The following is a 72,089-nucleotide window of genomic DNA, read 5'->3' as shown; positions in this document are numbered from 1 at the left end:
GAAACTCCCGCACACTATTTGAACTTGCATTTAAAAAAACTCTTTATTTATTTATCTTTGCGAATATGATCAAAAATGCTGTTGCTGACTGTTAACCTTTTTAGAAAATGCTGGCAGGGAAATAGTTAATGTCCACAATAGCCTTTGCAGTCTCTACCAACAAGCGGATGGGTTAAATCAGGTGTGTTTGATGAGAGAGATCAACATGTAAATAGTGTTGAGGGACTCCAGGGGTCCGTTCTTCGTACGTCGCTAACTCACTTAGCTGGATTTGATTGTTGGCGATTTGGCATGATCTTGGATTGTTTGGTTCTTCAACGCTCATCCTGGACTTGCTGTCATAGCAACATGTGCGCAATCTTAAACCTGCTCGGGAGCAGCTTATTTCATGTTAACAGGATTAGATCCCGGCTTCATAAGCGGAGCTGATACGGGAAGTCCAGCGCAGCGCGATAGTGCACTTTCTGAGAGGTAGTCCAAATAGGTGGTTCGTGGAAAAACGCCCATACAAATAAGCTGCCATTGGACGCATAGTGGCCCCGATGGACCGTAGGGCGAATATGGATGACAATTGCCCTTTAAATAGTGGGCCTTTGTCACTTGGCGATAACCCCTGCGCTAACCTGTCGCCCCGGGAGTAGGGACCATTCGGACGCCTTTAGGGGGCGATAATGGGCAAATGCCCCCTTATACCACCCATGTATCCCCTTCTACCCCCCCCCCCACGACCCCTAAGCCACTCCCACATCCCACTAACCCACTATTTGTCCAATAACCCACTATAGTGGGTAAATGTCCAATTGACCCCCCCACCCCCACCCCCCCACTCCCGGGCCACGCCCCCCATCCCACGAACCCACTATTTGTCCAATAACCCACTATAGTGGACAAATGTCCCGTTGACCCCCCCCTCCACTCCCAGACCACGCCCCCATCCCACGAACCCACTATTTGTCCAATAACCCACTATATTGGGCAAATGTCCCGTTGACCCCCGCTCCACTCCCAGACCACGCCCCCATCCCACGGAACCACTATTTGTCCAATAACCCACTATAGAGGGCAAATGTCCCGTTGACCCCCCCATCCCTCCACCCCCCACTCCCAAGCCACGCCCACATCCCACGAACCCACTATTTGTCCAATAACCCACTATAGTGGGCAAATGTCCCGTCGACCCCCCCTGTCCATTCCCGAGCCACGCCCCCATCGCACTGACCTACTATTTGTCCAATAAACAACTATAGTTTTCAAATGTCCCGTTGACACCCCCCATTCTTTGGGCACACGGAGGCCTCATGGTGGTCCCCCCACATCCAGAGTATGGAGCCCCAACTCTGCTTATTTTTTGAGTTACGTCCAGTCAAAGTTAAAATTTCAAGCTGGTATATCTCTGGAACCAAGACGAGTTGGGGCCCCATACTTTGGGCACGTGGGGGTCTCCAGGAGCTCGCCCCAGGGCCCAAGTATGAAGTCCCAACTCGGCTTCCTTTATCAGTTTCACCCGGTCCAATTTCAAAATTCGCATCCCCAATAGCGGCTGAAATTTATCACGTTCGCTCTAGAGCTTTTGGTATGTTAGTCGGGGCGGGCCCTGGGGTCACGGTGTCGAATTTGGGGCCCCTGGTACCTTTCTATATAACTCCAACCTGCCAATTAATGTTAGGGGCCGAAAATGTCAGTTTTAGGGTTAGGGTTAGGGAATATTTTTGCCTTCGCTCTACAGACTGGTGCTTTCGGTATGTCGCTCGGGGTGGGCCCAAGGGTCACCGTGCCGAATTTGGGGCCCCTGGGACTTTTCTATAAAACTCCCATCCACCCATTAAATGAATGCGTTTGCAACCGTGGTTTCGCGGACAAGGCTTGGAAAGGGCCGATCGACTAGGGGGCGCCATTTTCCGTCTCGCCACGGCCCCCCGGAGCGGGCGGGAAAGTTTGGTGGACCTACCACCTCGTTCAGGGGTCGAAAGGTCAAAAAAGCAAAGCACGTCCGTGAAAGCACTACACCAACAACTGGCCCCTGGGACGGCCCCCGTTCGTAGACGCAGTGTCGTGGCACCTCGATATTTGAGATTTTGGCTCTCCAGGGGCCCCCGACTCACGGCCCCGAAGCCTGAAAATCTAGGACCTTCCTAACAGAAGTGTGCCACTTATACCCAACTTTCACTCAAAAGGCTCTTAGGGTATACGAGTCAAAGAGGAATCAGGCAGAAATTAGGGTTAAAGGGTGAAAATGTGTTGCCTTCGCTCTACAGACTGGTGCTTTCGGTATGTCGCTCGGGGCGTGCCCAGGGGTCACGTGCCGAATTTGGGGCCCCTGGGACTTTTCTATAAAAATCCCACCCACCCATTTAATGAATGCGTTTGCAACCGTGGTTTCGCGGACACCGCTCGGAAAGGGCCGATCGACTAGGGGGCGCCATTTTCCGTCTCGCCACGGGCCCCCGGAGCGGGCGGGAAAGTTTGGTGGACCTACGACCTCGTTCAGGGGTCGAAAGGTCAAAAAAGACACTGCAAATCCATCAAAAAATGGCACCTGGGACGGCCCCCCGTTCGTAGACGCAGTGTCGTGATACCTTGATATTTGAGATTTTGACCCTCCAGGGGCCCCTGATGAATGGCCCCGAAGCGTTAAAGTCCAGGACCTTCCTGAAAAAACACCCATCCCCCGCCGCCATCAAACTCAGTCCACTTTCGCGTCCAACATAGAGGCTGATTTCTTTTGCCTTTGCTCTAGAACCCTGCGCTTTCGGTATGTCGATCGGGGCATGTCCAGGGGTCACCGTGCCGAATTTGGGGCCCCTGGGACCTTTCTATAAAACTCCACCTCGCCAATTCAATGTTAGAGGCCGAAAATGTTAGTCTTATGCTTAGGGTTTGGGTTAGGGAAAATATGTTTTGCCTTCGCTCTATCGCCCTGCGCTTTTCGGTATGTCGCTCGGGGTGGGCCCAAGGGTCACCGTGCCGATTTTGGGGCCCCTTGGACTTTTCTAAAAAACTCCCACCCACCCATTGAATGAATGCGTTTGCAACCGTGGTTTCGCGGACACAGGTCGGAAAGGGCCGATCGACTAGGGGGCGCCATTTTCCGTCTCGCCACGGCCCCCCGGAGCGGGCGGGAAAGTTTGGTGGACCTACCATCTCGTTCAGGGGTCGAAAGGTCAAAAAAGACACTGCACGTCCGTGAGAGCAACGCACCAACAAATGGCCCGTGGGACAGCCCCCGTTTGTAGACGCAGTGTCGTGGCACCTCGATATTTGAGATTTTGACTCTCCAGGGGCCCCCGACGCACGGCCCCGAAGCGTGAAACTCTAGGACCTTCCTAAAAAAAATGCCCCTCCCCCGACATCAAATCATTTAAAGGCCTGAAAGACCCCCTTTCAGAGTGAGAGTGAAATAGCCATGAGGTAGAGATTATGCACAGAGGCTGAATTTTTTTTGCCTTCGCTCTAGAGCCCTGCGCTTTAGGTATGTCGCTCGGGTTGGGCCCAAGGGTCACCGTGCCGAATTTGGGGCCCCTGGGACTTTTCTATAAAACTCCCATCCACCCATTAAATGAATGCGTTTGCAACCGTGGTTTCGCGGACAAGGCTTGGAAAGGGCCGATCGACTAGGGGGCGCCATTTTCCGTCTCGCCACGGCCCCCCGGAGCAGGCAGGAAAGTTTGGTGGACCTACCACCTCGTTCAGGGGTCGAAAGGTCAAAAAAGCAAAGCACGTCCGTGAGAGCAACGCACCACCAAATGGCCCGTGGGACGGCCCCCGTTCGTAGACGCAGTGTCGTGGCACCTCGATATTTGAGATTTTGGCTCTCCAGGGGCCCCCGACTCACGGCCCCGAAGCCTGAAAATCTAGGACCTTCCTAAGAGAAGTGTGCCACTTATACCCAACTTTCACTCAAAAGGCTCTTAGGGTATACGAGTCAAAGAGGAATCAGGCAGAAATTAGGGTTAAAGGGTGAAAATGTGTTGCCTTCGCTCTACAGACTGGTGCTTTCGGTATGTCGCTCAGGGCGTGCCCAGGGGTCACCGTGCCGAATTTGGGGCCCCTGGGACTTTTCTATAAAAATCCCACCCACCCATTTAATGAATGCGTTTGCAACCGTGGTTTCGCGGACACCGCTCGGAAAGGGCCGATCGACTAGGGGGCACCATTTTCCGTTTGGTGGACCTACCACCTCGTTCAGGGGTCGAAAGGTCAAAAAAGACACTGCAAATCCATCAAAAAAGGGCACCTGGGACGGCCCCCCGTTCGTAGACGCAGTGTCGTGATACCTTGATATTTGAGATTTTGACCCTCCAGGGGCCCCCGATGAATGGCCCCGAAGCGTTAAAGTCCAGGACCTTCCTGAAAAACCACCCATCCCCCGCCGCCATCAAACTCAGTCCACTTTCGCGTCCAACATAGAGGCTGATTTCTTTTGCCTTCGCTCTACAGACCTGCGCTTTTGGTATGTCGATCGGGGCGTGTCCAGGGGTCGCCGTGCCGAATTTGGGGCCCCTGGGACCTTTCTATAAAAAACGACAATCCCCGCCGCCATCAAACTCAGTCCACTTTCGCGTCCAACATAGAGGCTGATTTCTTTTGCCTTTGACATTTTTGTGTTTTTGCTCTCCCGTCACATGTGATGTCGACTCTCGTCGTTTAAACCACCTCTGCTGTACTAAGTACACTCGACTGAACACATCGCACTAATTTTCAAGTCATTTCAGTGTTTGATTTGCATAAGAACGAGTGTCCTCGAAACCACTATTTGGCGGGAAAAACAGTGGCCTCGCGGACACGGGTGGATTTTAAGATTAGCTTTCGAAATATTTTGATGAAAACCATTTATCAGCACTCAGCGGGCTCCCCTGAGTCCGTGGCACCGAGGTTCATCCCAAAATTCCACTGTCCGCGAAACCACGGTTTTGTACAGTGTAACAAATCCAACGTGGGATCTCCATATCTCAGCTCCGGAAGGCTCTAGAGCCTCCAATCTTGCACTCCTGTCTGTGCCTCAGCACCCTCTAACAGAATCCAGAGTTTCGAAAAGATCCGAGAAACTTTAATTTTCAAGCAAAAAAAACCGACAGGCATACCCCTTACAGATTTTTCGGGTCGAAAATTACGGTTTCTCGGATCTTCTCGAAACCTTGGATTCTGATAGAGGGCGACGAGACGCAGACAGGAGCGCAAGTCCTGGCTCTCCACACCCCTCCTGAGCTGAGATATGGAGATCCCACGTAGGATTTGTTCCATTGTGCAAAACAGTGGTTTCGCGGACAGTGGAATTCTGGGATGAAACTTGGTGCCACGGACTCTGGGGGGCCCGCTGAGTGCAGTGAAATAGTTTTTATCATGACAGGAACTTTAATTCAAATGTCTACCAAAGAAACTGTCTGAAATCCCATTCAATAGATTGCAGGTGGGATTGTGTCCAATTGCAGCTTATTTAATGGTGGAAATAAGCCTCGTCCTTAAAAAATACTTTATTAGGCTCTAGGCCCGAGCCGATCGACTAGTGGGGGCCCCTTTTTGGAACTCGAGATATTGGGGGGCTCATCTCACCCGTATCTTTCTGAAAACTCACCTGTATCTATCTGAAAACTCACCCGTGTCTATCTGAAAACTCACCCGTCACAAGGGTTCCTCCCCATGCCCGGAGTATGGAGCTCCAAGTCGGCTTGGTTTCCGAGATACACCCGGTCAAAGTCCAATGTTTCACCGGGCATAACTCCAAAGCCAAGCCGAATTGGGGCTCCATACTCGCGGTGTGTGGGGGGCCCAAGGGTAACTCCCAACACCAGGAGTTTGGAGCTCCAACTTGGCTTGGTTCCCGAGATACGGGTGGTCAAAGCTGAACCGGAAGTGGCCGTATCTCGGAAATGGAAGGTCCCAGGAGCCGGGAATGGTGAGGTTAGAAGGGGCCCTATGGGCCCTCTCTAAGCCCGGAGTTTGGAGCTCCAACTCGGCTTGGTTCCCGAGATACGGCCGGTCAAAGCTAGACCGGAAGTGGCCATATCTCCGAAACGGAAGGTCCCAGGAGCTGGGGGTGGTGGGATCCGAAGGGCCCCTCTGGGCCCCCATCGTGCCCGAAGTTTGGAGCTCCAAATCGGCTTAACTTCCAAGATACACCCGGTTATACACAAGGGACTTTTGGACAAAACTGTCGATATCTCGGAAAGGACGAGTCCCAGCAGATCGTCCTTCGGGGTGGTGAGGGGCCCCTAGGGGCCCTCTCAGACCCCAGAGTCCTGAGCCTCTGGGACCCTTCCTTCTGAAGTGCACCCTTTCCTGTTGGGCCCCGTATCTCGGCCCACGGGGGCGCTAGAAGCACGGGCCAGGGTGCGTTGGAGAGGGCCCCTCGAGACCTTACTTTGTCCCGAATATGGTGCATCTCGGTTATTGACCACTCCATAAAAATGCAGTGTCCGCGAAACCACTGTTTTGGCCACTAAATAGGTTGGAACTGGGACATTTTTGTGTTCTTGCTCTCCCGTCACATGTGATGTCGACTCTCGTCATTTAAACCACCTCTGCTGTACTAAGTACACTCGACTGAACACATCGCACTAATTTTCAAGTCATTTCATTGTTTGATTTGCATAAGAACGAGTGTCCTCGAAACCACTATTTGGCGGGAAAACAGTGGCCTCGCGGACACGGGTGGATTTTAAGATTAGCTTTCGAAATATTTTGATAAAAAACATTTATCAGCACTCAGCGGACTCCCCTGAGTCCGTGGCACCGAGGTTCATCCCAAAATTCCACTGTCCGCGAAACCACGGTTTTGTACAGTGTAACAAATGCTACGTGGGATCTCCATATCTCAGCTCCGGAAGGCTCTAGAGTCTCCAATCTTGCACTCCTGTCTGTGCCTCAGCACCCTCTAACAGAATCCAGAGTTTCGAGAAGATCCGAGAAACTTTAATTTTCAACCCAAAAAAACCGACAGGCATACATACCCCTTACAGATTTTTCGGGTCGATAATTACGGTTTCTCGGATCTTCTCGAAACCTTGGATTCTGATAGAGGGCGACGAGACGCAGACAGGAGCGCAAGTCCTGGCTCTCCACACCCCTCCTGAGCTGAGATATGGAGATCCCACGTAGGATTTGTTCCATTGTGCAAAACAGTGGTTTCGCGGACAGTGGAATTCTGGGATGAACCTTGGTGCCACGGACTCTGGGGGGCCTGCTGAGTGCAGTGAAATAGTTTTTATCATGACAGGAACTTTAATTCAAATGTCTAGCAACGATATTGTCTGAAAACCCATACAGCAGATTGCATGTGGGACTGTGTCCAATTGCAGCTTATTGAATGAATGGCGGAAAAACATTTTCAAAATATAGTGGGTTATTGGACAAATAGTGGGTTCGTGGGACGGGGGCGTGGCTTGGGAGTGGGGTGGGGGGGTCGACGGGTCATTTGCCCAATATAGTGGGTTATTGGACAAATAGTGGGTTAGTGGGATGGGGGCGTGGCTTGGGAGTGGGGTGGGGGGGTCAACGGGTCATTTGTCCAATATAGTGGGGTATTGGACAAATAGTGGGTTCGTGGGACGGGGGCGTGGCTTGGGAGTGGGGTGGGGGGGTCAACGGGTCATTTGCCCAATATAGTGGGTTATTGGACAAATAGTGGGTTAGTGGGATGGGGGCGTGGCTTGGGAGTGGGGTGGGGGGGTCGACGGGTCATTTGCCCAATATAGTGGGGTATTGGACAAATAGTGGGTTCGTGGGACGGGGGCGTGGCTTGGGAGTGGGGTGGGGGGGTCAACGGGTCATTTGCCCAATATAGTGGGGTATTGGACAAATAGTGGGTTCGTGGGACGGGGGCGTGGCTTAGGGGTCGGGGGGGTCAACTGGACACTTGGTCACTTTGGTGGGCAATCGGACAAAATAGTGGGTTAGTGGGACGGGGGGCGTGTGGCGCCACACTGAGGATGAAGGCCGAACTGCATTGGGGGGCCTCGGACTTCGGGGGCCTCCCGTCGGGCCCCCGAGGGGGTCGGGGCCCCCCCAACCCTCCCGGGTCGGTCGGCCGCCCGGGGAGGGTCGGCTCGTGGCGTCGGCCGACCCCCCAAAAATTTCGGGGGGTCGGCGCGCACCGTCCGCGGACCGACGTCCGCGAGCCATCGCCCCGTTGACCGTTCGGACGCTTTCTGAAGTTTGGGACTAGCTAGAGATATATTTTTTCTCGTGACTCGTGAGATTGTCGTTTTTTGTCGCTTTTATGTTTAAAAGACAGTTTTAGTTTTTTTTTTTTTTTTTTTTTGCCATTTCCAAGCCACTTAAGACCCAATGTTGTAAAGCAGTGTTTTTTTTTTGTTTTTTAATTTTTCTAATTTTTTTTTTAGGCTATCATATTTTTTTATGAAGATCATGCAATCATGCCCATGCCGATTTCAGATATGTCACTCAGGCTTCACTAACGTCATTGGTACCATAGACTATAGGCTACCATAGACTGTCATCAAGGCCTCAATGAAGGGGATTATGTGAACAGAAAGGGGGTTCACAATGTAAATGTGCAGCCCAGTTACTATTGTGATTCTTAATATTCCAGATCAGTAATATTATATCAAATAAAAAAAAGGCAGTTGACTAAAATCTTCCATATTACAAATGTGAAAGCAAAATGGCCAGGATCTGTGCATGACTTAAGAATTTTCAGAGATTCACATTTATGCACATTATTTGAAAGTGGTAAGAAAAGTTCCACAATTAAATATCAAGCTCACTGTATTACATACACTTATGCTGATCCTAACAGAACTGCATTTCTTCATAGGTGATTATGACATGTTCCTGCAGACAGGTGTTTTATGACCCCATTCCCTGACCCAAACCAGTTACAGTGCAGCTCTAGCCAGGACAAGGGCACACAATGAAATGAACTTTGGCTAACTAAAGGGAAGATTTCAGTGTCTGAGAAGTCTGAGGGTTGCACACCTGACAGGGCCTGTGACATTGTTGCATGTGCCATATTACACAACATTGCCAAAACAAAAGAAAATACTTTTCATTAAATGTTTAATAAAAGACAAATATGCTTAGTTCCTTGAGTTTTATTTCAATTGTTCTTTGTAAAGAAAAGCCAGTGGTCAAGTGCCTGCAACAAGAGATATTAGACACATGCCTCATGCAACAAATAAAAAGGAAAAGTTAATAATAATAATAATAATAATAATAATACATTTTATTTATATTGCGCTTTTCTTATACCCAAAGCGCTACAAAAATACAAGATAAATACATTAAAAATACATTAAAAAACAACAACAACAAGAAGTATAGTAGAATATACATCAAGTGTCACCAATTAAGTCACAGACATCTTAAAAAGATGGGTTTTTAACGGTTTCTTAAAACTTGTTAGTGTTGGTGCATTCCTAACAGTTAGAGGAAGAGCATTCCACAACCTGGGGGCGGACACAGAGAACGCTCTTTCACCCATACAGTAGTTTTCAGTCTGCAAGAAGGCTGTTTAAGTAGAAAAGAGTTAGCAGAACGGAGAGATCGAGAAGGCATATATAACGTAATTAAATCACATATATATGTTGGTGCAATTCTATGTACAGCTTTATATGTTAATATAAGAGTTTTAAATCAATACGGTCATGAACCGGAAGCCAATGCAGGTTCCTAAGCACCCAGAGATATGCTGACGAAAAGGAGTATGTGTAAGAACACGAGCAGCTGAATTTTGTATATGTTGCAGACGCTTAATAGATTTTGCTGGTAGCCCAAGATAAAGGGCATTACAATAATCAAGCCTGGAGGTCACAAGTGCATGGACAAGCCTTTCTGCATCAGGTAATGAAAGAAAGGACCTGATCCTAGCAATATTCCTCAGATGGAAAAATGCAGATTTTGAAATGCTCTTGATATGTGCTTCAAGTGTCAAGTGAGAATCCAATATTACTCCAAGGTTGCGTACTTGTGGTGATGCAGACAGTACATTATTTTCAATTTCCAAATTAAAATTTTTAGCATTACAAGTAGCTGCAGGGGTACCAACTAAGAGAACCTCAGACTTTGTACCATTCAATTTAAGAAAATTTTGGTACATCCATAATTTAATTTCCTGGAGACAGTCAGAAAGGGTTGCTGATACACCTGTGAAATTTATTTTTTGTGCTAATATAAATCTGTGTATCATCAGCATAGAAGTGGAACCCGAGACCATGCTTTCTGATAATCTGCCCTAAAGGAAGCATGTAGATATTAAAAAGTATCGGGCCAAGGACAGACCCCTGAGGGACACCATGACACACCTGTCCAACGTTAGATTTATTATTTTCTAAAATAACAAACTGGGTACGATCAGTCAGGTAAGATTTAAACCACTCCAGCACCGTACCGGAAATACCAAGCCAGGTCTCAAGTCTCTCAAGCAGTATAGAATGACACACCGTGTCAAAAGCTGCACTCAAATCTAAGAGCACCAAGATAGTAAGGGCACCAGAATCAGCAGAGACGAGGAGATCGTTCATAACTCGGACCAAGGCAGTCTCAGTACTATGTCCAGAACGAAACCCAGATTGAAAAGGTTCTAAAAGCTTGTTCGTGGACAAGTGAGAATGCAGTTGTGACACAACAACACGTTCCAAAACCTTCGCCAAAAAAGGAAGATTAGATATTGGTCTGTAGTTAGACAGATCAGACACATCACACCCAGGCTTTTTAAGAACCGGTGTGATGGAAGCAACCTTAAGGGCTTGAGGAACAAGTCCAGCAGTAATGGAAGTATTAACAATGTTCAAAATGAGAGGACTGATAGATGGCAGACACTCTTTGAGAACATGAGTTGGAATAGGATCCAAGGTGCAGGTAGTGGAACTCATAGTCATGATTAATTTGGAAATGTAGTCAATGGTAACCGTTTTAAAACTAGAAAACCAAGTAGACGGACAATTTAAAGGCTGAATCTCAGAAGGTGCACTCAGAGAGGCACAAGTATTAGACTGATAAATATTATAAATTTTTTCAGCAAAAAAATTCAAAAACGTATTGCACTGCTGCACAGTGGAACAAATAAGTGAATTGGAAGGTTTAAGAAGTTTGTTAATTACCTTAAACATCTTATTTGGATTAGCAGTACCATCATTAATGATTTTAGAGTAGTATTCTGTTCTTGATATTTTGAGGGCATCGCTGTACTGAACCAAATGCTCATCATACATAAGTTTATGGACAGTGAGCCCTGATTTTTTAAACTGTCGTTCCAACTGTCTATTTTTTGCTTTAAGGGCCCTGTGCTCAGAAGTAAACCAGGGTGATGATTTAAAAAATGAAACAACACGTTCCTTCTTGGGGGCCAGCACATCTAGAGTTGATGATAAAATTGAATTATAATGATCAACAGTGTTTCCTGCAGAACTGTCATTTATCATACAAGAAAATTGATTAAGATCAATATTTTTAAGATTTCTAAAACTAATAACCCTCTTTTGTAGTTTTTGCAGAGGAACATTTAAGTTAAAACTCAAGAGCTTATGGTCACTAATACACAAATCTTTACCTTCAAGCTGATTTATATCAGCACCAGCTGTACACACTAAATCCAGTGTATGACCTTTTCTATGAGTAGGAAATTTGACCTGTTGTATCAGGTTAAAACAGTCAAGAATCTCCATCAAATTAGCAGTATGATTACAGCTAGGATTATCAACATGAATGTTAATATCTCCAATAAGAATCATAGATGGACAAAAGGGATTCACGAATGCAATTAGCTCTGTAAGTTCATCAAAAAACAGAGGGTTAGGCTTCGGTGGCCGATAAATAAACAAGATCAGAACAGGAGAAACACCGCTAATTTTGAAAACAATACTCTCAAACGATGAAACAGAAGGAACAACAATTTCAGTAACAGAGACATCAGAACTGTACACAACAGCAAGGCCACCGCCTTTTCCAGTTGCTCTGGATTTGTCAAGATATCTATATCCCGGTGGAGTACATAAATTGAGATTTAAAAAGTCATTCTGTTGGTGCCAAGTTTCCGAAATACAGAAGACATCAAGTTTTTTGTCCAAGATGATGTCGTAGAGCAAATCAGTCTTTTTGTTTAAGGAACGTACATTGAGATGGGCAAACCTGATGGAATCAGGGTGTACTTTATCAGAATATGTTGTAGACACTTGTTGAGGATAGCATAAGTTCGTAGGGCAAACACTGCGAGAGATGTTTTGTTTAATAACAGTACATGTGGGACGGGAACACAAGACCTTAATGTCAGTCCCTGTGATGTTAAAATTCCGCCGTGAACCCCTGTGAACATATTTAGGCCGACGTAGAAGGTGGAGTGATCGTAAAGTTTCATGAACACGTAAGTTAAGTACTAACTGGTGTTTCTGTGAAAGCAGTTCAGGCAGAGAGTACCTTATCATAGCGTGGTCCGGGTGTTCGGGGATCCGTTCTCCACAGAACCCAGACACTGAGAGAATACCGATGACAGCAGATAGCAGACGAATCCACATAGTAATGTCAAAATAAGGTCAAAGATGTTATGATGAACCTTAAAGCAGACACTGCTACACAGGACACGGTTTGATCGAGTCTAAAATGTCCGAGTAAATCCAAAGCGTTGGAGTGAAACAGATCTTCTGAAGCACGGTTACACAGGAACACGGTGAGCACACAGGAGTGAAACAGGAGTGAAAAATCCAGGCACAGCGTGAGTGTGTCCGATCCCAATCAGGAATGTGGTAACACGACCAAAGGAAGGAATCCAACAATAACGTATAGTAATAAATAAATAAACAATAATAATAAAAACAAAACAAAACAAAAAAACAATTAAAATTGCTGAGTGGAGAAGCGGCAACCAAACATGCCAGCGTTCTCTCCACCGGAAGTTGTCTATCCACTGCCCACCTGTAGGCCTGTGTCTCCTCTGTGTGTGCAGACTCTTCTGTAGGCCTTTCTGTAGATGTGGAATCCTGCAACTTATAGTGCAGCCATAAAGCATACAAGTATAAATGAAGTAAAGTTATTTATGCACTTGCAGGTAGGCTAGTTCCTCCATATGACAGTTATCTGAAAAGGGTTTATTCACTGGCCAGTGCAATGGAAACAAATGGACATTACACAGTCTTATACTTTCTTTCCTTTGGAAAGTTAGAAAATGTCCACTTATTGCACATATTTCAGCCACCACTTTCTTGGGAACAGATACAAGTGTTGGTGTATTATGTAAAAGTGCACAAAAGAGGAAAACACAATGTCATTACAATGAACTACACTGGGGAAAAATGTGATCAATAACTCATGGCAAAATATGTGTACATTAACATAAGTTTATCAGTTTTCACTTTCACAAGTCAAAGCAATTCATCATTACTCAAGATTTAACAGTTGAAATGACTATACAGCCTTAATTTAATGCAGCAAAAATTATTTTACAGTGTAGGCTACTAAGATCTTTTCTATTTTTTTCTCAGCCTTTTTCTTGGTTGCTTTTATAAACAGACAATCATTTATTTAACAGTGCCTTTTATAAAAGAGACTATAATATAACTAAAAATGACCATTATGTAGAATATTTTTGTACTTCACTTTTATTTGTTCCCATGTTCTAGTGTGGTGACTCTGACATTACAATGAACAAAGTAATTATGCAATTATTAAAATACAAAAATATAGGCTAATAAGTGATAAAAACATCTAACATGGCCACTTCTAACGGATTTAAATTGTCTGTTACTTTTTGCCAGCCCTCTCTCCTGGCTTTTGCAGACTTTGAGGTGTTCCCTGGCATTTTGATTAAACATTAAAATTACGAATAAACTTCGACTATATTAGTTCTTGCTCTGCTGAGGAGAAAAACTGAGCCGCTCTTTGGCCACGCTGAGCAGCCAATAGCAGCGTTGCTGATCAATGTTTCTACTATTGATACATATCCCCTTTTAACCAGCGCATGAACGCGCAATTATCTCAGATAACTCAATCCAGCGATACTAATCATATCCGGCTAGAGTTAGCCAGATCATGATTCGCACGATGATATCATCTTGGATGTAATAAGCAACGTACGAAGAACGGGCCCCAGGACCGGGGCCTTGAAACACTGCAAGTACATAAAGTAAGTGCACTTCCTCACACACCTGTCAAGAGCTGCAGCCCAGAGGAAATATTATTATCTAGTTCACAAAGTATATGGGCCAAACAACAGAAATGTAAAACAAGTACAAAATTGCAAAACGACTTTTGGATCAAACTCAGAACAGATGCAGAAGTGAAGCAGCACAAAAACAGGTGTGCCTCCCTATCTTGATAAATATTTCCTAACAGTTTCAGTTGCACAAAAACACTGTGGTCAGTTCAACAAAAGTCCACTGTCACCCGAGTGGAGAACTGAACCTAAAGAAAGTTGTTTGTACCATTACATTTTGTTAGGATATTGTTTGTACCACGGGTCGAAAAAGATGCAAAGCATCAAAACATATTCTTATTAAAAGTAGGTACAAATCAAACATGCTATATGGTCATAATGAAAATCGGGATGCTATAAACAACAGATCATGAACCATAGGGTTAGGTTTAGCAAAGTGCATTTCATACCAATCTTTATCACATGTTTCACAGTACGCATGAAAACTGGAATCAAAGGATCATGGGAACATCTGTTTTCCACACAATAGTTATAGGCCTGGGGGCTATTCCAGAAAGAAAGGTTATCTTACTATCAAACATACCCTTAACTGAGGATGTATGGGAATTCATATTGAAAAACATTCATTCATCTTCAATATGTCAAAGATATCGAGTGATTCAATTTAAAGTTGAGGAGCTCTTTTCAAAAACGCTATAAATCCATTTCAATGGTTTTCAGGAAAATTAAATTTTTTACCTAGACCCACACATTTTGTGAATATTCAATTTATCCTGTTAACTTTTTTTTTTTTATTGCTCAGTCTGAACATGTTGAACAATGATTATTAAATCAAAGAACAATATTGTTGATGATAAATTCAAATTTTTTTTTCTTTTTCAAAACGCTATAAATCCATCAATTTTTTTTCCCAAAAATGGATGGTTTGTCTTTTAAAAACAAAACAAAAAAACAACAACAAGAGAACATGCAATATAATCAGGGACTCATACTATAAATGAATATAAATTAAATAAGTGCAAATGCATGAAATAAATAAAAGCCAAACAAAATAAATAGTAAAATAAAATAAATAGTAAAAATACAATAAATATTTCCAATGTCACGTTCCAATATTGTCCACCACATAAAACAAATAATTTAAAGATAACACACATACAAATACCATTCCTTAAATACAACAATGTTAAAAATGCATTAAAATCATTTATTAACACATTTAGGCTAATAGTCATTCGGTGCCGAACCTGATAAAAGTAATGATAGTAATGATAACAATATTCAGGCCTATACGTGTTGTAGTCATTAAATAAGTGCATTTAGTTTCATATTTGTTAAAATATTATAATGTTATTTTTTCCCCATCTATGTTGATTATGAAAAGTGAACAGCATGAGTAAGATAGGAAGCGCAATATATCGAGAGACATGGTCAGGCATGATTTTGGCCACTTAATTAAGTTTTGTATTGTTGAAAGCCTTTCTTTAAAGTGAATTTCGTTTTGTATAAATTGTATCTTAATTTTAATACTTTTTTCATCAACCAATTGCCTGGATTTAATAGATAAGAACCTAACCCTAACTCATCGTTTTTATTTTGACCGCAAGGAAGTTCAGAAATTCATCCTCTACAATAACCTTGCCTTCCACGGTCTCCCAAATCGTGGGTTTTTAGTCGAGGCCGGCTAAAACTTGAATCAGCCACAACATGACGCACACTTTCAGCCATTTTTAAATCCTTAGTTATGTACAGTACATCCACAGTCTCGGTTAATATTGACTTCCAAATACTTTTTGGTTGTTCCCAAAGACTTGCCTTTGTTGAAACTTGTGTGTTATCTATCTTTGAATCTTCTAAATCCCAAATTTGTTAAATAGGATTCAAGTCTGGACTTTAAACTGTGACTAAAGAGCTTACACATACTGGTGAATTAACCATTAGAGAAACATAAAAATAATCACCAGTACTGTTAGTTTAGGGCAGCCGTGGCACAAACCTTACATTGGATGGTGGTGTAATAAATTTATTGAGCACTGCGTATATATATATATATATATATATATATATATATATATATGGCTGGGAATCGATAAAAAAAAAAAAACTAATTAATTGCACAATTTGCCGTAATTAATTGCAATTAATTGCATTTCCCCCAAGCTTGTAATCATCAATATTTAAACTTAGAATCACCTAATTAAATTAAACACAGGGAAAAAAAGGAACAGAAAATAGCCCTATATTAAAATAATATTAAACATCAATATATTATACTTTCAATAATCAATCAACATAATGAATTTAACAGATTTTTTTATTTTTTTATTTTGTCTAATTATCAAAATAAAATATAGTCCAACAAAGCTATTATTACCAGAGCATGTGATCAGAGCAGGTCATTTTACCATTGTTGCCCAGTGTGGCATGAAGAGGAATTTTACTAAAGATCTAATGTTTTAGTTTTTATTGAAAGGATCCCCATTAGCTACAGCCATGCTGCAGCTATTCTTGCTGGGGTCCTGAAAAATATGTACATAAACAAAAAGAAAAAAGTCATTAAAAATACAACAAATAAATGGAAAATGTAAATACACATACACATATACACATACATATACACATGTATATACACATATCAACATACATATGTACCCTCATACGGGCATGAAATATACACACATATAAAAACACATTCATACACATACACCTATAAATATACCTACACATGTGCATGTACACACATATTCACACACATATAAATAAATATAAACAGTCAGATGTATTATTTTGATATGCAGTTTTACATATAATTTAAATTGATTAACATTGTTAGTAAGTATGATATGCTTTGGCAATTTATTCCATTCCTTCATACCTCTGAACATAACAGTGTTTTTTATGGCATTTGTTCTTGCTATGGGTAAGGTGAAGTTGCCTTTAGTTGCATGTCTGGTACTGTACTGATGATTGTCTACACTAAAAGAAAGATGCTTGAACAAAACAGAAGGCAATTTTGAGATGGAAATGTTTCTTATGAGAATTAACAGTGAATACAACAGCCTATCTTCGACCAACAACCAGTTAAGATCTTTGTGCATTAATATAATATTTCTCCTATAGCTGCATCTAAGTGCTACACGAGCAGCTCTATTCTGTATAAGTTGTAATTTATTCATATATTCACCAGTGGCATTTGACCAAACTGCTGGGCAATAGTCGAGGTATGTCAATATTAGTGCTTTCATCGCATAATTCATAATATTTGAAGTTAAAAAATTTGCATGTCTTCTCATAATAGATATACCTCTTCCCATTTTTGCAATAATATTATTAATGTTTTTTCCATGATAATCTAGAGTCAACTATTACACCCAGCAGCTTGGTCTCGTGCACCTGTTTAATAGTTACGTTATTCATTTTAATATTAATTACAGGATTTTGATTAATGTTATAATTTGAACCTAGAATCATGCAGTTAGTTTTTACTGTGTTTAGTGCCAGTTTATTTAATTTGATCCAATCTACTACATATTGTAATTCTATTTTTAAAACAGTTTCTAGTTCCATTTGTGTACTTGCTGATGTATATAGTTGAATCGTCAGCGTACATGACAATATTTGCCTTATGTAAAATGTATGGTAAATCATTAGTAAAAATATTAAATAATAATGGACCCAGACAACTGCCTTGGGGTACTCCACATGTGATATTTCTGATACCTGAAAGACTGCCATTAAAAAACACTGTCTGTGTTCTGTTTGACAGATAACTGTACATCCATGTGATTGCTGACTGCTCAAAACCATAACAAGATAATTTTGTTAATAACAGTTCATGATCTATGATGTCAAAGGCAGCAGAAAAATCTAAAAATACAGCACCAATAATATTTCTCTTTTCAGTCTCTCTAAGCCAATCATCAGACATGTGAGTCAGTGCAGTGTATGTAATGACTAAGCCACCTGGGAATTCTCAACCCAGGAAAACCAACCTAATAAATAGGCTGCACAGATTTATTCCCTTAATAGGACAAGAGACGTGGATGAATAAATTACTTTTTTTATTAGAAGACGCAAGTGTAATAATTCAAGACAAAGACAATACAAGAAGAAATGTTCAAAATAATACTACAGCGCTAAGTAGCACAAACCTCACAACATCAATACAAAATAAATACACTTAGTCAAAAGAACAGCACTCAAATTATAATCAGACAACAGGACTGAGCACCACAACACTCAATAAGCAGCACAATAAATGCAAAAGAAAAACCAAAGCAATAACCACATCAGTATCACCTTCACACCGGTGCACATCCACAGCACAGCACAAGATAATCCACAAGGCAAGCCCCGCCCCTTTTTGCTTTTGGACACTCAACCCCTAATAACATCAAACGACAAAACACGTTCATTGAATAATTAAATACGGTTCACAGTCGAAACACTAATACAAAATAACAAAAAGGAAAATACAAAAAAATTAGCTAAACAATTAACATTTGAAAGAAAACAATACAATTACCAAACAAGACACAACACTCTCCTTGTAAACATACACGCATACACACACACACGTGGCCTACACACGCACACACACACACACACACACACGCAACCAAACACGCTAAAACTGCAGGGCGGTGATATTCCTCCTGTCAACCTGCATACGCCATTAAAGCACTAACAGTTTCTTGTTCGGCCCGAGTGGAATAAAAATTGATGCAAATCCTTTCGTTTTAATGTCTAGTTGAGACAGCAGCAAAACAGCAGCGCTACGTGATCAACGAGCGAACGTCGGTAACCCCAGCAACGGAATCCTCCCCGCTACTCGGCAGAATACGCTGCACTTCTGAAACGACAACTTTAATTAAAAGAGATATCATAGAGCATGACGCATACATACAAATAATCTGCATACTTGGTGCGAAGAATCCCAGTCACGGCAGTCCGAAGTGCGAAATCAATGTGCACGCTGTAAATAGAACAGAAGGCATTTTGATTCACCCACTGCCCTATAAGGGAAAGATCACACTATAAACAACCGCGTTCCTACCTGTGGAGAGTCTACACAAGAACGCCAGCCGTGGGAAACCGTACTCGATCCCCCACACACCATACGAGGTACCAAACAGACAAATTTCCCGCATGCGGAACCGGAAAAACAAGGAAGAAGCTCCGTGATGTGATTCATTACCAAGCAGGTATGCTCTGCCTTTAGCGGTGATAGGCTTAATAAATAGACCTGAAGCAACCAATGGTAGCACGAAGTCAAACACCTATACTGCCACACCAGCATGACTATACCAGCTCAGCAAACAGAAGTCTACTACTGAGAAATTTCACGTTATTTGAGCGGACTTTGCTTTTCCAGTGCGTGATCGGTACATGACTGGAGCGTTTGTGTCATGATTCTGCCATCTTGTTCTTGATTTTCTCTTGTCTTGAGGCAGAATCATGACAGATCCATGTTTTTATGTGCAGCACATGGCCATTTGTTTGGGCCATGTGCTTGCGTTGTCTCGTTTCTAACCCCGCCCCCTTGTTATCCTCGTTTTGTAATTATTACCATATTAGTCTCACCTGTTGTGTTCATTTTTAGCCTCCCTTTATAACTCCCTTGTGTTTCTCTGTCCTTTGTCGGTTCATTGTCAAACACTGTCTATCGTTGCTTGTCTATCTTTATGATATACCTCTGTGAGTACTTTGTCTGGAATCCTGTTTAACGTATAGTGAGAATTGTTTTGCTGTTAGTTACTGTCTAGTCATCGTTGCCTCTTGTTTTGCCCCCTGGTGGGTTTTGTTTTCTCTGTTTTGTCTACAATAAATTGTGTGTGAGCATTCAGTCTGCTTTTGGGTTCATCTACCTTCATCCTCATGACAGTTTGGGCCGTTAACGACAGAGCAGAACGCGCAGCGCAAACACGGAGCGGAACATTGAGCAGCACAGACACAGACACAGACACACACAGACACACACAGACAGAATGGAAAGCGCAGCTCACACACAGAGTGGAAAAAACCCGCTCATGAAACCTGATCGCAGAGCACGGATGGGCGGCTTATATTTTCGGCCTTTTTTCTCTTTCGGCCAAAAACCGAAAATGCCATTCGGCGGCTGAAAATTCAGTGCATCCAGCTTCAAACCAACTAGTTGGTATTTGAATTCAGCTTTGCTAATTGTACACAGCATCTTTGTTTAGTCAAACGCGCCATCAGGCAACTTTTTAAATGCAAACATTCCTCCTAAAACTCCATCCTGTACTTCTCCATCATGACAGGGTGACTTTTGTTCGGCACACTCAAACTCAAATTACAGCAGCCGCAACAGAAAGTCATTAAAACGTATATCCATTTGGTGTCAAAGCTGTCAATCACGCCGCGTATCTGTGGAGGCATCTCGCCGGTCTCGTGCAGTTTCATCTTAAGCGTCTCTGGAAGCTCAGCATTGGTTAGCCGAATAACACTGTGAGGTCAAGTATCAGCAAACGTTTGTTTTTGACAACTGTTCTCAGGTTTAAACAAAGACTTTGCAAACAAAGTATCTGTCTAGCATTGCCATGTCAGTGTATTGATTCATTGTCCCTTCATAGTTTGCAAGAGACATTTAATAAACTGAGCGTAGCCTATTCATCTGTCAATATGAAACGCGACTTGGCCATTCTAAATAATGATCGGAAGAACGCGTATCGACCACCGTTACTGTAAAATATGCACGTATGTCCATTTAAACCCGATTTTGGTCAAATGTGGATTATATCATTACACTGGCAAGAATATGGTTACATTTAAAGATGCCGTACCAAGTATGACAACGCTACGTTCAACTGCTTTTGAAATTACTGTTTTTTTCACTTCCTGAAAAGTAACCGTTTTGGACATACGTGAGTTTCATCGGGCAGCGACGATATATATATAGTATTAGTAATATATTACTCAAATTTACATCTTATTGTTTATGTGACGGCATCAGGTGATTGACAGCCGTGTCATCCTATCAGCAAGTAGTACCTTGCATTTAAGTCTGATTGGCTGTTACCTGGGAGGCGTCACGTCTGATTTCCCCGTTTGGTTTGCTAGTGTCGACGGTGGTTGTAGTGCAGCTTTGGTGCGGTGCCCTTCGTGCTGCTTAGTGGGTCTGATGACTGTTCACCTCACAGGCGTGATTCCCTGTATTCTATTGTGTAACCGGTGGGCATGACTGACCAATCCATGTCTTGTAAGCGTGCTATCTAGCGTGATCTCCTGATGGATTCTCCCTCTCGTTCTATGCCGTGATTGTTGCTACTGTCTTCGCACTATTAAAGTGCTGCGGTTAATACGGCCGCGCTGACGCGATCATCACTAAAGAGAAGGGGACTGCTCGTTTGGTTCTTATCGTGGCGTTATATTTGACCTGCTTCATATTCCTGGATTGTGTGAGGGACTAGTTGGTTCCTTCCACTTGTAGGGGAGCTAGCTGCCCTCTGTGTCTTTGTTTGATTTGAAACCTCTTTTTGTTTGTTTTCTGTTAACTAACTTCTAATCTTTTGGAAGTATAGTTTTAGTTAACTTGATTTTTGTTTTCTTTTTATTTAATCTTTACTATTGTAAAGCCATTTAACTGCGTGAAATATTTAATCAAGCCATTTAATTGCTTGGTTCATGTGATCAACCATCTATCAGTACAATTCTACTTGTGTGTGTGTGTGAACCTCTACTGAGCTAAAATTGTCTTGTATTAACCAGGTGACCAACTAATTGACTTTTCTGCGCTTGAATGGTTTGTTTCTTTATTTTTGTCATTGACATTTATTGTTGTGAGGATTTGCTTTATTGATGTCCATCTGGTCATTTTCATGAACATTGTTATAGTTTCTTATCTTTATTCTGCAGGCGCTGGGGTCCCACAGGTGGATTGCTCTTCCTCCTCCTGGTGGTGGTCTTCTATCGTGTGCAGTGTACACTGTTGAGTGTGTGATTGTGTGATTAAGTGACACGGGGGTGTGTGTGCGTGTGGAAGTGTGCGCCGTAAAATCAAACTCCACGCTGCTTCCTGCCATTGGGAGCCTCAGGCCTGCCGGTATTTAGTTTCTGTTTTTTCATGTTTTTCTTATTGTTTAGTTTAAAGTGGGTTTCAGTGCCTCTTGTCGTTTTTAGTGTCCAACATTTTAATCATTGTATCAATAAACATTTGTATTTTTGTACTCACGTCTCTTGTCTAATTATATGAGGGAGCCGAACCTGTGTGCTTTGCTCAATGTTTGAGTATTTTCCCTGGGGTTAACTCCTAGGGTGGCGTAGTCGGACTTTCTTATTAGTAAACAACTTGGGCTTGTGTCTCAAATTGCACCGCCACGCCTCATTTACATATAATAAACACAATGATGTTGTTTATACTTTCAGGGGGTTGGGGAAGTCGGAAGCTCACCCCAGTGGGTACACAGGCAGGCTTATTAAAACGACAAAACTAGTGGAGAATTCTATTCTGTACATTGCTCCACTTCAACTGGACACTGCTCCCTTGCCACCTTCATCAGATGCATTTCGCAATATGCCTAAGGCATTATGTAAAAAGTGCAACATATCGTTCCCCTTCAGGTCCTTACAAATCACATCAAGACTTGTTCTGATGTTGCTTTGGTCGAAGATGAAAACGAAAGTCAGGATGAGGCTGGATGTGGGCAGGATGTGGAAAGTGTGAAAAAGAACAATGAACTTTCTAAATATATTTGGTCCCAATGCGATCAAAAAACTGAAGGAAAAAAAAAAGCATTTTAATGTGTTTTATAGTTATGATTTTTTTTTGTGGTTGGTCATCTATATTGTAGGGTTGCTGTCCTATTTGTCAAGAGGAAATGCCTCTTGACATCTTGGAATTTCATGCCAGTGAATGTGGCGAAAGGTGTGCAAGTTGGAAAATATTAGTTTTATGATAAACATAATATGATTTATAGAAGTACTTTTTACCTCACACTAGAAACAGGATTTTAATAGTTTTTTCCCTTTCCTACTGTATATTGCAATGGATGATGAAATAAACACAGCAGAGTTGTCATGTATGGATAACGAAGTGAATGACACTGCTGAGTTTTCATACATGGATAATGGTAATTAAATTGTTTCTCCTTTGACTTTTTTTGCAGTGCTACACAGAATAACATGAATGTTTGTTTAAATCATTATATTGCTGACATTCTAACGAAGTCTTTATTTTGTAGTCCATCTTGAATTTGTAGCAAACAAGTAAAGATGAAAAAAATATTACACTTCTGTTGATGTGCAATAGAGCTCTTTTGATATGCCATGATTTAAGAATATATATTATTAATATTTTTTTTCTTTTTTTTTCTTTTACTAGATTGGAAGACCCATCCGGATCCAAAAATGGCTGTAACCTTGTACAAAAAGGACATTCTCCAACTGCACGAGACAGGGAAACCTCTTTTTATGTGTATGGACTTGAGCTCATGTACTGAAGAACAGGAGAGGCAACTGATCAACTTCTACAAGCAAAGAAACGTAGAGTGGGCATGTCCTGTAAAATGTCAACTTCAAGGTACAGCTGTAGAAGATGAAACTATTTATGCAATTAATTATGCAGCTGATATAGTGTATTCATGTTGTCAGCTTTAATTACTGTATGTTCATTGTTTTAGGAGATGCAGCAGTTGGCGATGGAGTCACCAGGCACTTTTTTTCAACAGTTCTTGAACAACTGAAGTATGGCTTCAGTTTGACCTTGGGTATGCAGTTTATTAGTTGCACTGCAAAATGTACATGCTGATATGTAATTAAATCAACAGGAAACACAGGAGTTACTTGCCTCTTTGAGGGAGAGCCAGACCACTTGGTTCCCTCGTCATCACAATTCCTTATTGAAAGCGATCTCTTCCTAGTAGCAGGGGGAATGCTAGGCCATTCCTTTCTGCACAGTGGCCCGTGTCTGCAGGGCTCAGCAGAGCTTTTGTTCATGTTCTGCTGCAAGGTTTGCAAGATACAACCACTTTGCAATTGGTGAGAGACCATCAACTTGGTAAGTGTGTGTGTTTATATATATATATTGAGTGCTGGATTGGGAGTTTTCTTGGGTGCATGGGTGCAACTGCCCAAGGATTGTATTCAAAGACTCCTGGGCTACAACCAGAAGGACAAATACTTCCTTTCACCCCATTATTCGTCAACATCTTTATGGGACATTTCACACTCATCCACTCACAGCATTACTTTTTGTGTGATTTATTTAATGTTTGAGTTTGTTTGTTTGGTGTTTATGGTGACCTGTTTTATGTAAAAATTCAATATTTGCTGAGAAAAGATTTTCTTTGTTGTGTTTTGTTGATTCATGCATAACAGTGTTAATTTTTGCAGCCATTTTTGATTTAGTCTTAGTCTTCATCTTCAGACGAAAATGCTTATTGGTCTTAGTCACATTTTAGTCATTTTGTCTTTCATAGTTTTTGTCTAGTTTTAGTTGACGAAAAGTCATTGCATTTTTTGTCAACTTTTAGTCATTACTTTTAGTCAAACTGCAGTTACCGACATTAATTTTGGTAGTCTTTAGACAAAAATTGTCATAATTTTTCTCTCTAGGCCAATTCAATTAAGTTTGAGAAAATGAAATTAAGGTACCAGGATGTATTGACATTGCACTCTTTAGCAGTAGCACTTGTGCAATACCCATTTTCCTTAGTTCAGTGGTCTAGTGGTTTTTAGAGTGCCGTACCCCTCTCTTCCACTTAGAAGTCACACCTTTTCCATTAAGGGACAGTATTTGCCCCCTTTAATCGATGTTTCCAGTTAAATTTTTACCTTTATAAGTACCTTTATGAAATAAATAATGCTTTAAATTAAACAATGTTCAATAAATATGCAATGATAGTAAAAACGAAGGGATCCTTTTATGGAGTCATTCATTCATTCAGTAACAAAGCAAGTTGCTATATTTATGAACGGGTCTCTGAATCTCACGATTCGTTCAAAGCCACAGATTCGTTCATGAATCACCGCCGTGTGCTGCAGTTCTGCTATGGCTTTCGTTGTAAAATAGAGCAATAAGCCTACTGAAAAAATACTGTTTTAAATGTAGTAGGCTACATCACTTAATACCCTTCTGTTTGTTGAACTGTTGCATAAAATCAATGTCACATTTGAAATCGTGTGGATATTCAGGAAACATTGCATTCTTGTTCGTATATTATGATCAACATTAAAAACCCTGTTGGATATCAGCTTGCATTTTGATCGCGGATTTCAGTCGTACAAACAGCGCGGCTCGTGGCAGAACACAGACGGACTAAATGAGAAATGATACATTAATTTAAGTAGAAAATCTCAAATGAAGATCGCTAAACTCCAGATTACTTGTCTGTGTTTTCAGATCATCCGCGGATTCCGCGCTACTTCAGCAGTGTAGTAGATAGAGAGCGTGCGAGCGCATGGTTGCCAGATACCATGCGGCAACCAGGTAGAAAACGTGTTCTTTTAACAGAAAAGCTCTTACTGGGGATTTAAATTATTAAAATCTGGCAACCATATGCCTAAACACTCGTAAAAACAGTCAATGTGTTGTCGTCTCGTTTATTTGACTCAAACAAGTGGTTTTGGTCAAGTTTAAAATTGTTTTAAACACATTTCAGTCTCGTCTTTTTTCGTCAACGATAATGCATGTGTTGATATAGTCACAGTTATCGTTCAATGACGTGGGTGTCGTATCTCATCGTCTCGTCTTAGTCAGGGAAAAAAAGGTCGTCAACGAACATTTTTCGTCATAGTTTTCGTTAACGAAATTAACACTGATGCATACCCTGAACACAGCATCCGGTAGGGTAGAGTGCAAGACTGATTCCCCCCTCATTCTTCTGTAGCAGGCCTGGCTTGAAATAGCGGGGACAGTTATAGAGTATGTACAGTATGTTGTGTTCTTTTTGGTTGTGTGTTGTGTACTACTGCAGCTTTGAGTCCAAGACAAATTTCCTTAAAAAGGACAATACAGTATACTAACTAACTAACTAAAAGTGTTATGATGCCACTGAATTTGGCTGCAGAAAAAAAATGCTCTTAAATAACATCCCTTTTTCATGGAACTGAATACCTAGTCCTAAGTAAACTATCTTATATGAATTCCTTTGAAGTTGGATGAAGCATATTCTTGGAATTACCCCCCATTACTTAAAAAGGTAACGAGAGACCTGGAAAGATGGAACTCACTACCATTATTGTTAATTGGCAGAATAAATTGCATAAAAATTAATGAAAAATGAACAATGTCAAAATCAGTTAGAATAATCACATGTAACAATTTAATATTTCAGATATCAGAGATCAATTCCATAATCAATTCAAATATCTAGAACATGGTTATACATTGGTTACACCAAATAATCTTACCCAGCTTGTACCTGAGAGAGAGAGAGAGAGAGAGAGAGAGAGAGAGAGAGAGAGAGAGAGAGAGAGAGAGAAGGGAGAGACCACCTATTCAATCCATGTCCAGCAAAGAAGAGCCCAGAGAGAGCGAGCACACCTTCCTTTATCCCCTTGACCAGGTGACATGGGGGATGGGGGAGACCACCCTCAAAATGGCTTCTATCCAACAAAAGGGGGGTGGCATTATCTGGCCTTATCTCTGAACCAGTTTTCTCTAAACTTCTATAAACCTTATTTCCTTTTATTTTATCTGTCTGGATATGAGATATCTGTACCACTCACTTTGAGACATTTCAGATGACACCAAAAACATAACAGTCAATGATAAACATTCACATTAAACCATGTTCTTGTGTGAGCTCTTAGTTGTTTCTGAGAGGAAGTGAGGTCGTATGGGGGAGGTCAAATGTTAATTAGCCAGCAGGGCCCTTTTGTCTCATAGACCAGGCCTCAACCAGTATTTCCAGTCTTACAGATTTATTTCAAACTCTTCCAGTTTCTATCGCAATAAAGTTTTTTAATACTCTTAAAAGCTTGATAAGCATTTAAAAAGCAATTTAAAAAAAAAAAAAAAAAGCAATTTTTAAATTACGTATGGCTTTTAAAAAAGGTGGATTACAACTCCCAGATTTTTAGCTTTATTTCTGGCAGCACAAATGAGAGCAGTATGGTCTTTTGCAGATGAACAGCACATCTCCGCCTGCATGGATGCACATTGGAAAATATCATGCAGGGGAAATACCTCTAGACAAGGCTTTATTCATTCCCATGACTTGTGTCAAGGAGGTGGTTAATAACCCATTTATTAGACACACTTGTAAATTGGGGTTTGAGATAAAAAAAATGTAAATGGCTATTACCAGTTTACAACAATACTCCATTTCATTGCAACCCGGCTCTTCTTGAGGTACTAAGAGATGGGGTAACACAATATTGGTATAAAAAGGGCATTCCAGTGTTTGGAGATCTATATGAGGAGGACTCACTTGTGACATTTGAACAACTGAGAGCAAAGTTCTCTCTTCCTGTTAAACATTTTTTGTTTTATATTTCCACGTGAGACATTATATAACTACATTACAAGGAGGTCATTTGAGGCCCCTCTCCTCACTCGTATTAGACAGTATTATAAGAGAGAAAAAATTGTCCAAAGGTTTTGTCCTATATGTATACCTAACTTCAGTGACTTATATGGGGAAGTTGTATCCTCTTCTAGACGTAAATGGGAAAAAGATCTAGAATGTACTTTTGAACAAGATACCTGGGAATTCATCTGTAAAAATGCTTTAACATTTTCATATAACAGTAAACATAGATTAATACAGTTTAATATTATACACAGGGTATATTATACACCGGAAAGATTACACAAGATAAGAGAGAGTCATATTCAGAATGTTGTCCTAGATGTAAAACAAAGGTTGGAACATTACTGCATATGTTTTGGACTTGTTCGGAACTTGAAAACTATTGGAGAAATATAATACAAACTATTGACAAGATTATTAAGGTTAAGCTTTCATATGATCCGAGATTTATGTTACTGGGGGATGAATCGGTCCTCCAACTTGATCAAAGGATGAATTTATGTTTTGTTAAGATTGCTCTTATAGCAGCAAAGAAATGTATAGCTATACAATGGAATTCTGAAGAACCACACAGTCATGCTGTATGGCTTAGAGAACTTCCGTCCTATGTGCCTGTTGAAAAGATAATGTTTAATCGGAAGAAAAAAAAAATCATCGATGTTTGAAAAGATATGGGGCAGATTTATTGAATATATGAATAATTTGGATGTCACATTGATTGAAAATGCTGAAATGATAATGTAACCCTCTCTACTTTAACTTATGAAAACTTATTACATACCAGCTGAGTGCCTTGTAATACTGTCCATTTGAGTGTTCTGTCTCTTGGTTGTGGTTAGAAAAAATGGTTTACTTGTATACTGAACTGAATCTGTGAATTGTTCATGTGAAAAATAATAAATATATTGATTAAAAAGAAAAGAAAGATAACTTAGTCCAGTATCCAGGCGCTGTTTGACAGGAGATTAGTGTGTGTGAGCTTCGGGTGTATCCGCTCAGAAAGGCGCATGTTAGAACAGCGCATCAGTGCGCAAATGTAATGTTTAACCAGCAAAAGCACATGCAAATAATGAACTTTTGTGAATTGCTACGGTGACCGGGAGGGGACATGTTCGGTTCACTTATTTTTGTCGTGGCCACAACATATAAACTCGTGGGAACGTCATATTAAGTCGTGGCCACGAGATCATTTTGTTGAGGTAACGACATCATTATGATCGTGGCCACGCGATGCAAAGTCGTGGCCTCGAGATCATATGTTGAGGGAACGATATATTTTTCTCGTGGCCACGAGATCATTTTGTTGAGGTAACGACATCATTATGTCGTGGCCACGCGTTGAGGGAGCCACAGCGGCCAATACTGTAACCGTACCATAGACTGGGCTACAGCAGAGATGGAGATGACAGAAGAAATAATATTTTACTTTAAATTAGGAATGTCATATAAAGATAAAGTGCGGTCTTTGGCATTAAGACATGGGTACGTTATAAAGATAAGCGCATTCTTAGACTTTTTTTGTCGCACGCATATTTAGGGACCGTCTCAAAATTACATGCAACATTGGCGTAAACGTTTCTAACTTCAATAGCATTTGAAGACAATGACTTACAGTCATAAAACCAATTGTACATTGTTCACCCAGGTCTCATGTATGATGCACACCTTTTAGATTTTTGATATTTATGACAATAAACTGCTGAATCATATGCAAATATTGTAGGCCTATTTCACATACTGTATGGGATCATACACAAAATATGACAATATTTAAAGCTCAATAGCATTTGAAGACAATGACTTAGTCATAAAACCAACTGTATATTGTTCATATAGGTCTCATGTATGATGCACACCTTTAATATTTTTGATATTTATGACATAAACTGCTAAATCATTTGCAAATAATGCTATGTATTTCACTACTGTGTGATCATATACAGAATATGACCACATTTAAAGCTCAATAGCATTTGAAGACAATGACTTACAGTCATAAAACCAACTGTACATTGTTCATCTAGGTGTCAGATATGTGGCAGTAGTGAAATAGGCCTACAATATTTGCATATGATTTAGCAGTTTATTGTCATAAATATCAAAAATCTAAAAGGTGTGCATCATACATGAGACCTGGGTGAACAATGTACAATTGGTTTTATGACTGTAAGTCATTGTCTTCAAATGCTATTGAAGTTAGAAATGTTTACGCCAATGTCGCATGTAATTTTGAGACGGTCCCTAAATATGCGTGCGACTAAGTCTAAGAATGCGCTTCATGTGTCTTTCACTTAGAACGTACCCATGTCTTAATGCCAAAGACCGCACTATATCTTTATATGACATTCCTAATTTAAAGTAAAATATTATTTCTTCTGTCATCTCCATCTCTGCTGTAGCCCAGTCTATGGTACGGTTACAGTATTGGCCGCTGTGGCTCCCTCAACGCGTGGCCACGACATAATGATGTCGTTACCTCAACAAAATGATCTCGTGGCCACGAGAAAAATATATCGTTCCCTCAACATATGATCTCGAGGCCACGACTTTGCATCGCGTGGCCACGACATAATGATGTCGTTACCTCAACAAAATGATCTCGTGGCCACGACTTAATATGACGTTCCCACGAGATATTATGACGTTCCCACGACTTAATATCACGTTCCCACGAGTTTATATGTTGTGGCCACGACAAAAATAAGTGAACCGAACATGTCCCCTCCCGGTCACCGTAAATTGCAGTGTCCCGTGAGTGTAAGTCTACCTCTGATGTGATTGTACATCGAGTTGTACATTGAGATGGAGGCGCCAGAACTGAACTGATATAATGCACTGTAACACGATACTACGATATTTCTTCAAAAGAGGGTCATGGAGACACTTTAATCGTCCACAATCAAAAATCGTGAAATCGCACACGACATTAAAACATTGTACTAGCGTGCCTAATCATTATTAACACATTTCTATTGATTAATTGTGCAAAACCAAGATGTATGAACATCAGAAGTACCACCCACAATTCAACAAACAGATATACACATTTATCTGTACTCACATGTTTGCATGAACGCATTACACAAACCATAACCAGGAGCTCGACACACATACACACAAAGTTCATCAATCACCGCTACCACTGCTGGTTATTTAAGCATATTTTTCTAAATAGATTTTAAGAAAATATACTTATATTTATGTATTATACTTATATTTTAAAGTGTGTTAAAAGTAGAATTATGAAAATAGGTAAAAGCATGATGCCAATATACTTTTTATATATTTAAAGATGGTACAATTTTTTTGTAAGTATATTTGCAATGTACTATTGAAAAGGGAATATATTGATAAAATTTAATAAAAGCATAGTTTTTCCACCAGTGACGTGCTGCCACCTACTGGCAGGGTCCCGCTAGTTGCCATTCTGTAAGTCTCTTACAAAGCCTTATATCACAATAACAAGACAATCTCTGTCTGCAAGTTAGTGTCACAATGTGTAGTAGACAGTGGCGTTGTGCAAATCCATGGGTGGAAACGCCGATATTCTGTGTGGCGTTGATGTGTTTTAGGAATTCATTCTTTATTATCTCCTCATCGGAACTGAGCAAACTAGACTGAAAACTATAAAGAACTTCAAAAGGGAAGAAGAAAACAGGAAACAAACTGAATACAGGAAGATTTAAGGAGTGTTACAGAAATGTATAAACAACAGTTTTATGATCAGCCTGTCAAAGCAACAATCGAGTTAAACCAGTTTAGAAAAGTGCTAAAACTTACACACAGGCAAACCGGTTTCCAATCCATAAGGAGTCATTATAGACAGGCATCATAAATAATAACAAATACCATTACAATGAGTCTTTATTGAGAAAATCACTTTCATATTGCTGATGACATGCTTTTTATAAATCCAATGATTTAAAACAGAATATACAACCTAAAATGTTACGTATAACTGAATCTTCAGTAATCAGAGAATGTCACCGTGGTTTTCTCCCAGTACACAGAACACTGCACTGCAAAATATGCTTTTCTTACTTAGTATTTTTGTCTGGTTTCCAGTCCAAATATCTAAAAATTCTTAAATCAAGATGCATTTACTAGATAAGTCAAATTAGATAAGATATTACTTCTTGTTTTCCGGGGGAATTAATCAAAATTAAGTGAGTTTTTGCTTAAAACAAGAAAAATTATCTGTCCATGGGGTAAGAAAAATAATCTTAATATTCAAACAGAAACAAGATTATTCTTCTTACCCCATGGACAGATAATTTTGCTTGTTTTAAGCAAAAACTCTCTTCATTTTGATTAATTCCCCCGGAAAACAAGAAATAATATCTTATGGCATTTTACTAATTTAGTAAATTCATCTTGATTTAAGAGTTGTTTTGATATTTGGACTGGAAACCAGACAAAAATACTAAGTAAGAAAAGCATATTTTGCAGTGTGGTGTTGTACTGCCATCTGGTTTTGACCACAACTATAAACTGGCCTTCATGTGCTCTTCCTGCTGTGTCTACAACTCCTACATACTAATATTTAAACTAACCATTTGTTACAATGCACTAATTGTGTACATACATGTTTTTACATTATACTTATATTTATAAAATACTTGCATATACTGTAATTATATTGTGTAATAATCTATAATTACAGAAATGAATTCCATGTTGAGCTCTTAAGCCTCTCTTAAACCCAAACCTGTCCTAGCCGTACCCGTACCCCTCCACAATAGCAGCACAAACGCTTCGCAACACTACATGGACACAATAACTGCATTGCACTCATTTATTAATGCAAGTACATAGTAGTTATTGACACCTAATATAAAGTCTGACCCCACTTCCTAAAAACAATGACAGCTTTTTATTGGTTTTACACAAAACTATATGCACCATTTCCCCAAACACAGCAAACAATACTCTATCATTGTTCACATTCTCAGTCAGACATGACATCTTACTTACCAGCAAACTGGTTCCAGCTAGATCAGTAATGCACAGACAGAGGTGGGCACAAATACATCAAAAACTATTTTGTTACAAACTACAAATACTAGCTCATGAAATTTAACAAAATAAAATACAAAATACTGATGTGAAAAATGTATTTAAATAAAATACAAGTAATTAGTATTTTGAAAATAAAAAAATACTCCCACAATAATCTTAAAGGGTTAGTTCACCCAAAAATGAAAATTCTGTCAGTAATTACTCACCCTCATGTTGTTCCAACCGCGTCAGACCTTCGTTCATCTTCGGAACACAAATTAAGATATTTTTTATTAAATCTGAGAGTTGTCTAACTCCTCCATAGGCTTCTAAGGCATTATAACTTGCTGGCCCAGAAAATGTATTAAAGACATCATTAATATAGTCCAAGTGACTCCAGTGGCTCAATCTTAAGTTTATAAAGCAACGAGAATACTTTTTGTGCGCAAAAACACCCAAAAATAACGACTTTATTCCACTTTTCATTTCCTTCTCTCTGGGCCTCTAGTTGGTTCACGTAGTGTTTTTGTGCTGCGCGTCTGTTTTGCACGTCACACGCATCACACACATGACCAGCGTCGGCCAATAGTGAGCCTACATGTGACGTACAACACAGACGCGCTGCGCAGTTATACTACGTGAACTAACTCGAGGCCCAGAGAGAAGGAAATGAATAGTGTAATAAAGTCGTTATTTTTTCTTTTATTTTTTTTTGCACACAAAAAGTATTCTCGTCGCTTTATAAACTTAAGATTGAGCCACTTTAGTCACTTGGACTATATTAATGATGTCTTTAATACATTATTTGGGCCAGCAAGTTATAATGTCTTAGAAGCCTATGGAGGAGTTAGACAACTCTCAGATTTAATCAAAAATATCTTAATTTGTGTTCTGAAGATGAACGAAGGTCTGACGCGGTTGGAACAACATGAGGGTGAGTAATTACTGATAGAATTTTCATTTTTCGGTGAACTAACCCTTTAATGCTGTTTTTAAGGTGTTTTTAACTTCTCCTGGGTTCAAAACTCATTCACTTCTTGGAGGGAGCCTGGTCTACAGGGTGTCACGTGATTTTCGTGCATCTAACCTGGATATTGCCATTGCCAACATCAGACCGAAAATATGGCAAAATCATTTACTATGGTGATAAGCATATGGTGATTTTTCTTAAGTATTTAAGTATTTGAAATACTCTAAATACACTCCCTCAAAATATTTTGTTACAAACTACATTTTATTTTTTCCACACCTGCAAAATACACTAAAGTAATTAAATACGTATTTAAAATACATTTAATTGAAATACTGCCCATGTCTGTGCACAGAACATGCTATTTACTAAATTGCATTTTACACAGCTATAAAAATGAGCTATAAAAGGGGATGTGAGTTCCCAGAGCAAACCAACTTTAGTGGGAAGTGGAGAAAGAACAAGAGGTGGAGAAAGAGACAGAGTGAAAGATGTAGAAGGAGAAGAGATGGGTCGAGTGGAAGAGGCAACAGGAGAAACCACAAGAAGACATGACATGAGTGACATCATTACTGTCAATAGTGCTGAAACATTACCCAGAAACATGAATCAGGTATGACACTCTAATTCAGTTTTCATCATCATGTTTATTATGAAACAAGAGTTAGACTGTGGGATAGTTGAAGATGATGAGGCTCCTTTCAGTCAGAATGAGGACCTGCGGTTTGTGGGATTAATATTCATGTTACTGAGCTTGATTATTCAGTGGTACTATGATCTTCTCTATCGAAATAAAAAGAGTAATTAGTTGAAAAATAAAATGCCATGATGTTTATAGTTAAGTGTTGCCTAACTGGCCTGAGTTCTGTCACTGGTGCGCTCTCACCTCTACAGCCCAGCTGATCTTATCTTGTAGTAAAGGAATCCAGAAGCTGCTATGAGGATTCCCAGCACCAGTCCAGCAGTTTCAATGGTGAACAATAGCTGGATATTAAACTCAAACTCCGGGACAGGGGGGTCTGTGAGAGACAGACATCACAATAGCATTAAATACAGTAAGGGTTAATCCATGGCTAGCTGTGCATTAAGCAGTTTTAAAGCATGACGTGAAAGTTCGTACCTGTGTCTGTTCAGCGTCTACAATGATACTATGAATTACATTAAAGGTTCATTCCACTTATTTTGGAAATAGGCTCATTTTCCAACTCCCCTAGAGTTAAACAGTTGAGTTTTACCGTTCTCGAATCCATTCAGCCGATCTCCTCTCATTCCTGCGTAATACTCAAGGACCTTTGCTGCCGTACCATGAGTCCAGCCGGCGCAATGATATCACGCAGCGCCTGAAAATAGTCCCCAGCCAGTTAACTTCCAACATGACTGGCACTCAGTTTGTAGGCGCTGCGTAATATCATTGCGCCCGCTGCACCCATGGTACGGCAGCAAAGGTCCTTGATTATTACGCAGGAATGAGAGTTTAGTTCATAGCCATATTGGCCTAGAAAATAGCAACTTTTCATTTTCAGTCGTTTAGTACATGATGTAACTACAGAATAGTCAAAGTTTAAATGGGAACATTTTTGAACATTGCAAACATCACTGACCTCCCTGACGTCTTGATTTCTTTTGCTACGGACTCAACACCCCCCCCCCCCCCCCCCCACACACACACACTTCTATATTATTGTTTTGTTTTTGCTTTTGTCTCTGTTTATATGTGGACAGTTTTCATGGCATCTGTCTGTATATAGTTCATGTGAGCTTTGATATGTTCCTGGTATGATAAATGCAATAAAGTATAACAGGTTATAGCAGGTTGGACTATTCCCGTGTGTTGTATGATTGTGTAATTGACACTACATTGGTGTGTCCTGAGGTCTGGGACAGCAGGGCTTCTCTCTCACCCCAGTCGTAGATCATGGGTTTGCTGAAGCTGGCGTGCTCCACCACACAGGAGATCTTCTGTCCAGCTTTAGGAGTGTATTCTAGCTCAGAGTGGATCTGGTAGAGCCAGTCTCCATTCGGCAGCTCCTCAGTGTTGGTCACATCAGACGTCACCACTACACCGTCCTGCAACCAGGACACTTTAATCGGCTCAGGGTAGAAGTCGTACACACTGCACATGACCAGAGCTGGGTGTGTTTTATCGCCCGGCGTCACTGAACTGAGCTTCACCTTCGGCTGCACTGAACCCAGAAGAGACACATACTCAATTACAACTAAAGATGTGTAAAAGAAGAGTTCTGTGTGAGCCTTGTGTCCCGTACCTGTTTTGTTGTAGATGGCTGCTTCTGTAATTTCAGCGTTAGGTCTGCAGAACACCTCCACTTGAGCCTTCATATGCTGTAATATGCTTGGATCTTTGTTAAAGTTCTCTGCAGTTTTCACTCCAAACTCAGTAAACCCCACAAACTTCCCCACAGTGCTGTTGAACTTTACGAGTGGATATTTATTGAAGTAGAAGCCTTCAATGAACACCATGTCACTGAGATCAGGGGAGCTGTAGATGCATTGTGTCCACCGGTAATTATAATAGCCATCCGCTGAAAAATAATGTCTTCATGAGATTATTTCAACAATAAAAACACAAGCACTTGAACACATCAGCCTGATGCTGTTATTACTGGAATGTCCTTTCTAAAACATAATGTCCAATCCATATTATTAAAACATCTATACCATCTATAATTATGAGCAACGTAAGATCTCTACAGAACAAAATTGAGGAGCTGCGTGTAAAATCCAAAGTCTGACATCAGAGGTGATGAAGTGTTTAGAGAAGTGTATAGTATCGTGTTAAGAGAAAATGTTAATAGTCACTTAGATCCACTCCAGTTTGCTTACAGGAAAGGAAAAAGAGCAGGTGATGCCATCAATAGCTTGTTGCACTTGTTTTTAAAGCACCTTGAGGATCCTGATGTTTATGCACGAGTGCTTTTTATTGAGTTTAGTTCAGCCGTCAGTACTGTTCAACCACATTTCTAAATTAGAAATTGAAAGCAGTTAAATGTAAATCCTACAGTTATACAGTGGTATCACGCCTTTTTAATAAATAGACCTCAGAGAGTCAAAGTAAATAACAGTTTATCTGAAGTGAAATGCTGTAGCACTGGCGCTCCTCAGGGTTAGCTCACCAGCTCTTCTTACGCTGTACACTAACGAGTGCTCAAGTGGGCACTCACACAACTACATTATGAAGAAGTCAGATGATACAGTCATTTTAAGTCTGCTGAAAAAACAAGATTCCTCTTCTATTTTTATTCTGAGATTAATTCATTTGTAGACTGGTGTGATGCTAATGTTCTAATAGTGAATACTAAGAAAACGGAGGAAATCATTTTTGATCCCAAGGGCATTGGAGATCATATGCCCATAGTTGTTCATAACCAAGAAATCACACAGGTGCAATCATACAAGTACTTAGGAGTACATATAGACAAATCTCTTACGTGGGACAAGCATGTTATCTGGGTGTGTGAAAGACTTCACCAGAGATTGTACTTTTTACGAAGATTGTGGTTTAATGGAGTTGATAGGAAAATTATGTTCTTTTTTATCAGTCTGTACTAGAAAGTGTGATTAGATATGGTCTGTCCACTTGGAATGGTGATCTTTCTGTAAAATCAAAATCAAAGTCACTATATATTGTTCGATCTTCAATGAAAATGATTGGACTGAAAGACTATCCTAGTATTCAGACTCTGTACGAGCAATGCACACTAAATGAGGCTAAACGGGTGTTAAGCGAGCCATCTGACGTACTCTACCGCTCTCATGTACTCCTACCGTCTCGAGGAAGGTGCAGAACTCTCCGCTTTAAACAGAACCTGTTCAAAGACTCCTTTGTACCGAGACAGTTAGACTGCTGAACATGAACTTTATTTATTTTTATGTGTATGATGTGTATATTTTGTGTAATGTTTTAATGTAAGCTATCAGGTTTTGTCGAAATGCTGGCTATGGAGTCCATCACAAATTTCCCTACCAAGGACAATAAAGTATATTTCATTTCATTTCACTTCATAATTAACAGTTTAAGAAGTCAAGTCACATTTATTTATACATCGCTTTTTACAATACTGATTGTATCAAAGCAGCTTTACAGAGATAACAGGAAAAAATGCAGCAAAGTTTGTTTCTAGAAGAAAATAGTGTCACAGTCCAGCTTACGTAAGTTCAGTGATGGGTCATTTTTGTTGTAAAAAAGTTGTTAATTTAGTTTAAGTGTAAGAAAATGTTGCTGTTAAATCTTGCCAACACTGTTAAACACCAGTTCTCTGGTTCTCATGGCAACACTGGAGATGATGCTGATACTCACACTTTACACACACTAATGAAATAGGGGGGGGGGGGGGGTTGGGGGGGTGTGGTCAAATGTAACTTTCCTTTTCATTTATTATTTAAAGCTCACTTCAAGTACTTCGATACCACAACAAAAACTACTAGCCCAACTAATAAAGTTCAAACTTTTTTTTACAGAAAGTATGGAAAAACACAATAATGGTATCAGAAAGTAGATATGACTCGAGCGCTTTATTCCAGGCTCAAATATAATAACTATAATATTCAAGACTAAAGCTCTGAAACTCCAAACAGGACACAAATGCATCATAAAGTATCATAAAAGTGCATGGTCCATGTGACTATCTGAAGCCTTCAGAAGCCATAAAAGTGCTGTGTGTAGGAAACAGGCTGAACTTCAACTAACTGAAGCATTAGATTCAATTCAGTTAATCAATAATTCAGTTGCAGAAGTGAACAATGACTTATATTTCTCACACAAAGACTTGAGTCATGGCTATAATGTCTTTAGTAAAGCGGATTAATCTCACCTGCTCCAGTGAGGACAGACAGCATCAGAATGTGATGAAAACTCAAGAGCCCTGGCAGTGACATCTTCACACACTCTCTCACACACACACACACACACACACACACTTTATCACAACTGACATAGCCAATACCCTGTTCATGTTAATGTGATCAGTGTCTAAAACCACTGACCAATCAGAGACTCTTTCTACATGTGTCAAGTGTTGCTGAGCGATATCATGCTTTCAGTTCTAAACCCCAGTTCAGATACATTACCTGTATGCTGTGGTGCTAACCCTAACCCTAACCCTAACCCTAATTTAAACACCTATTACCTTATTTGAATTATTCTCCGGTTAGGTAAAGTAAGTTAAATCTGTGAATCCGCGTCCGCTTGGACATTATCTTTCCAGTCCTGGAAACTGCCTAACCCTTGTTCATGTAAAGCCTTTCTCCTCTTCGTCCTCCTTCTTCGTTGCACTCTGTGTCTCGTCCGCAACACAGACGACGGTAAAGCTTGCATTTTTCCTTTGCATTTGCATTTGCATTTTGTTCCTCACAATGCTTTTTAATAAATGCTTAAAACATTAAGTTTGGGATGTTCTTCTTTATAAACCACTTGCTTCATATATGGTTTCAATGATTATTACAAGTGTCTTTCTTTATATAACACTTCCTTAATAACTCGTTTAACAACAACTTCTGGTGTCTTGTTTTATAAAAACACTTTCATTATAAAAGGTTACCATTATGGTTGACTACAATACATACGTGCTTCATACACAAAAAGGTGTATTTATAATAGAATAATTGCATATTTCATAACAATGCACTTGGCAGACACTTTTATCATTTATACTTTTATCACAGCTTACATTGCATTTCAAGGCACACATTTACATTCTTATCAGGTGCTGCTTTCCCTGGGAATCGAACCCCTGACACGCTCTACTGTTAGAGCTACAGGAACCTAAAGATTGCAGTAATAGATTAAACACAATAACATTTAAACTTACATTCCTGAAAACAACAACAACGACACAATCTCTAAAGTTTTAGAGAACACACAATATGAACAACATTCTCAGGTATTTATATCCAAACGTGACACTCTCTCTCTCTCTCTCTCTCTCTCTCTCTCTCTCACACACACACACACACACACACACACACACACACACTCCCACTCTCACACACACACACACACACACACACACACACACACACACACACACACACACACACACACACACTCACACTCACACTCACTCACACACACACACACACACACACACACACACACACACACACACACACACACACACACACACGCACACAAGCTCGTTCATCTCACGCTGCATTGAGCGGACACGTTCAGTTTTTCTTGTTACCCACCCTAAGTGAATGTGGGGTCGGTGCCGCGCTGGGCAAGGGATGTAACCGGTGAATTAGAGACGGTAAAGTGAGTGTGTCTAATATCATTGCTCTTTAAGAGTGTGTGAGTTGTTCCACACACATACGATGGTTCAGACTGAACGGCACTGCTAAAACTTCTATTACAGTTTTTCTCGATTGTTTACACACATTTTCTGAAAGCATGCCTCGTACTCTCAGAACTCTACACACACACACACACACACACACACACACACACACACTGGGCAAAACACCTCAATTCTCCTGCAAAATGAAACTTTACATTCAAAACAATGTTATTTCTTCTCAAAATGGTATTTTGTTTTCAAATGATACACAAACCACCATATGAATAGACATTTATAAGAACCAGTTGAACACTGATGTGCTCAATGTAAAACACTATGATGAATGTAAAACACTTCTTCTCCATTCATCATAATGACTTAGGCCTTTTTTTTGTTCATTGTTACACTTTCTACAGACAGTACATACATAAGTGTGTTGTAAAATATTTGAGAATATTGTTTTTATACTCAGAATACACGGTAACAAATATATTTTATTTTTCCCACAAAAACAATGTACACAGTGTACATCCCAACCAACACAAAGCTGCACATACAGTGGTCTACATACAAACAACAGAAGAATTGACTGTATACAGTTAAAGAAACTATGCTGCATCCTCTATTCTGTTTCTTCCTGTGGCCCTTTTATGCTAAAGCTCTGATTGCTAACTGCAAAACTGTGTGACGGGTGTTTGCCCATGTGATGAGTCAGAGTGCATATCTGAATGGAGATTTTCTGCATGAAAATTGTGCCAAAAGCAGAGAATTGTGTGTAGTGTTTTGAAAAAAGTGTGTTTTAGACCTGCAGTTTGAGTGTAAAGCAGGAATTGTCCTTGTAGTTCAGCAGGATTGGTTCAGGGGGTCGGTGCATGAGTTACATGGTCATTGTGTCTCAAGTTCCAGTATTTGTGAGTAAACCACTGAGAAAAACTGTAACATGTGAATAAAGAGGGGACGAGGTTCTGCTTACGGATCTGCTGTAATGTTTAGCTGCTGTATACCAAATCATAATTATTATCACAAATAACTGTGACAAACCTCCCGAACTCAGAATCAGAATCAGAAAGAGCTCTGCTGCCAAGTATGTTTGCACACCAGGAATTAGTTTTGACAACAACAGTACACAGACAGTAAAATACAACATAAAGAATAAAGAAAAGCAAATAAGATACAAAATAGACAAACTGTGTACAAGCAAATTTAGAGCAGATTTATTGAGTGTCAGATGCTGTGCACCAAACATCATTAACAAGCAAAAGAACAAACCCTCTTATATGTATTTGAAAGCATCCTGAAAGTGTAGTTAGTGCCCTCTCCTTTATGGCTGTCAGGATCCTGCGTTAGTCAGTTGTGCATTTGTTTTCCCTGTTCCCGTTTTGCCTGTGTTCCTGCTCATTAGTTTCTGTTGTTTCTGATTTATCACACACCCGTTTCTGTTCCAGTAATTTACCTCACTCTGTACCTCAAGCCAATAGTTCCTCTCAGTTCCTCAGTTTCGTTCCTTCTACGTGTATTGTATATCTGTGTATCTTCTATGTGAGGGAGTGTAAAATCAGTCCCTCCAGTTTTTTGTGAGCACTGAATAAAGTTAAAAATGCTGCATAATTCCCCATTTCACAGCAAAATGTCACAAAAATTACAAGATCTCTCAAAAAATAAATTATAATGATCTAATTGAACTATCCCTAATTTAATGTACGTTGTAATGCATTATTTAATGTACGTTGTAATGCATTATTTAATGTACGTTGTAATGCATTATTTAATGTACGTTGTAATCAGTGGTGGAAATGGGCAAAATTCACTGGGCGGACTATTTTGAAAAAAATAAAATAGAGGTCATCTGGCTTTAGATGACCTTTCAGATGTTTAAAAACCTTTATAATCTATAATAACTAAATTAAATAAATGATTTATTTTTATGTTTCATGCAACCCCCTGGGGTCAGCTATTGCAAATAATAAAAACAAAACGTTGTCTTTGTCTTTTGTCGTTGAACACTGGACTCTAAGTCGCCCTCCTTTGCTTTTCTCATGATGTCATCAGCAGTCTTATGTCCATGGCTTCCTTTATGTTGCCAGATTTTCTTCCAAAGTGATGCCATTTGTGCCTCCCTTGTGTCTCCACTACTGCATATTTGAAAGTCCAACCATTCTTTGGCCAACCTTGATCCCTTCATATGATGGTGTAATCCTAATCTTCCTATACTACCACACGCATCCCATCCAAGCTTGCCATTTCTGTTCTTTAGCCACGGATGGCCTTTACAGCACGAGTTGAACTGCTCCTCTGTCTAGCAGCTGGGGAGAATGAAACCTGCATTGCTGGAAGTCCCCTGATCTTCACTTTCTCTAGACTGTTCAGGTTGTTCTTCATTCTGCTCATTTTCCTCCTCATTCTTGTCCTTTTTTTCCATATCATCATCCTCTGCCTTTTCAGTCGTAGCTTTTTTGACAGGTGGTCCAAAGTAATTTAATAATGTTCTTTTCATCCTGTCGAACTGACTATGTCCTTCAAACTCTTCTCTATCTTTCAGTCGTTTTTTTTTTTTTTTTTTACTATAAATAAAAATAAGGGTGGCAAACTGTCAGTTTGTAAATGTCATTGTATTTGAAGAACAAAATACATTAATTTACAAATATTTAATCAGAATGTTAGATATTTAAATTTGTCCACAAGTTGAATAAGAGGAAAAATCTGAAATGAAACCGATACATCAGTCATACAGTGCCATTGTGACTGTAAAGTGCCAAGGAACGAAAGGTTGATGATACGCAACAACATAATGATCGCAATAAACTCCTGCTGGGGGGTCATTTGGAATATTTCAAATTTATGTGGGAAAAGGATACACAAATGAGGCATGGTTACAGTAATATTGTTTTGAAAGTTTACATTTTTTGATTCAGATTAGCCCTAAAACATGTATAGTTTTGTCAGTGTTTATTTAAAACATCCAATTATGCAGAATTATACAATGTCAATATTTAATTGAATACAATATATACTGTAGGATATGAATTTACCCCTAAATACCCATATTGTTTCAAAATGATAACTGCAAATCCACCTTTCACTGCCTGGAATTCAGTTGTTTCTATGAATTGCAGATTTGCGTAGCTTTCGCCATTCTGTAAAAAATATACTTCAGATTTGTTGTCAAATCTAATTGTGCAGTCAATCGTAAAGCTCTTTCCCTTTGTAGATGTGTTTTTCAAACAAATGCTGCCACTCAGTCTTTTATGGGGATTTATGGTATTTTTATTATTTATTTGCCAAAACCAAAACTTTTATGATCAAAGACTTTTACCTACAACCACTATATGGCTCCAGAGGCTTACTCAATGTGTTTTATCTCTTTTAGATTTAAGTTTAGACATTTCTAAAATCATTATTATATCAACACAATTTTGTTTTTGCTGTAGCTGATTTATCCTTTTTAACAACTTATGTAAGAGAGAGCAGCTTCACCATTCTTTTCTGTGTGTGATTTTGAGGAGGGAGGAGGGAGGAGGGAGGAGGGGGTCTGGGGTATTAGTTAAATAAAATATTATTTACAAAGAGTTTAGCCTAAATTGATTACCTCACAAGAAGGCTACAATTAGCCACAAAAACTTATTTCTTTTTTTCTTTATTCCCTTAAATGCCTATTAATCAATACCTAAAATAACACATTAGCTTGAAAACCCCTGCAATTAATAAACAAACATTATAGACCGTTCTTATTTATCCGTACAGTATTACATTACCAGTAGATTGTATTTAATATATTTCACTTTGTAACTGTTAAACACATTTGCAGTTGGTTTGTAAAAGATATCATCATTACATGATTGGCCTGTATTACATTTGCAGTTTTGACCAGCTTGTGTGTGTTTTGTGCATCTCACGCATGTGTTTCTGGATTAGACAGTGTGCGTTTCTGGATCTGTTACTGTTTTTTTCGAAATCCGAAAAGCTCTTTTCGAACAAAACAACTAGTTAATTTTAAGATGGCCATTTTTTTATTATTTTAGACCGGATCAATTCAGCTACGTTAATACAGCTTACCCACGCGAAAGTTTCTGTTATGACATCTGTTAAAGTAACAGTTTCTATTCAGATTTTCGAACAATATTACAGTTCATCATCCAAGATTATTTATTTACCTCAAGCGTCTGTTTTGAAGTTCTGTGAGTAGTAAGAAAGACGCGCACTGATAGAGAAGCATTTCCATTGGCTGCAGTCTGCAGGCATTGGCCAATAACAAAAGACGACATAGCGCAGCCAATTTTACAGAATGCCATTGATAAATATCAATATCCCTCTAAGTTTTTATGATCATATATTGTGCTACGTTTATGTAGCTATTATATTGTAGATAAAATATAGTAATCATTACAATGTCCACAAGAAAAAAAAAAAAAAAAGCCTATATATAACCATTTATTTTCTTTCAACTGGAACGCCGCCCCCCCTCGAATTCCCCACACCCCCCATTTCCAGCCCTGGTTGTAATGCATTATGTCAGGGGTCTGTGTTAAACCATCTCAAATAATAAAGGCCTAGGACAGCGCAAGCCATTAAAAAGCATTTGGACCGCTGTCATGAATCCAGTCTCTGTGGTTCCTCCTGCGTGCCACCAGAGGGCCCTATCACTTGAATATTGACTCTTCTTCCTGGACTTTATTTCCCATAAACCCCTATACCTGGCACTGATTAGCCTCTTTTCCACTGTCGGGCCGCTGCGAGCCAGGGCTAACCTGTGCCGGGTGAGCCCAATAGCCTTGGAGCTCAAGCACAAGCTGTGTTTCCACTGTCGGGCCAGTAGCAGCGCTGCCCTAAACCCACCCTAAACACGCCACCATAGAGCAACATCACACAACCCCACAGTTTCACCAGCTGACTGAAAACTAGCTAGATCACTAAATGATCACGACAGAAGCGGACATTTGGCCTTTACTTAAAGACTTAAAGGGTTCCTATTATTCCCTTTTATGAAGTATTGATTTTGTTTTTGGGGTGTACTAGAATATATTTTCATGCTTGATTGTTAAAAAAACCCGCATTATTTTAATTATTTTACATTATCACAGCTCCTCTCCAATTTCAATGAAGCCTCTCCTTCCGAAATATGAAATGTGCTGTGATTGGTTAGCTGGCTCAGTGTGTTGTGATTGACAGCACTTCGGGGAATGTCACAGCCCTTCATAACTGCAAGCTCTACTCAGATGTAAATATTAATGATGGCATCAATTGCAAACCATCTCAAGCCTGATTCAGACTCTGACAATGTTCATTTCACATTTATTTGTAAAGCGCTTTTTAAAATACATATTGTTTCAAAGCAGCTTTACAGAAAATGCATGTCTACATTACAATTTAGACTGATCTGTTATCAGATGAAACTGTCTTCCGGAAGTTATGTATTCCAGAAATGTACATATACAAATCACATAGTCAAATTCAAATAATGTAATAATTTAAGGAAGAAACAACAAGCTCACTGAAGTAATCACAAATGATTTTGACATTTAGAAAATATATCATTGGTGCATGTTGATTTAGAGTTTGCGTCATCTCTTCACAGGTGTTGTGTCCTCTCTTCACAGGTGTTGGGTCGTCTCTTCACAGGTGTTGTGTCCTCTCTTCACAGGTGTTGGGTCATTTCTTCACAGGTGTTGTGTCCTCTCTTCACAGGTGTTGGGTCATTTCTTCACAGGTGTTGTGTCCTCTCTTCACAGGTGTTGCGTCATCTCTTCACAGGTGTTGTGTCCTCTCTTCACAGGTGTTGGGTCGTCTCTTCACAGGTGTTGTGTCCTCTCTTCACAGGTGTTGGGTCCTCTCTTCACAGGTGTTGGGTCATCTCTTCACAGGTGTTGGGTCGTCTCTTCACAGGTGTTGTGTCCTCTCTTCACAGGTGTTGTGTCCTCTCTTCACAGGTGTTGGGTCATCTCTTCACAGGTGTTGTGTCCTCTCTTCACAGGTGTTGTGTCCTCTCTTCACAGGTGTTGCGTCATCTCTTCACAGGTGTTGTGTCCTCTCTTCACAGGTGTTGGGTCGTCTCTTCACAGGTGTTGTGTCCTCTCTTCACAGGTGTTGGGTCCTCTCTTCACAGGTGTTGGGTCATCTCTTCACAGGTGTTGTGTCCTCTCTTCACAGGTGTTGGGTCATCTCTTCACAGGTGTTGGGTCATCTCTTCACAGGTGTTGGGTCATCTCTTCACAGGTGTTGGGTCATCTCTTCACAGGTGTTGGGTCGTCTCTTCACAGGTGTTGGGTCATCTCTTCACAGGTGTTGTGTCCTCTCTTCACAGGTGTTGGGTCGTCTCTTCACAGGTGTTGGGTCGTCTCTTCACAGGTGTTGGGTCGTCTCTTCACAGGTGTTGGGTCCGTCTCTTCACAGGTGTTGGGTCATCTCTTCACAGGTGTTGGGTCCGTCTCTTCACAGGTGTTGGGTCATCTCTTCACAGGTGTTGGGTCCGTCTCTTCACAGGTGTTGGGTCATCTCTTCACAGGTGTTGGGTCGTCTCTTCACAGGTGTTGGGTCCGTCTCTTCACAGGTGTTGGGTCGTCTCTTCACAGGTGTTGGGTCCGTCTCTTCACAGGTGTTGGGTCGTCTCTTCACAGGTGTTGGGTCATCTCTTCACAGGTGTTGGGTCATCTCTTCACAGGTGTTGGGTCATCTCTTCACAGGTGTTGGGTCATCTCTTCACAGGTGTTGGGTCATCTCTTCACAGGTGTTGGGTCATCTCTTCACAGGTGTTGGGTCATCTCTTCACAGGTGTTGTGTCCTCTCTTCACAGGTGTTGTGTCCTCTCTTCTCAGGTGTTGTGTCCTCTCTTCACAGGTGTTGGGTCATCTCTTCACAGGTGTTGGGTCATCTCTTCACAGGTGTTGGGTCATCTCTTCACAGGTGTTGGGTCATTTCTTCACAGGTGTTGGGTCATTTCTTCACAGGTGTTGGGTCGCCTCTTCACAGGTGTTGGGTCGTCTCTTCACAGGTGTTGGGGTCCATTTCTTCACAGGTGTTGGGTCGTCTCTTCACAGGTGTTGGGTCATCTCTTCACAGGTGTTGTGTCCTCTCTTCACAGGTGTTGGGTCATTTCTTCACAGGTGTTGTGTCCTCTCTTCACAGGTGTTGGGTCATCTCTTCACAAGTGTTGTGTCCTCTCTTCACAGGTGTTGGGTCGTCTCTTCACAGGTGTTGTGTCCTCTCTTCACAGGTGTTGGGTCGTCTCTTCACAGGTGTTGTGTCCTCTCTTCACAGGTGTTGGGTCCTCTCTTCACAGGTGTTGGGTCATCTCTTCACAGGTGTTGTGTCCTCTCTTCACAGGTGTTGGGTCATCTCTTCACAGGTGTTGGGTCATCTCTTCACAGGTGTTGGGTCATCTCTTCACAGGTGTTGTGTCCTCTCTTCACAGGTGTTGTGTCCTCTCTTCACAGGTGTTGGGTCATCTCTTCACAGGTGTTGGGTCATCTCTTCACAGGTGTTGGGTCATCTCTTCACAGGTGTTGGGTCATCTCTTCACAGGTGTTGGGTCCTCTCTTCACAGGTGTTGGGTCATCTCTTCACAGGTGTTGTGTCCTCTCTTCACAGGTGTTGGGTCATTTCTTCACAGGTGTTGGGTCGCCTCTTCACAGGTGTTGGGTCGTCTCTTCACAGGTGTTGGGGTCCATTTCTTCACAGGTGTTGGGTCGTCTCTTCACAGGTGTTGGGTCATCTCTTCACAGGTGTTGTGTCCTCTCTTCACAGGTGTTGGGTCATTTCTTCACAGGTGTTGTGTCCTCTCTTCACAGGTGTTGGGTCATCTCTTCACAAGTGTTGTGTCCTCTCTTCACAGGTGTTGGGTCGTCTCTTCACAGGTGTTGGGTCATCTCTTCACAGGTGTTGTGTCCTCTCTTCACAGGTGTTGGGTCATTTCTTCACAGGTGTTGGGTCATCTCTTCACAGGTGTTGGGTCATTTCTTCACAGGTGTTGGGTCATTTCTTCACAGGTGTTGGGTCGCCTCTTCACAGGTGTTGGGTCATCTCTTCACAGGTGTTGGGGTCCATTTCTTCACAGGTGCTGGGTCATCTCTTCACAGGTGTTGGGTCATCTCTTCACAGGTGTTGGGTCCTCTCTTCACAGGTGTTGGGTCATCTCTTCACAGGTGTTGGGTCATCTCTTCACAGGTGTTGGGTCATCTCTTCACAGGTGTTGGGGTCCATTTCTTCACAGGTGTTGGGTCGTCTCTTCACAGGTGTTGTGTCCTCTCTTCACAGGTGTTGGGTCATCTCTTCACAGGTGTTGGGTCATCTCTTCACAGGTGTTGGGTCATCTCTTCACAGGTGTTGGGTCATCTCTTCACAGGTGTTGGGTCATCTCTTCACAGGTGTTGGGTCCGTCTCTTCACAGGTGTTGGGTCATCTCTTCACAGGTGTTGGGTCATCTCTTCACAGGTGTTGGGTCCGTCTCTTCACAGGTGTTGGGTCATCTCTTCACAGGTGTTGGGTCATCTCTTCACAAGTGTTGGGTCATCTCCTCACAAGTGTTGAGTCATCTCTTCACAAGTGTTGGGTCATCTCTTCACAGGTGTTGGGTCATCTCTTCACAGGTGTTGGGTCATCTCTTCACAAGTGTTGGGTCGTCTCTTCACAGGTGTTGTGTCCTCTCTTCACAGGTGTTGTGTCCTCTCTTCACAGGTGTTGGGGTCCATTTCTTCACAGGTGTTGGGTCGTCTCTTCACAGGTGTTGTGTCCTCTCTTCACAGGTGCTGTGTCCTCTCTTCACAGATGTTGGGTCATCTCTTCACAGGTGTTGGGTCATCTCTTCAAAGGTGTTGTGTCCTCTCTTCACAGGTGTTGGGTCATCTCTTCACAGGTGTTGGGTCCTCTCTTCACAGGTGTTGGGACCTCTCTTCACAGGTGTTGGGTCATCTCTTCACAGGTGTTGTGTCCTCTCTTCACAGGTGTTGTGTCATCTCTTCACAGGTGTTGTGTCCTCTCTTCACAGGTGTTGGGTCATCTCTTCACAGGTGTTGGGTCATCTCTTCACAGGTGTTGGGTCCTCTCTTCACAGGTGTTGTGTCCTCTCTTCACAGGTGTTGGGTCATCTCTTCACAGGTGTTGTGTCATCTCTTCACAGGTGTTGGGTCCTCTCTTCACAGGTGTTGTGTCCTCTCTTCACAGGTGTTGTGTCCTCTCTTCACAGGTGTTGTGTCCTCTCTTCACAGGTGTTGTGTCCTCTCTTCACAGGTGTTGGGTCATCTCTTCACAGGTGTTGTGTCATCTCTTCACAGGTGTTGGGTCATCTCTTCACAGGTGTTGGGTCATCTCTTCACAGGTGTTGGGTCCTCTCTTCACAGGTGTTGTGTCCTCTCTTCACAGGTGTTGTGTCCTCTCTTCACAGGTGTTGTGTCCTCTCTTCACAGGTGTTGTGTCATTTCTTCACAGGTGTTGGGTCATCTCTTCACAGGTGTTGGGTCATCTCTTCACAGGTGTTGGGGTCCATTTCTTCACAGGTGTTGGGTCGTCTCTTCACAGGTGTTGGGTCGTCTCTTCACAGGTGCTGGGTCATCTCTTCACAGGTGTTGGGTCGTCTCTTCACAGGTGTTGTGTCCTCTCTTCACAGGTGTTGTGTCCTCTCTTCACAGGTGTTGTGTCCTCTCTTCACAGGTGTTGGGTCATCTCTTCACAGGTGTTGTGTCCTCTCTTCACAGGTGTTGTGTCCTCTCTTCACAGGTGTTGGGTCATCTCTTCACAGGTGTTGGGTCATCTCTTCACAGGTGTTGTGTCATTTCTTCACAGGTGTTGGGTCATCTCTTCACAGGTGTTGGGTCATCTCTTCACAGGTGTTGGGGTCTATTTCTTCACAGGTGTTGGGTCGTCTCTTCACAGGTGTTGTGTCCTCTCTTCACAGGTGTTGTGTCCTCTCTTCACAGGTGTTGGGGTCCATTTCTTCACAGGTGTTGGGTCGTCTCTTCACAGGTGTTGGGTCATCTCTTCACAGGTGTTGGGGTCCATTTCTTCACAGGTGTTGGGTCGTCTCTTCACAGGTGTTGTGTCCTCTCTTCACAGGTGTTGGGTCGTCTCTTCACAGGTGTTGGGTCATCTCTTCACAGGTGTTGGGTCATCTCTTCACAGGTGTTGGGTCGTCTCTTCACAGGTGTTGGGTCATCTCTTCACAGGTGTTGGGTCGTCTCTTCACAGGTGTTTGGTCCATTTCTTCACAGTTTTTCTCGATTGTTTACACACATTTTCTGAAAGCATGCCTCATGCTCTCAGAACTCTACACACAAATCAAACAACACACACACACTGGGCAAAACACATCAATTCTCCTGCAAAATGAAACTTTACATTCAAAACAATGTTATTTCTTCTCAAAATGGTATTTTGTTTTCAAATGATACACAAACCACCATATGAATAGACATTTATAAGAACCAGTTGAACACTGATGTGCTCAATGTAAAACACTATGATGAATGTAAAACACTTCTTCTCCATTCATCATAATGACTTAGGCCTTTTTTTTGTTCATTGTTACACTTTCTACAGACAGTACATACATAAGTGTGTTGTAAAATATTTGAGAATATTGTTTTTATACTCAGAATACACGGTAACAAATATATTTTATTTTTCCCACAAAAACAATGTACACAGTGTACATCCCAACCAACACAAAGCTGCACATACAGTGGTCTGCATACAAACAACAGAAGAATTGACTGTATACAGTTAAAGAAACTATGCTGCATCCTCTATTCTGTTTCTTCCTGTGGCCCTTTTATGCTAAAGCTCTGATTGCTAACTGCAAAACTGTGTGACGGGTGTTTGCCCATGTGATGAGTCAGAGTGCATATCTGAATGGAGATTTTCTGCATGAAAATTGTGCCAAAAGCAGAGAATTGTGTGTAGTGTTTTGAAAAAAGTGTGTTTTAGACCTGCAGTTTGAGTGTAAAGCAGGAATTGTCCTTGTAGTTCAGCAGGATTGGTTCAGGGGGTCGGTGCATGAGTTACATGGTCATTGTGTCTCAAGTTCCAGTATTTGTGAGTAAACCACTGAGAAAAACTGTAACATGTGAATAAAGAGGGGACGAGGTTCTGCTTACGGATCTACTGTAATGTTTAGCTGCTGTATACCAAATCATAATTATTATCACAAATAACTGTGACAAACCTCCCGAACTCAGAATCAGAATCAGAAAGAGCTCTGCTGCCAAGTATGTTTGCACACCAGGAATTAGTTTTGACAACAACAGTACACAGACAGTAAAATACAACATAAAGAATAAAGAAAAGCAAATAAGATACAAAATAGACAAACTGTGTACAAGCAAATTTAGAGCAGATTTATTGAGTGTCAGATGCTGTGCACCAAACATCATTAACAAGCAAAAGAACAAACCCTCTTATATTTATTTGAAAGCATCCTGAAAGTGTAGTTAGTGCCCTCTCCTTTATGGTTTTTAATTCCCTGTGCAAATGCATTGATGAAGTCAACAGTTGGATGTGTCAAAACTTTCTTCAGTTAAACAAAGACAAAACTAATGTCATTGCATTTGGAAACAAAGATGAAGTTCTCAAGGTGAACGCATACCTTCACTCTAGGGGTCAAACAACTAAACATCAAGTCAGGAATCTCGGTTTGTCCCTAGAGTCAGACCTTAGTTTCAATAGTCATGTCAAGGCAATAACTAAATCAGCATACTATCATCTGAAAAATATTGCAAGAATTAGATGCTTTGTTTCCAGACAAGACTTAGAGAAACTTGTTCATGCTTTCATCACCAGCAGGGTGGATTATTGTAATGGACTCCTCACTGGCCTTCCCAAAAAGACCATAAGACAGTTGCAGCTCATACAGAACGCTTCCGCCAGGATTCTGAGCAGAACTAGAAAATATGAACACATCACACCAGTCCTCAGGTCTTTACACTGGCTGCCAGTTAGATTTAGGATTGATTTTAAAGTATTATTACTGGTATATAAATCATTCAATGGCCTAGGACCTCAATACATTGCAGATATGCTCACTGAATACAAACCCAACAGATTACTCAGATCATTAGGATCACATCAGCTAGAAATACCAAGGGTTCACTCTAAGCATGGCGAGTCCGCTTTAGCTATTATGCTGGAACAGCTTCCAGAGGAGATCAGACGTGCTCCTACAGATGGTGGCCAACCAGAATGAGACTTTTACCGCCGCCGTTCCCGCGGCGGCAAAATTGGGATGTGTATTTGCTGCATTTTACCGCTGAGTGGCGCTGTAATCACAGACTTTGAAAAGTGTCAGTTTATTCTCTTTATGGCGTAATCTGCCGCGGCAGTAATCTGAGCTGAGGTCACAGATAAATTCAAGATAAATATTGTGGTTAAACGAATTCAAATTCATTAAATTTAAACAAAGTAGACACACGTTAACATTGTGTGCCCAGTTTTTCTATAATTTAGAAAGGCTATGTCAATAGGTTACTTACTTCGTGTTATTTTAATGTGTTTGTAGATTTATTAACTGAAACATAACAGTGAAATAAATTAAAATAATTTACCGTAAAATTAAAACATTTTCAGGACTTGCAGTTACCCGATGTTAGTCAGTTTAAGCATTCTTTGTTATATTCAGAATTAAATAGGCTTACATGTTGTTATGCTTATCATTTGAATTCTTTAATAAATAATCAACCACAATGCCTATTAGCCTACTGCCGCAGCAAAAATAAACCAGTCGAATTTCAAAGTCGTTCGCGCACAGCAGCAACTGCGGCATTTTAAAAGGTAAGTTTCCTATCTGTTTATAAAAAAAAAAAAAAAAAAAAAAAAAAAAACTGTTTTCATTATTTGAACAAAAATGAGACTGATTGAATATGTAAAAATATAAACAAACAAAGCAGAGAATAAAACAAACTTTTAGGGAAAGAATATAGGCCTATTATGCTACAACAGAATTGGTTAACATTAACGAAAGCAAAATATGTAAAAATACATTTCAAACAATATAAAACAAAACAAATTCGTGGCCGAGTGGTAGGCTATAACGTTCAAATCCCGAACAAACATGGGCTACTTTTTTATTATTAATGCAGAAAGATTTGATAGTTCTAAAATATTGCTACACCATAGCCTATTGTTTTTTTTCTCATAGCCTATTTTAAATATTTTATATTTATAAAATAAAATTACCATTAATTTCCATTTTACATTAGGGACAATTTTTATCCAACAGAATGGCTGAATTAACATCTGCATAATAATAATAATAAATAAATAAATAAACAAACAAACAGCACATGTCTTGTAAAAACACTTTTTAAAAATTTTTTCGACACATAATTTCGAGAGAAAATAGTATACCTAGGCTATTCAGACGATAGCTCTGTGGTCAATGCAATAACAATAGCCTCTCGAAGCTTCAAACGATCTGAGATCGAATCTCAGTGTAGCCGACAGTGTTTATGTTTTTCCGTTCTTGATGCTTAAATATGCATCTGTTTATTAAAGTCAATCATCTTGTTTAATTATCAATTGTACATTACAACATCAATTTGCTACATTCCAGTTGAGCCGCTGCAAAGACGACACATCAGATGAAGGAAGACTGTCAGCCGATTGAACCAGAAAATGAAGATGATGAAGCTCGTCTTTAAACTGCTAAATTATTTTTGTGTGTGTGTGAATCATTCACGAGATTGAGATGACTGACAGTTATACCCGGCCATAGCAACGGAAGACATTTTTCAAAACAGATCGAACAAATCAGAAAAATACTTTCAGTACAGTATTGCTTTCATTTAAAAAATAAACAATGAAAATGTAAAAGAAAAAGAAAATTAAGTTTGAAAACCCATTGCACATTTCAAGGTATGAATAAAGTGTCGGGACAGTTTATTTATTTAAACAGGGTTGCATCGATGCGATTTTATTCCCTTTGTGATGCAAAATAAGAAACACAGAATCTTATTCTTGCAACATTTTAAATTTCTATTGTCAAAGAAATTGCAGCTAAATTAAAAAATTAAAACGGTACAAAACGAAAAAAGTTCAAAGCAACATAAATTAAGAACAGGCGTTTTAATTTCTTCGCCTCTCTGTATTTTTTTAGTAAGTTTGGTCTCCCTCACTGCGCGCGGCGGGTCTTTCTCGAAATTAAGCATTTCAGCGTAAAAAAAAAAACACCATACAGCTGATAATACTGTATATGTCGCTGTGTGTCATCCACACAAATCACGAAAGAAAAAACTGTAACAAATAGCTTTTGTTCCTTCAAAGATACAACATGCCTTGCTGAATTCACCTCACAATAAAACGAGGTGGGTCGCGAATTAAAGAGCTCTGTATCTGCTAAATTGAAATTGTGTGTGGAAAACCTTTAAATACAATCAATAAAACTACAATATATAATTTAATAAGATATAGGGCCTACTGCACATAGGCTATGGACTTTTGGAGATTTTGAGATTAATCCTTAAAAGAATTTTGCCTTTGCTTGCTCTGTATCATCAGGCTGGCTCCGACACTCTCCATATGAAAGAAGGAACATTAACACCTCTGTCCTGCACCCCCACGATAAAGCAACTATTGCCTTCTCCAAACCCCCCACAGGCTAGCTGAGTTTGCAAAACAAAACAAAGAGTTTGCCACTCGTCGTGGTGTGCCCAAACACTTAATTATAAACTTCAATATTTCATTCAAAACAATCTCAAGACGCTTTGTGACATTTTGAAAAGCCGTGGATGCATTACTGCCACTGGAACCATGAACGCAACAGAATACTGGTTCTGATTTTATTGTTTGTCGTTTAAACGTCATATATATATATATATATATATATATATAATTTTTTTTTAACAGAACTGCTTTTGAAATTACCATTGGAATTATTATAGGCTACAGAAGTAAAGTCATTGTATAATATTTGCTCCTTAGTGTAAAATGGAAATGCATGGTGATTTTATTTTGTAAATAGACTATAAGCAAAAAAAAAAACTATGTTTTAGAACTAGACAAATCTCTCTGCATCAACAATAGACTATAAAATGCATTAATAGGCTAATATAAAAAAAATCAGTAGTCCTAGTAAGTTCGGGATTCGAACCCGTGTCATCTAAATGATCGTAACGTAAGTTCAACCACTCGGCCACGATTCACTCGATGCGAAATGGCCTAACGTTCCAGTTTGTGTTGGCTCGCAGAGCGAGAAGCGCTCTTCATTCAAATGAACGCGCCGCCGCGTTTGTCGAACACTAATTCAACATGCCAGAATAAAACCTGGCTTTAGAACAATGCATAGCGCCACTCGTCGTGGTGTGCCAAAATTTTTACAATCATTTAGTTTAATTTATTTCAGTGTTATTGTTTGAGTTAAAAAATCCTCTACAAATTAAAGTAACACAAAGTCAGCTATAATAGTCCTTTATAGGCTACTAAAAAGCAAAGGGCTTACAGTCTTAACATTTAGGCTACTTTGCTTAAATTCGATACATTTATTTTCAGTAGGGCCTAATAAATTTGTAGGGATGTAATTTCAGTATGCTTTACCAACGCTATGTATTCAATTAAAGTTCCAAGAGGTCTGGTATATTTCCTTCAGCTGACAAGCACAGCAAAAATCACAACTTGTGTTTGCTGCGAACGCAAGTTATTAGTGTCTCAACTGTACACAGTCTACCCTACAGTGTGAATTCGTTACAAGGTTTCATTTAATTAAATTAATGTGCAGCAATTTGTACAAATAGAGTCTATAGGCATATACTGTTGTAGCCATTAAATAATCTCATTTAGTATCATATTTGTTAAAATATTCTAATGTTATTTTTTTCCATCTATGTTGAATATGAAAAGTGAACAGCACGAGTAAGATAGGATGCATTATATCGAGAGATGGATATGGAGTGGGTCAGACATGATTTTGACCACTTCATTAAGTTTTGTTTAGTAGAAAACCTTTCTTTAAAGTGAATTTCGTTTTCTATAAATTGTATCTTAATTTTAATAAATTTTTCATCAACCCTTGCCTGGATTTAATAAGTAAGAGAAGCAAATATAACAGACACTAATCATGGAGGCGCCTGCGCGGTCACTTGCATTGCACGTCAGCTGGAGCGCATCTCATCCTCCTAACTTAACGAAACTCAGCGTATGCCTCACACAGACATGATAAATACATCAAATACACAAAGCTTGAAATGTCTTCAAACGAAATAATTCAAAACGAAAAGAAAAAGGCTACTCTCTGATTATGTTTTTATGTGCATTTCTCTCTAGGTGGGTTCACTACAAATATGGCGATCGTCAACTTCATCTTTGCAGTCGACACTGTCAGAAAACACTAGTTTATTGATAAAAATCACTGCACGCATCACCGGATAAATACACATCTTGCTTGTGGCTTGCACGCACACATATTATGTCGAAAAAACGAAATATTATGTTGAAATAACATTATTATTATTATTAATAATACATCTTTTAGAATATTTGATTAAATGCTGATTGTTGCGCTTGTTCAATTTAATTAAATTAAAACTTTAATTGTGATAATTAAAATAATTGAAAATTAAATATTTAGTGGCCAAGTTTTGCTAATTTATTATATAGGCTATGCCTATTGCCTATATTAAGTAGGTCATATTAAGACAAGGCATATATTAAGTTATTTTAGCTGTTATGAGAAAAATAAATCTAAGGAAATCTAAAATCTAAATCTAAAAAAAAAATCTAACGCCAATTCAACATGCCAGAATAAAACCTGATTTTTGAACAATGCGTAACGCCACTCGGCCTGGTGTGCCAAAACACTACATTTTAAACTTCAATGTTTAATTCAAAACAATCTCAAAACGCGTTGTGACATTTTTTTTAAGCAGCCTAGCCTACATACATTAAGGGCATTGAAACCAGGATCTTAACTAAAACGCGTTCCGCGTAATCTCTCAAAAATTATGCCACACTACTCCATGTTTTTTTTTAAGGACTGCTTTTGAAATCACTATAAATTACTATGCAATTGTATCGCTCACGAGAGCTCTTCATTTATCTATGCCTCAATAGAATAGTAAAAATATTCAGCGTCATTGCTCCTAATATCGTCTCTATTTTTTACTTTTGATTCTATTTTTTCAGTTCTAAAATTGATTCTATCTTTGGTTCTATTCTGTTGTAGCCTAATAGGCCTATTTATATATATGAAAAATATGCCTATTAGGCTTAGGGTTTTATATTTAACCCACTTACATTTTAAAATACGGCAATTGCTGCTGTTTTGCACAATGTCCCTTTGCGCCACCTGGCGGTCATTTCGGGAACGACTTTGAAATGCGGCTGGTTTATTTTTGCCGCGGTGATTTCGCCGCGGCAGCTGGCGCGGCGGTAATAGGCATTCTGGTTGTCCACCATCTGTACAATAGTCACATTCAAATCCAGACTCAAAACACTTCTGTTTAGCTGTGCATTTACTGAATGAGCACTGTGCCAATGCTCGTCCGACTGTTTGTACTGTACTGTATTTTATTTTTTATTGTTCTAAACTGTTTTAATTATTCTTATTTCTTTTTATTATTTTAATTTCTTCTATGTAAAGCACTTTGAATTGCCATTATGTATGAAATGTGCTATATAAATAAACTTGCCTTGCTGTCAGGATCCTGCGTTAGTCAGTTTCATTGTGCATTTGTTTTCCCTGTTCCCGTTTTGCCTGTGTTCCTGCTCATTAGTTTCTATGGTTTCTGATTTATCACACACCCGTTTCTGTTCCAGTAATTTACCTCACTCTGTACCTCAAGCCTCTAGTTCCTCTCAGTTCCTCAGTTTCGTTCCTTCTACGTGTATTGTACATTCCTATTATTCCCTTTTATGAAGTCTTGATTTTGTTTTTGGGGTGTACTAGAATATATTTTCATGCTTGATTGTTAAAAAAAACCCGCATTATTTTAATTATTTTACATTATCACAGCTCCTCTCCAATTTCAATGAAGCCTCTCCTTCCGAAATATGAAATGTGCTGTGATTGGTTAGCTGGCTCAGTGTGTTGTGATTGACAGCACTTCGGGGAATGTCACAGCCCTTCATAACTGCAAGCTCTACTCAGATGTAAATATTAATGATGGCATCAATTGCAAACCATCTCAAGCCTGATTCAGACTCTGACAATGTTCAATTCACATTTATTTGTAAAGCGCTTTTTAAAATACATATTGTTTCAAAGCAGCTTTACAGAAAATGCATGTCTACATTAAAATTTAGAGTGATCTGTTATCAGAGGAAACTGTCTTCCGGAAGTTATGTATTCCAGAAATGTACATATACAAATAACATAGTCAAATTCAAATAATGTAATAATTTAAACAACACAGGTGTTGGGTTTGCTGCCAAAAAGCTCTTTTTTTGTTTCATCTGGCCATAGAACCTGTCCCGTTTGAAGTTCCAGTAGTGCCAGTTACTTTTCTAACGTTCTATGGTCAGATGAAACAAAAAAGAGCGCTAACACTTTATAATAATGTTCAGTTGTAAGTCATTTATAAGTGATTAGTTAATGATGAACTAATCATTTACAAAACATTCATAAATGAGTAGCAAGTGATATACTAACATTTTATGTATGTTTTGTAAATTGTGTTACAAGTCATTTACAATTGATTAGTTAATGATTAACTAATCATTTAAAAAACATGACTAATCATTCATAAATGATTAATTAGTGATATGTTCATTATATGTCTTGTAGATTCAGTTATAAGTCATTTACAATTGATTAGTTAATGATTAACTAATCATTTACTAAACATGACTATGCATTTTATAAATGTTTAATAAATGATGTTACATTTTGTTTGTATGCTTTGCTCACATCAGGTGCACAGTGGTTAAAGACTCCATGTGTTTCGGAGAAGACAGCTGTCTATACCCTCGCCAGTCAGCACTTACACTGCAGTACACACTACAGTGTTCAACACCTGTTATAGACGTGTAAACGCATGAATAAATCATTTACAACACTTTCTGCATCCCCTAATCTAAAGTGTAAACTATTCATCACTTGTAAATGTCTTACACTTCATTTGTAGATTACCACTTCAAGAATCAAAAAGGCATAAGGTCTGCAAATGTTATCTACGAATGTATATGCAACACATTTACAAGTGATGAATAGTTTACACTTTAGATTAGGGGATGCGGAAAGTGTTATAAATCCTTTACAACACTTTCTGCATCCCCTAATCTAAAGTGTAAACTATTCATCACTTGTAAATGTGTTACATATACCTACAAATGATCTGTCTGTGTATTCAAGGCATTTACAACACTTTTTGCACCCTCTAATTGCTACATATACACAAAAAACAAACATTTATTAAACATTTATGAAACGCATATTCATGTTTTGTATATGACTAGTTAATCATTAACTAATCACATGTAAATGACTTGTAACGGAATTTACAAAACATACATAAAATGTTAGTATATCACTTGCTACTCATTTATGAATGTTCTGTAAATGCCTAGTTCATCATTAACTAACCACTTATAAATGACTTACAACTGAACGTTATTATAAAGTGTTACCAAAAGAGCTTTTTGGCAGCAAACACTTAACATGGGTTTGCTTCATAGGGATAAAAAAAAGTAGCCCATGTGTAAAATGAAATACTCTGCTGTATCTTTAATGCTGTGGGCCTAATCTTCTGCCAGAGGTCCTGGACTTCTTGTTCAGATACATGGCATCACGGATTCGATCAAATACCAACAGATATAAAATCTAAACCTGACAGCCTGTGCTAGAAATCTTATAACAGGCCATGTTTGGATCTTCCAACAGGACAGTGATCCAAAACCAACATCAAAATCAAAACAAAAATGTGTCACTGAGCACAAAACCGAGCATCTGCAATGGCCGTCCCAGTCCCTGACCTGAACCCTATAGGAGATGAGTGGCTGAACTGAAGAGGAGAAGCGCCAACATGGATCTGGGAATCTGCAGGATCTGGAGAGATTCTGAATGGAGGAATGGTCTCTGAGCTCTGGTCAGGTGTTCTCCAAACTCATCAGGCATTATAGGAGAAGACTCAGAGCTGTTATCATGGAAAAAGGATGTTGCAAAAAGTATTTAATAAAAGGGGGCAAACAATTGTTCCCAACGTGTTTAGGAGAAAAACATTTATTTCATAATGTGATTTCCCCCCACTTTCAATTATTTTACTTCAATGAAAGGTTAGATTTTTGCTTTTTTAAAAAAAAAAATATCAAAAGGATTAACAATGCAGATTTATTTTTTACAGCCTTCTTTGATCATATTTACCAAGGGGGCAAATAATTCTGACCAGCACTGTATGTGTCACGGTGCAGCCTGTCATGATGGTTTAATAAACCTGTAAATCTGTATGTGAAATGTTTTTATGTTTCTTATGTCTTCTATGTTTCTTTTTTGGATGACCGAATTCTTCTTTTTATCTGCAAACCAAATTTACCTGCGGGTATGAAATAAAGATACCTTACCTTACCTTTCTGAGCGTTACTCTGTTGTTTTTAACTGCCTGTGTTTGACCCTGTGCTGCCTGACACTGACTCCTCATTATAATAGTGCTAAATGGGTTATTAAAAGCGCAGTGTACCATGAAAGAGAACTCGATTCCGGACCGACATATCAAAGCCGAGCATACACTGTGCGAGTTCAGCAATGCTTTTGTTAAATGCCAACTCTTTACAACCTCACTGTACGAGTAGATTGCATGGGATGTAAAGGATGATGCAAGGTGATGCAAAGGCTCATGATTTTTGTGCTCACACTAAACGGTTGTCAGGGATTTGCCAGGCTCCACGACAGCCAATCACAATGAGCACCGTCTGCAGAGTATTGATCACCTGCACCTGTCACCGATCAACACCTCATTGCCTCACAGATAGAAGCACACACCTTGGCTACACACATTCTGGCCTCGTTTATACAAAAGTATTACTCTCCTGTTCTACAGAGCTTCTGCGATTCTCCTGTGTGTTCCCTTCCCCTTCATGTCTCCATCACCTCCTGTGTGAGTCAAGAATTACCTGTCTTCTTATCGTCATCCAGATGAGGTGTGTGCATCCCCCGCCCACCATTGCCTCTCGTTTCAAAGCTGAATTCTCGAGTCAGGAATCAGCTCAAAACCGGATGTAAATCACACTGTGTATTCTCGGCTCAACCTTGGTCAGACTGGCTGAGGATTTCTGTGAGCGCTTGCCGCCTGTCGGTATGCAAGTACTGAATTGTGTTCTTCTTTGAGGCTTAATGCACAAGAGCAGGCAACAAACAAGAGTTATGTTATGTTAAAATGTCCGTCTTGGCGGTTATGTCTTCAGTGATCAAACAGTTTGTTACGTGTGTCAGTATTGGATTTACGCATTACTGTAGGTCTTAAAGTAAAACAGAATAATATACCTATATAAATATTTTAGCAAACTACATATTTTAGTCAGAATTATTGCGCTCCAATTCTATTGCGCTCCACCTGTCTCGTTCATAAGCCTCACACTCCTGACAGCAAATTGGAAATATTTGCATGACTTCCTAACATTTACAGATGGGGAATATACAGGTAGCTGTGAAATATCAGTTATGCACTGAGAAAAACCACACATCAAACGCATTAAACAGCACAACTATATTTGCTGTTTACCATGGTGGCTTGACTTGATCCATGATCGGCCTTTAGGGCTGCTTAAGAATAGTGTGCACATCAAATGATCTTGACTCATTGAACTTGGGTCAAATTAGTGGGATTGCGCAAACTTAAATTGTCCTTTATGGAACCGCTTTAGCCCCGTTAATTTAAATCAGGTTTTGGACTGAAATCCTGTGTTTTCTTAACACACTAGGAAACTAGTAAGCAAAGGAAGCTCAGGCAAATAAGAACCCTGAAACCCAATAAAACAGAGCAAACATGTTGCAATTGCCCACACTAGTGATCAGTTTATTAAAGCTGCATTGTACACCACTAGAATAGCCTAGCTAGCTATATAATAATCTAACAATTTTGGGAAAATATAGTATTATTATTATTTCAGATTTGGGAAGCCTTGTGTTATAAGGTTGTGCACCACACTCAATATCCCACTTTCCCAGCCTAAAAAAAAACAGTGTTCATAAGATTTTCATAAAAAAAGTTAAATGTATATGTATCAGTATTTATTACCAATAAACAAGATTTATGCATTTTGTTTGTCCTTTGTGTCATAAATGACTATTGCGCTTCATAATCTGGTAAATATGGTGTCCTAGTTATAAATACAACTTATGTTTAAATAAAAATATTCACGAAACCCCAGTGGCTGGTCATTGTTAAATAACGTGTTAGTTTATACTCCATCATTGATTACTACAGCCACATCAGCTGATGGCAGGTTTGACAGATTTAGTATGTCATCTTTTTAATGGCCATCATGTTTCTCTAACAGAACCTTTTTATAAATGTCTACACAAGATGCACAAAAGTCATTTAACATGTCTATTTTAAAAGAAACTTGAATGACACATCACTGTAAAATATCCTTCTTGGTTGAAATCTATCACCTCAACATGTGAGAAGCAGAGGCACGTAAGAAAAAGCGAGGGTTCGCTATAGATTAGAATATAGAAGCGCCCACTACCAGCACTGTACCCTAACCCTAACCCTAACCCTAACCCTACTACAGTACATGTCCAGATACAAAGCAATGCACACCTATTTCAATAAAACTGCCAAAGACATTTCAATCTTTATTTGGAATCTATGTCACAAATTATAACAAATTTAGAATTTTATGTTCTAGATTTTAACAATAGTGTCAACTGCAGTTTTAAATGTTTAATTTTTAATGGCTTCATTTTAAGTACAAAAAATGCAACATTTCCATCCATGAAAAAATGCTACTACATTTAACATGAAGGTAGCAAAAGTGTCTTATTTGAATCATTAAGTCACTCAATATCAAGATTATGATTTGTCTAGATTACTTTTGATGAACTGCAAATGTAATGTAAAAACAAAGACTCAATAGAGCTACATTGCAAGCAAAGATTGTATGGGGTGACTTCAAGTGCTTTCAAGGTTCAGCCAGATCATTAGGTTTATGAATCTCTCGATCTTCAACACCAGCAGTGCTCTCCGTCATCTAAAACGACTCACAAATGCACTGTATCATTGTATTCAGATCCTCAAGAAATGGTCTTTATTTGTAGGTCCATTGCATTAATTGTTTTTCTTTTTTTGCCAGATCTGTATTGTCAGTTGCAGCTCCTTTAATACAGTAACAGATTCCAGTAGCCAGTCCCAGCAGGGCCAGAGTCATTCCCACTCCACAGAACAGCACTGGACCCACACTGGGTGGCACAGCAGACACCCCTCCGACACCTGTCAATCATCGCACGGTGTGTGAAGGTTAAAACAGCTGTCGAGCAGATGCATTCACAACAGAATGTTTCATAGTACAATCCATTCTGCTCTTGGTATTTCATTTGTACCACAGAGTAAGTTGTTTTATACACACATCATTCATACAGAAAACAACATAAATTATAGTAGTTTGATTTGATTTTCTTACCCCATATTTTTGTCTGTGGTCCCTGGAGGGCTCTGTGGTTCACCGTGCAGCTGTAAATGTCTCTCTCTTCAGGAATGATCTTCAGAGAGGAGAACATGTGGAAGTTTCCATCGCTCCTTGGCCGGTACTGGCTCAGACTCACGCCTTCTGTCACCATGACATTGTTCTTAGTCCATGAGACGTCGACCGGCGGAGGAAAGAAGCCAGTCACGTGACAGATGAGGGTGTTCTCTACACCCAGCTCAACATCATTCTTTGGGTAGATGGAGGTCTCGGGGGGGTCTGTGAACACAGAAAACTGTTAAACTCTGCAGGAGTAAATCTGACCTCATTCAAAGAAAGTTCTTTCATAGGAAAACTAATCTCATACATATCAAATATAATTGTGAGCCAAAACTAATCTTGATGACACTGAATGCAGAATATGGAGCTAATTTAATTTGTTTCCAAACAGGTTAATGTGAATGTTAAGAAATGTATGACAGTAAAACTGTATTCATGCTTTACAGTGCAAATTCACATCGTACCCAGTTCCTCTGGAGGGTTCTTGTAAGCTTTAATGCATACAGCTAAGTTTTGCAAGCATACTTCTTGCGCTCCAACGCTCATTTCATAAAATCCTGGAAAGCTTATAGGATCTGCAAAATCAGGTAATGTATTCACTCCCATCTTTAGCTTAAAGTCAGCATGAAATATCTCCTCTCCATCAGATCCAACCATACTTTCTTTTTCTGTATCAGAACATCCATCAATGTTGAAATAGTTGTGTATGACTGAAATGGAAGAAAAAAGATCAATTAAAAATGTCCAGAAAATGTATGGATAAACTGCATATCAGATTAAATGATTGTAATTAGTGTACTTCCTTGTTCAGGCTTTTCACATAAAACAAATCTAATATAGAAAGTATGACTTACTTTGAGCATGAGTTGAGGGAAACAGAGTGAGGGTAAGAATGGCCAGATACAGCTCCATGCTTGTATATGACAGTGGACCAAACTTTAAATGAGGTGGAAGAGGAGGAAATAACCTGTCTTGTGGACTCAGTTTCAGTGTCCTCCAATCAGAAGCAGGCTCTCACTGTGACACTGCTGTATCTAGGCGGATAATGCTTTCCTGTTCCAGCCGTCAGGCCACAGTCACATGACTCCACATGAAAAATTGTAGTGTAAGATTTGAGCTCTGGCCTGAATTGATCGCCAGTCTACTTAATGTGAATACAAAAGTTTACAATGAAAAATGTAAATTGTTCTATGAAAATCTAATTTTTTTTAAGGTATTATCTGTTTATATCACGATCATACATGAATTCGCGAGATCTAGTGGGTCCTCCTGACTTCAGCTGTTAGTCATGGCCGCAGCCGTTCCGCAACAAATCCGGACCTGGGGCCTGATGTATAAACGTTGCGTACGCACAAAATGGGCATAGAAATATGCGTACGCATTTTTCCACGCACATATCGGGATTTATAAAAAATAAACTAGGGCGTAGATAAGTGCGCACCGTAAGGATGCTCTTGACCGTGCGTACGCACTCTTTTAGAAGAGTATGTGTTTTGGCGACACCAACTGGCCCAAATAGCAATAACTATTTAAAATGAATAATTTCTAAATTATCCTATTACATCACGCAATAAATCAAATTGCATCAACCTGAATTATCATTATGATATGATTATGATGGAGTTTGATGAATTCATTGATTTTAATAAGATTTGGACTCTATTTCATTATAGCTCTGCACTGGTGTCTTGCAGAAGATCACTTTTAGACAGAAAATCTAAAGAAATACAAGATAATACAAATATAATTTCGCTCACCTGTCACTTGAAGCAAATATCCATCCCTTCTTAAATGTCCGCGCCAGCGAGCGCGTTGGGCCGTTTAGTGAAACTGATGCAAATAACAGTTTAAATAAATAAAATACTTCTGATATAAACTATGTTTTACTTATGATATAAACATTTAGATTAAATATGCCATTCAAATTAATGAAGAACACTTAAACATGAAATCATTACTGAGAAGTTACAACATTTTTCATATTCAAATTCAATCAATAGAAATATTTGTTGTGGATGCGATGTTTTTGAACACTTTTCCTGTAGCATGCTGTGTTTAAATGTTTTAACCACAGAGATAATTGCTTATCATGATAATACCAGATTGTCTGAGAAAATAGTTTCGTGCAAATAATGCCCAAGGCCTATCTGTTTACATTAAAAATATAAATCAGTTAAAAATACTATTCGGCCAGTGGATAAGATTAAATGTATTTTACACTATTTGATTTATGTATTCAAAAACAAGACAAGGATAGGCAAATACATGATTTTTATTAATGTATTGTGTCTTGTACCGTTAAACGTTATCACGTGGATGAATAATCATATGCAAATGATATGCAGATGAGGATCTGCATAGTAAAACTAGGTGTTGTAAGCTCCATATATGGTTATTTCAGGGTGGAGACGCATGTGTGCACAATCTTCCGCTGACTGGGATTTATAAAGTGAATTCTGCGCAGGTTCTGGCGTAATTCTGCCTTATGTGCGTACGCACACTTTAAGGATGAAATCTACGCAAAGTTTTATACATGAGGCCCCTGGTGGGTATTGAAGGACAGCAGAGCACGGAGCCGACACGCAGCGGAGCCGATCCGCAGCCGTTCCGCAGTTGGTGGAAATCCGGGGTACGCTGTCTGGTCTCGTCTCTCACACCAGTGCAAGACTTACGCCCGTTTCACACATACTCCGTTTGCAGTGCGTATGCGGTGCATATTTTTTTCAGTACCCATGTTAACAGGTTAGAGCTTTCACACTGCACGCGGTTGCCGTCCGTCGATCCGTTCCAGTAGCGGTGCGAATACAGCAGTGCAGAGATCGTTTCCGCACCAAGTCTATTTCTGCTGTGCTGCAAACGCTGAATTAAAGTGACAGCGCACGCTTCGTGGTCAAAATGAACACAGCTTGACCAGATTGACATGAAAATGTAGTAATTTCATCATAAATGCATTTAATTAAATAAAATGTAGTAATCTCACTATAAATGCATTTAATTAAATACTAGCTTACTATTTTTCACAGTCATCTTTTTACTTCAAGACTGGGGTAAATCAAGGAAAAATACAATTTACTTCAACAAGGGACATAATGAACAACACTCGTCTCATTCGTGGAGGTGGAAAAACAAGTTCTTTGTGACATGCAAGATTTATTGTATAAAGATTTAAATTATGCAAAAGAAAGGGTATGAGTCTGCTGTTTTTGTCAATTTTAAGTTTTAATTTAAAATGTATGCGATTTTAATATAAGTGCATGGTTAAATATTTTACCACTTGCTTGAGCAACTTAATATATAATTATATAGAAGTAATGTATTAAATAATAGTTTGTTTAAATTGTGTTTAAACGTGAATACGTCAATTAAAGAGTATATGTGTACAAAGAGAATTGCAATGCTGACATTTTATTTTTTTTAAATAAAATTTGCTGATAACTTCTGTATTTGAAATAGGCCTACAATTTGTTTGTGGTACAGCCGGATCAGACTGCAAACGCAGCTTATGTGAAAGCACTTTATAGCGTGCTGCTCCTGCACCGCACACGCACCGCACACGCACTGCACACGAAGTATGTGTGAAATGGGCGTAACCTGACTCCTGTTCGCGCATCTTCATCTGTCCCGGTCTATCCTTCAATACAGAAAGACTGTTGTACCCGAGTTAAGTCATTCAACTGCCAGCTGACACTCTATGATGTTTCCCCGTGTGGTTTCCTTTATTCTCTTTAATAAATTACTGTGGACAATCATCCGTTGCAAAACAAATTTTCATGTAAAATGATGAAAAATCCAATCTGACATGAACTCTCGTTGAGCTGAATTTAACTATTTAGAAGTCATTTAGAAATTAATTCTGCTCTTTAATTAATAAAATACTTTTTCTTTACTGTGAAGCACAAACTTGTGTACATGCAATGTAATGTAACCACAATTAATGTAAGAAAGTTACAAACGTTTCAGTTATTACTTTTTTTTTATTTCAAACTATGTGCATTGATAAATTTGTGTTGAACATATAGCCTAAGTATCCTGTGAACTGTATAGTGTCTTACAATTTGTCTTGCAATATGTGAAAAAAAAGAAAGTTAAATAAACCTTTTGAAAAACAGTTTGTAAGCAAAAAAGAAAGATAAACACATTCTTAAATCTCAAAATCACTCCTTAAGTCAGTATAATTAAAGCCTTGAACATAAATCATTCAGATCCCAAACAAATGTACAAAAAGGCACATTAAATCCCTGTGCTTCTATACTGTAAAGTTCAAGTGTAACGAGTATCATACTCTGAAAGTGTTCCACAGTTATGCATAACTATTACTTTAAGCCATGAGTTAATCATTAACATTTTGCCTTGGGATGCTGCGTTTGCTTGTATTGATCCTTTAAAACACATTTCTGCAGCTGTCATCTGAAATGAGGAAAAAAGCTGTGGTGTTCCTCTCTTCTTGTCCTTCACTCATCTGTGCCACCATACATGTCAGCTAGTTTAGTGAAGCGTGGACCCCAGTCTTTGAGGTAATCGTAATCCTGGTCTCCATCACTGCTAGAGGAGATGATGGAGCTGAGTGATCCTGCAGTAGAGCCGTCACCCTCGTAGTCGAACACTAACAGGGAGTCATACGGTGGAGCAGTTGGGTCTTTATCAGCAGCCCTTAGACCCTGCAAAGACAATGTACACAGTACCAGTTAACTTTAACAACACAGTCAAATGTGATCTTGACAAATTAAACCAAAACACCATGGAGGAGCCAGGAAGGAGATGATGCAGATTACAGCTCAGTATACTGCCAGGATGAAGGCCCATGGCAGAACCGGTGGTGGGAGGAGCCAGGGTGGGGTCAGGAGAGTTGAAGACCCTAGTGGAGCTGAGGAAACAGAGACCGGGCGACACTCTAGGTCCTGGAGCCCAAGGCGTACCCGTGGTGACGAGCGGCCGAGGTGGAGCCAGGGTGCCAGAGAACTGAGGTAGATCCAGTGGGACTGAGGTGGAGCCATAAGAACGCCTGTCTGAAGGAGAGATGAGCCAAGGTGGAGCCGTTTGGGTGACGGGCTAAGGTGGAGTGACGGACTCGGCGCTCCGAGGCAGACCCGAGGGATCCATTTACCAAGTCAGAGCTGGAGGTTGATCCATGCACCAGAGTGGAGTAAACAGAGGAGGAGCCGAGGAGCTGAAGGGAAGCAGAGGAGGGAGGGCCGGAGGACTGGCTTGCTTTGGTTTAGGAGGTAGGAGAGGGAGGCTGGGTGGAAGAGGAGAGATGCAGTAGACTTAGAGCTGGGTGGAACCAGCAGGGACGGGACACTACTGGGAATAACCTCTTCCAAATCCTCATAATAGTTCACAGAGGCCAGGAACTTACCCTCAGCGGTGGGAGAGTTTAGGCCAGGCTTCCCTCCATGCCCTCGTACTCCACAAGCACATTCCCCTTGAGGTAATGTATATACTAATATCAATGTACTAGTACTATACTTGTAATTTTACTATTTCAATACAACTTGGGATTCAATTTGGCCACTTTTTAGTGTATAAAAGTATACATTTAAGCATACTTAAAGTCAGTGGTGGATGAAGTACATAAATCAAGTACTAGTAAAAGTACAGATACTCTATTCAAATATTACTCCAGTAAAAGTATTAAGTACTCCTTTTCAATTTTACTCAAGTTAATCTACAAAAGTACTTGATTTTTCATGTAAAAAGTACTGATGGTGTCATGGTTGATTTTGTTATCACTTTCATGTTTCATGACTTGGTCTTAGGCAGTTGAAGCGGCGCTGCACAGGCCGATCGGTTTATGACATCAAATTACCATGAGAGCGTTTCAAAAGCATACAGAGCTGTCTGTTCTCTAATCGCTCTCGCTGAGCTTTGATGTCAAAATCACTTTGATAAAGCAAAGATACCTACATACGTGACCCTGGACCACTAAACCAGTCTCATGGGTAAATTTTTTTAAATAGAGATTTATACATCATCTGAAAGCTGAATAAATAAACTTTCCATTGATGTATGGTTTGGCCGAGATATAACTATTGGAAAATCTGGAATCCGAGGGTGCAAAAAACCGAAACATTGAGAAAATCACCTTTAAAGTTGTCCATTTATGTTGGCGATTGTGCTGCATTCACTCACAAAAACAAATGTTTTATACATTTACGGTAGGACATTTACCAAATATCTCCATGGAGCATGATCTTTCCTTAATATCCTAATGATTTTTGGCATAAAAGAAAAAACAATAATTTTGACCCATACAATGTATTGTTGGCTAAAGCCACAGATATACCCGTGCGACTTGTGACTGATTTTGTGATCCAGGGTCACATATAACAACAACATACAAAAGACAGAAGACTCGAGTGTGTGTGTGTGTGTGTGTGTGTGTGTGTGTGTGTGTGTGTTTGTTTTTGTGGTTTACGAGGACTTTTGACCTGAATACGCACCAGCACTATGGGGACATTTGGGTTTATGAGGACAGAGGCCATGTCCTCATAAATCCGACAGCGTAGATGTCATTTACTACGTTCCAGACGCTCCCTCTCAAAGTTTGGCGCCATGTCCTTACATACCACAAAACCCTGAAATTTTACCATACACAGTGTATCCCTGATTTCGAGAGTGCGCCCCTGTAGCCAGGTCCTGGTATTACACCCGCGTCATCAAAAATTTGCATCTTTCACACAAGTGTATTATTTGGGGCCTGTGATTGGTCAGATCGATACCGCTAGGCGGGAAATCGCGAAAACAAGATGGCGCCAATGGGCGGAGCTTCAATCAGCTTTAGTGATTGGTCAGATCGGTACCGGTAGGCGGGAGATCGCGAAAACAAGATGGCGCCAGTGGGCGGAGCTTCAATCAGCTTTAAAATGTGTAGCAACTAATGCAAAATACTAATTATTTAAGTATTTTTGCCTGTAATTTATTAATTGTGCATTAAATATATGATAAATAAATAAATAAAATCCCGTTTATATTATGATAAGTACAACGTAATCAGAGGTGTAGTCATTCGTCGTCACGTCATTTCCTGTTTGGACTGGACAAACTCTGCACCTGAGAAGACATCTGTGGACCTGATGAAGGCAACTGTTATCCAAAAGGTAAGTTATAATGTTGTTTAATTGCTTCTCTAATAGCACGTGGGTCCGGTTGGCTTGTTTGTGCATGTTCTGTATGCTCTTCGCTGCTCGTTTTACAGTTAGAAAGCAGCTAGCGCGTGATGCTAACCGTGCTAGCGGACCTATAAGTTAGTGATTCTGTTTACAGACTGACATGAGGGAATCAGCGATGCTTGTCATTTTAAACTCGTTTTCGATTGCACTATATTTGTAACTGCTACCTTTTCTGATCTCATAAAATAGTCTAGCCATCATAATAACGCGTTGGCATGACTAACGTTTCAGTATGTGAAGGGGAGGCTATTTCACCCAGTACAGTATCCTGATATGCTACTGTTAATATTACTACAGTTATGCTTGCTTTAAACACATTAAGACACAAATATGTGCTCTTATTACTCCTGACTATAATAAAATATAGGCTACTCTGAATATTATTAGAACTCTGTTTGATTCAGTCTTATTAATACTGTCACTATTATTGCCTATAATATTAATTGTGAATGAAATCTATGAATGAATAGTTATTATCAATTAACATATTCCTTAAATATCATATAATAAAGTATTAAAATAACTTGAATGCTGTTTACCATAATTGATCAATTTATTTAAAACAAGCTTTTTGAATAATATGTCAAATGAAATGCAATGGTCGTGAGAGTCTTTTTCTATGCGCGCAGACACATGGGATGATGGCTGAAGTGAGTCAGTGAAGGAGAAGATCAAGATCTGGAAGAGGACATGCCGTTTACAGACACAGATGAGCTCCAGGGCAGATTCAGCAATCATTATAAAGGTGAGTTCAGGGTTTCCATGCATAAGCAGTGCCATGCGACCAGTGCTCCTCAGAAACAGATTATTTGCCACAGTTATCAGTCCCTGAATTATGATTGTGTGTGTAAGAAGTGAGTCACGATCACTTACTGTACATCTAGCACAGGCACAATGTCTCGTATCACTCTCATACATACACACACTTGAACTCAGTGCCGTCCAAATGTATCTAGTTACCAGTGTCCCAGTAAATCTAGTGTCCTCATAGACCAGTATTCTGTCAAACTTACACAACACACTCAGTCAAAGTCAAACATCAGGAACATGCTCTTATGATGTCCTCATAAAACTGTGTCCTCATAGACCAGGATTCTGTCAAACTTACACAACACACTGAGATTCTTCTGTCAAGTCAAACATCAGTAACATGCTCTTATGATGTCCTCATAAAAGGGTGTCCTCATAAAACTGGTGTAAAGCTACACACAACCTGACACACTGTAATGAAAACACATGTAATGTGATGCATAAAAGCCGTGAACATTACCTTGTGGTAGCATTTAAATATTGAAATATTGATTTGAAAACTTTAACTTTGTAATCTTGTATATTATCTCAAATCAGTATTTCATGTGCAAATATTTATTGATAGGTAGCTGTGTATCAGGACCCTTATTATCCTGTCAGTTTATTTTGTATTAATTACTGACTGACTGTACATTATCCTTTATATATTCCATTTATAATGCTTTT

General features: G+C 39.7%; 3 protein-coding genes across 5 annotated transcripts in view; all 3 read right to left on the bottom strand.

Moving 5' to 3' along the window:
• Positions 1 to 33,306: 33,306 nt before the first annotated feature.
• LOC308695495 (H-2 class II histocompatibility antigen, E-S beta chain-like) lies at positions 33,307 to 38,503 on the bottom strand. 2 transcript variants are annotated; one of them, XM_081373654.1, is made up of 5 exons: positions 38,392 to 38,503; positions 35,827 to 36,102; positions 35,464 to 35,745; positions 34,449 to 34,581; positions 33,307 to 34,280 (listed from the first exon to the last, which is right to left on the bottom strand). In XM_081373654.1, exons 1-4 carry the CDS (start codon positions 38,453 to 38,455, stop codon positions 34,451 to 34,453), a joined length of 753 nt encoding a protein of 250 aa, XP_081229780.1. In that variant the 5' UTR covers positions 38,456 to 38,503; the 3' UTR covers positions 33,307 to 34,280; positions 34,449 to 34,450. The 2 variants fall into 2 exon arrangements, with proteins under 2 accessions (XP_081229780.1, XP_081229781.1); XM_081373655.1 differs by having other exon boundaries at positions 34,192 to 34,345.
• Positions 38,504 to 61,747: 23,244 nt separating this feature from the next.
• LOC308696468 (RLA class II histocompatibility antigen, DP alpha-1 chain) lies at positions 61,748 to 64,393 on the bottom strand. Of its 2 annotated transcripts, none has more exons than XM_081375214.1 (4): positions 64,299 to 64,393; positions 63,909 to 64,154; positions 63,382 to 63,663; positions 61,748 to 63,191 (listed from the first exon to the last, which is right to left on the bottom strand). In XM_081375214.1, the coding sequence occupies exons 1-4, from the start codon at positions 64,354 to 64,356 to the stop codon at positions 63,010 to 63,012; spliced, it is 768 nt and encodes a 255-aa protein (XP_081231340.1). In that variant the 5' UTR covers positions 64,357 to 64,393; the 3' UTR covers positions 61,748 to 63,009. The 2 variants fall into 2 exon arrangements, with proteins under 2 accessions (XP_081231340.1, XP_081231341.1); XM_081375215.1 differs by having other exon boundaries at positions 61,754 to 63,228; positions 64,299 to 64,385.
• Positions 64,394 to 67,424: 3,031 nt separating this feature from the next.
• The window catches only part of LOC308696384 (cadherin-2), a 147,397-nt gene continuing 142,732 nt past the window's right edge, over positions 67,425 to 72,089 (bottom strand). The window contains exon 16 of the mRNA XM_081375085.1: positions 67,425 to 68,102. Coding sequence (XP_081231211.1) covers positions 67,896 to 68,102 — 207 coding nt within the window. The 3' untranslated portion in view covers positions 67,425 to 67,895. The remainder of the gene's footprint in view (positions 68,103 to 72,089) is intronic.

This window comes from Scardinius erythrophthalmus (genome assembly GCF_964197995.2).
Source record: "Scardinius erythrophthalmus genome assembly, chromosome: 9".
Taxonomy (NCBI): Eukaryota; Metazoa; Chordata; class Actinopteri; order Cypriniformes; family Leuciscidae; genus Scardinius; species Scardinius erythrophthalmus.
This window is presented reverse-complemented; position numbering and strand designations above follow the sequence as displayed.

Bases quoted from the DNA above. Each gene is read 5' to 3' on its own strand.
- LOC308696468 (XM_081375214.1), bottom strand. From the start codon at position 64,356: ATGGAGCTGTATCTGGCCATTCTTACCCTCACTCTGTTTCCCTCAACT. The intron at 63,664-63,908 runs GTACGATGTGAA...CTGTGTTCACAG, and splicing joins GAACCCTCCAGAGGAACTGG to ACCCCCCCGAGACCTCCATC. The intron at 63,192-63,381 runs GTAAGAAAATCA...GATGATTGACAG, and splicing joins ACCACAGACAAAAATATGGG to GTGTCGGAGGGGTGTCTGCT.
- LOC308695495 (XM_081373654.1), bottom strand. From the start codon at position 38,455: ATGTCACTGCCAGGGCTCTTGAGTTTTCATCACATTCTGATGCTGTCT. The intron at 35,746-35,826 runs GTACGGGACACA...TTCTGGGTTCAG, and splicing joins AGCCATCTACAACAAAACAG to TGCAGCCGAAGGTGAAGCTC. The intron at 34,582-35,463 runs GTGAGAGAGAAG...TGTCTCTCACAG, and splicing joins ACCCATGATCTACGACTGGG to ACCCCCCTGTCCCGGAGTTT.